This window comes from Mixophyes fleayi, chromosome 11 (assembly GCF_038048845.1).
Source record: "Mixophyes fleayi isolate aMixFle1 chromosome 11, aMixFle1.hap1, whole genome shotgun sequence".
NCBI lineage: Eukaryota > Metazoa > Chordata > Amphibia > Anura > Limnodynastidae > Mixophyes > Mixophyes fleayi.
The window spans coordinates 97,498,300-97,570,388 of NC_134412.1; the positions used below are offsets into that span (position 1 = coordinate 97,498,300).

The following is a 72,089-nucleotide window of genomic DNA, read 5'->3' on the forward strand; positions in this document are numbered from 1 at the left end:
AAACTGCCTGACCTCTGACCTTTTGTCTCCTGGCTTTGAGGCCGGTCTACGTCCATCTTACCATCACAATTCTATTGGAACTCATTCTTATTTTGGGGCAACATAGACTACAATTGGCCATTGCCTGATATCACTGGAGAAATGCCAAAATAAGATACACAGTGACTTATCTTAGATATTCTCACTCCTTTTATCTAGTTTCTTGGAAACTAATTATTTTTCAGAAACACAGACAGGTTAGTTTGTATGTAACAATGAACCAAGTGACTTAAGGTCAGTAATCACATGACATTGGGTAATACTTAAGTACAATAATTTAAATCATTGAATTGAAACCAATAGAAGAGGGTGGTGAAGCCCACCCTCCAAACTTGACCCCCGTGAGGCTGGGGGTACATATATTATTTATACAGCGAGTGGCTCTGGCTTTCCTTAAAAAAACACAGTATCCTGACCTGTCCAAAGAGATATCGCCTGTTGTGGAAGTAACAAGATTTATTTCCGTGGCCACAATGTGCCAGATATAGCTTTTGAGTTTAGGAGTTGAAGGGGGCAATGGATTTTTCCAGTCCTTGGCCAGTACACTCTTGGCTGTAGCCAAGATATGGGATGAGAGTTCCTTGTGGATCTGGCACTTGTAGAACATTCTTTACAAGGTCCCAGTAAGGGGTAATTACAGGGCTGGAGCACCAAATGTGGACACGTGTACCCCTGTGACCACAGATTCTCCAGCATTAGGGGTAGACTCAGGAAATCTCTTATTTAGCCTGTTGGGGGCATAAAACCATAAATTATATATTGTGTAAACTTTTTCCCTTATCCTGGTGGAACTTTTTGCTATCTCAGCTCTCGCCTGTCCATGCCTCCTCATCTGGTGGAGGTCCAGGGTCTCTCGCCCATTCCCATTCATGGTGGTTTCGGCAGAGGAGGATGGAGTCAAATAGGAGCATCGAGAGAAAATATCATTCCCTTGATGAGTTGGATGGTGGCGGAAGAGGAGCTCTAAAAACACAGGGGAGAGCTCAGGAAGTGTCTGATTTTGCTGCTACTCCTAATAAGTGACTTCTATTTGTCCACATTGCCAATATTTTAGGAAAATATACTATAGAATTAAAGTGGAAATAAACTTTTATTTAAAATTCCATGTACAGGGAATTAGTAACATAGATATTTTTACTGGTCACAATACGTCTACAATATGCCATGATAATTACCTTAAACTGGTGGCATCCCGCTGTATATTTTGCAATGCCGAGACTGAAGACAACGGGAAGTTTCTGCTCTTATTAAGACAAACCAAGTGCATCGTTCATTCTTCTGTGTTGATAAACAACTATTATTATTAATCCTGACTTATAGGGTGCCAAATGTGATCAGTAGCGCCACACAGAGGACAAACAACAAGACAGTACATGGTATAACAGTACAATACAGTGACCAGGAGGAGGGAGAGGTCTGGAGATGAGAGGTGGGGCTGAGTTTCGTCTGCATAGAGGTGATACTGTAGACTAAAGGAACTGATGGGTTCACCCAGGAAGGCGGACTAGAAAGAAAAGAACAAAGGGCCAAGGATAGAAATGTGTTGGATTCCTATGAGGAGGATGGATGGGGCAGAATAAACCACAGACAGAAACAGAGAAGGAGCGGTTGGTGAGGTAGGAGGTGAACCATGAAAGGACAATGCCAAAAAGGCAAAGGCCCGAAGAGGTCTGTAGAGTGAAGGGGATTGAAGCCAGATTTGAGAGGATCAAAGAGGGAGTTGTCAGATAGATATATGGGCAAAAAGCTGTAGACAAGGCGCTCAAATATTTTGCAGGCAAAGGGGAGAAGAGAAATTGGGCGGTTGAGAGTGAGGTGAGGTTAAGATTGTTTTTGGTTTTCTTTGAATGGGTGAGCTAAAAGCATGTTTAAGGCCTTAGGGGAAGATGCAGTGGAGAGAGACTGATTGAAGAGGTGAGCAAGGGGGGAGCATGAGGGGGGGGGGGGGAGCAAAGGAGGAGAGAAGAGATGAGATCCAGAGGGCAGGATAAGAGGGGTGAAGAGGATAATATAAGAGAATGGACTTCATCATCCAAAGTGGGGCGGAAGGAGCACAAGAGTTGGTGTCTGAAGGGAGAGAAGGTTTAACTAGTAGTGGTGGCAGAAGAGTGATGGGAGGAAGAGATTTCGGGGTTGATTGACTCAATTTTGAAAGTGAAAATGGAGTCCAAGTGAGTGTCAGTAAGGGAGGATGAGGACTGTGAAGAGATAAGAGACTTGAAGAAGGATTGTTTAGCGAGGGAGAGGGTGGAAATGTAGGATGAGAGGATGTACTTGAAATGAAAGAATTCTGCCAAGGAATGAGGTTTCCTCCAGTGATGTTCAGCGGTACGTGTATATTTTTGAAGGAACCGGATAAATTTGGAGTGTCAAGGTTGGGGTTTAGAATGGTAAAGGTGGACAGAAGAGGGTGGGGCAGCAGAGTCAAGAGCGATGGCGAGGGTGTGGTTTAAGGGCGAGGCAGCCTGGATGGGGCAGACCAGGATGGACAGAGGGGAGAGGAGAATTTCAAGCAAAGAGGACAAAATAGCAGGACTAAGAGCATCAAGTTTACATCTAGTAAAAGTTGATTAGAGCATGGGGAAGGGTCCAGGAGATGAGGAAAGGGTGAAGGAGAGGAGATGGTGGTCAGAGAGTGGGAAGAGAGAGTTGGAGAAGTCAGAAAGAACACTGATGAGAGAGGACAAGGATAAGGGAGTGATCGAGACAGTGGATGGGGGAAGAGGTCCACTGAGTGAGGCCAAAGGAGGAAGAAAGGGACCATGCATCAATGGGGATGTTAATGTCACCTAGGGTGATAGAGGGGAGGGAGTGGGGAAGTCAAGCCGCAAAATGTTCAAGAAATTGGGAAGTGGGACCAGGGCTGCAGTAAGTGACTGAGACATGAAGATGGATGGGGTAGAAGAGACGGATAGAGTGGACTTCAAAGGAGACGAATGAAAGGGAGGACTCAGTGGGGATGACACGATAGGTCCAAATAGAGTATAGAAGGATGCCCACCCTGCCGTCTGGATGGTCACCAGGTCTGACGGAGTGGGTGAAAGTGAGGACTCCATAGGTAAGAGAGCAGGGGAAGCAGTAGCAGTGGCAAGAAGGTTATGAGAGTTGGAGATGGATAGAGGGCAGTTTGTGCGGATGGATCGGAAATTCCAGAGAGCACAGGAGAAAGGGAGAGAGGGAAGTGGGGAGATACGAATAAGAATGACAGGGTTCCTGGTGTGTGGTGGAGGGCTGGATCTGGGACGGAGATGAGGGCATGGGGTGAGGATGGGTATTGGGCAAGAGTGAGGAGACGGTGAAAGACTAAAGGAGTAGAGAGTGGAAGGATAGAAGGTGGAAGGATGGACTAGTAAATGAATGGGTGAAGGGTGCAGTGGTACTAGGAGGGGGATCAGGGGGGAGAGATGAAAGACAGCATGAGAGACAATAGGATATGAGATGGCTCAGATTAGTTACACAGTAACAAACTGCAGAATGAAAAAGCAAAGTTGAGAGATGGATTCATGAAGCAGCTAAAGACTATGAAACACAACAGGGATAGTATTATAATAAAACAAATCTAAGTAAAGCATCAATGGATACAATACAATACCAAGGAGGACAGATCAAAAACTCCACAAAGAAGCAGGGCTTAAAGATGAATGGTCACTGCTCACAAATTCTGGTAAATTCAGTAGATTAAGGTAGGTTCTGGGTACGTTCAAGTAAGTTCAGGATATCAGAGGATGAGGGAAAGTTCAGGAGGGTCCAAGGGAGAGGACTGAAGTTCCTGGAGAAACTATCAGGCTCAGGAGACCAGGAGGTATATTTACAAAACTGCGAGTTTGAAAAAGGGGAGATGTTGCCTATAGCAACCAATTAGATTCTAGCTGTAATTTTGTAGAATGTACTAAATAAATAACTAGAATCGGATTGGTTGCTGTAGGCAACAATGTACCCCCTGGCTCCAAGGTGGTAGTTTGATGGTGAGCAGGTCAGGACATAGGCATATGAGGACTAGACCAGACCAGGACTGGAGCAAGATCTACACATGGTGCTGACATATCCTAAACTGCAACAATTGGACTTTGCAAATATAGAGATTAGTTACATTTTGTATTCAAGCTGCCTCTGCTTAAAATTGAAACCAACTTTTTCTGTGACTTGAGGACACTTTGAGGATTTTTGCTTTAATTTCTGTTTATTGTTTGTACTTCCTGTTTAGATTAAAATAAACGGCAAAGAAAAGCAATAAGATAAGAGAAGTCTGGTATTATTACAACAGAGTATAGACCAGGAGACTTGGTGTATTAGATGGCACAGGGAGGGGGGAGAGTGGGGCAGGTTTCAGTGACCCCCCCTCTTTAATCCGCAGTTTCAGTCTTGTTGTCCCATCAGCTGCTCACCTGGAGGGAGGGACCAGGAGATCTCGTGTGAAGTGAGAGAGGCCACACCTGAAACTACTACCTGAGAGGGGGAAATCCGGACAGCAGTCTCTGGGACATAAAGTACAGACGGTGGGGGCCCTGAGACATCGCTGCGCTCTCTGAGACATCGGAAGGGTCTCTGGGACATCACTGCGCTCTCTGAGGGGTCTCTGAGACATCGTTGCGCTCTCTGAGACATCGGAGGGGTCTCTTGGACATCGCTGCGCTCTCTGGGACATCGCTGCGCTCTCTGAGGGGTCTCTGGGACATCGCTGCGCTCTCTGAGATATCGGAGGGGTCTCTTGGACATCGCTACGCTCTCTGGGACATCGCTGCGCTCTCTGAGGGGTCTCTTGGACATCGCTGCGCTCTCTGAGAGGTCTCTGAGACATCGCTGCGCTCTCTGGGACATCGCTGCGCTCTCTGAGGGGTCTCTTGGACATCGCTGCGCTCTCTGAGGGGTCCCCAGGGATTTAGCCAGGAACACCCGGATCTACCTGCAGGGGAGGACACCCTCTATACAGGACCCCAGTTACCCCAGAGAAGTAGGGCAGGGGGTTATCCCTGTCTCCCCCAGATAAGACATCATGAAGGACTCCGATTCTAATATCAAATACAACAACAGACCACAGGTAAGTCCGGAATTACACAGTGTGTTACCCCATGTACATATAGTTACATTGTAACGTGCAACTATGTATCTGTCAGTCCGTGAAGGATTAGATGTGTGTGTACAATCTATGTATCAGCCATCTATCGGGAACAAATGTATATATCTCTATCTAAATGCTGTACTATATAACATGTATCAGTACATTAATTATATATATATAATATATATATATATATATATATATATATATATATATATATATATATGTGTGTGTTGTTATACATTTACAGATCTATGTCTGTCATTGCATTTGCTGAGTGATGACTAGTGCTCTCTGTTATCAGCTATTTTCTGTGTGTAGGAACAGACATCTCTACATCATTATTTCCAATATCTGCAGCTCTGATTAACTCTTGAAACTGTTACATGAATATGTCATTAGTAGATCTTATAAATCCTCTTGTAATATAGGTGTATTATAGGTGTAGGGGTCTATTTGTAGCTATTATAATGCATTGTATGTTCTCTGTACAGATGTTGGTGTTTTATAAGTAGTACTATTATTATTATTATTAATCTCCCAGATTGGGGGGTTCTGTACAGTATAGTATTGTGGTATTTGTACTGCCTGGCAGGCAAACATTTGGCAATACTCTGACCGGTGGAGAATGTTCTGGTTGGTAGTTTTACTTGTGCCTTTCCTGCTGTTGTTGAACTACTAGTCCCAGCATAGTGTGCCATCCACTGTAGTCCTATGCTATAAATAGAGAACATGTCCTTGAATTTTTATAAAAGTTGTGTAACCTTGTTCAAGCCAACAGCTGGGCAGTCGTTTTACAGCCTCATTACCTGCAGGAACTGCACCCTGACCTGGAAGTAATCTGCAGTTCCCTGACCAGTTGTTCAGTGCCCACTGCCAGATGGCATGAACACTATTGGTGAATGGGGTATTTGTGTGCATTAATCACTCACCATAGACCTAACATTAAGCAGTTACATATTGCTGTAATATGATATAAACATACTGTAGTATGACCCATCATTCCCAACAATCACATTGTGAACTTGCCGTCGCTTAGTTATGGGAATACTAACGTTGCAAGGAACATTCCACAAAATGCGTCTGGTGTCATTATTGTCCCCCCCCCAATCTGAATTGTCTCACTAGAAAAACAAGCAAAAAGCATAAATAGATCCTGTGAGTAATGGACTCAAGATGAAAATCTGACTAATCAGCTGGATCGTAGTATCGAGCTGTTCTGTGGACTTGTGACTCATTCCCAAACAGCGTGTGATAAATGTAATGACTTGTTTAGGGAAGAAAACCTCCGTTATAATCAGGATAAACATTGAGCAGAACACACATGAAAACTTTACATCTCTCAGATGTAGTTTGTGATTATTACCGAGCATCGCAGATGCTTTATGCTTTTAGGCCGGTATCAGCAGTTATAGAGAGTGAGAGTCTTGTTGAGGGAGACAAGGTAATAACAGATCATCTTAATAATTATTTTTTCTCAGTGCTCACTACAGAAGGAGCTGGGAAGGGGCCACAGTTAAGTTACAAGTATACTCATAAAAATGAGGTATATACAAGAACATTTACAGAGGAGAAGGTCCTGACAGAGCTCTCAAAACTGAAAGTGGATAAATCAATGGGGCCAGATGGGAAACATCCAAGGACACTAAAAGAGCTTAAGGGGTTCTGGTAACACCATTAGCAGAATTATTCAACCAGTCAGTAGATACAGGAGTAATTCCAGAGAACTGGGAAAAGAGCGACTGTAGTCCCACTACACAAACTGAAAGCAGAGAAGAGACAACTACAGACCAGTGAGTCTTACACCAGTAGTAGGGGATTGATGGAAACACTGTTATAAGAAAGAGTTGTAAAATATCTAAAATTCAGTAAGTTACAGGATCCCAAACAGCAGGATCTACTGGGGGGAGATCATGTCAAACAAATCTTAGAGTTTTTGAGGGCACCTTAGGTCAGTGTTGGCTAACCTGTGACACTCCAGGTGTTGTGAGACTACAAGCTGGGACTTGTAGTTTCACTGCCTTAGGTTAATAAATGGGCAGACTAGATGGGACAAGCGGTTCTTATCTGCCGTCGCATTCTATGTTTGTATGTTTCTTTATGGCGCTGTGTGTGCCCAGCGTCATAGTTCTAGAGAGAGGGCAGCGTTCACCCAACAGAGGTCTGTTTTTGGAAGTGTGCAGAAACCTGGTACTCGCCATTAGATTTGTGCTAAAACACAGGCATTGTGTTGTCCTAAACAATAGGTGTATAATGTATAGCCCAAAGCGCTAACTTTTTTTTTTTTTAAAGCCGCTTATGTAGAGCAGTAACGTGGAATTGTCTGTTCTATTCTAACCATAGGAACTCTGAGAGCACCTGAACCTTGTGTGTTTTAGGTACGATGTCTGATAAATATAAATGCAGTTGCTTGTATTGAAAGAACGATTGTTAGCTCTTCTCAACAGGGTTGAGTTTGTGCCTGTACCAGGTTATATGGGGTTCTGTGTGACCTGGATTTTTCCCACCATCATTCTTAAATTAAATGACCGTTTTTCATGCAGGATTGTTTTGTGTCTCCAATTAAAGCGATCTCCAAGAACAGCAAATGTTTCCATATAATGAGAAGTGTAAGTAGACCGTGGCTGATAGTGATAGTATCACACCCAAGTGGAATTGCACAATGTGTGAGCTGCCGTGATAGATGCACATTAATACAATGTCACAATAATCATGTGAGGTCTATTTGTGCTGCTCTGGGTGACTGTAAATACCCTGCGCACCATATAAGTGTCCGTTTGTCCCCCAATACTTGTTTCAGTAAAAGCACCAGCCAGAAACACAATAAAGCGTCTGACCAGGACCAAGACGGTGAAACAGGCGAGTGAGCGGTTCTGCCATAGGGCTGAGGCACATGGGTGTAAGTGGGGGGAGGTTTGGATGGATGACTTGTTGGCATCTACAGAGCGGTCATTCGGATCTTCTGGATGAAGGACTTGGCATGAGCTGACCCGGGAGAGGTCGGGGCAGATTCTTGTAATCGGGGGAGAGCTGGCGAATTTTAGCCCGACGGCCAAGACTCGACTCGGCAGCCTACTAGGAACTTATTAAATGGAAATAAATGTAGGTGGCCCAGTGACCCAGCCCAAGCTAGCCCAGTATTGGACCGGCCTGGGGGGCAGATGCCACCCTACCCCAGCCTGTACCTGCTTGTAATGTTATAGAAAGGGTTCATCTTGGTCTGACCACTGGGACGTAATCCTCATTTCTAGCTAATGTAGCCTCTTGAGAGCGAGTGATAGGACTGGGTCATAAAGACGGACGGCTATCGTGTAGATAAATGCCGCTCTTGGTGTTATGATCTTGGTATACCGAGCGGCAGATATAACTTTACATTCTGTCCCTAACCCTGAGGAGTGGGCGGCCATAGGTGTATAACAGCTGGATATGATTTAGTCCTTCACAATAACATCTGCCCATAGTTACCGCCTGATTTCCAGGGACAGACTCGGAATTTAAAGATACGTTTCTGTTTTTTCATATAGAACTGCACAGTACAACTCCTTGTATTGCGGGTACTGGGTGCAATTCCTTCATATGGACTTAAGAAGTTCAGATTTATTATAATGAAGTATTTAAAAGCCGAGAAATGACATTTTAATGATGTCCAGTAAAAGATATGGTGAGTACAGTTCACCAAGATCCATGTATACCGTACCATATGGCAATTATTTAATAATGTAGGTAAAGATCATATTAATCTATCATGTATCATATTAAGTCTTCACTGTTCCCCACGGTGGTAGAGGAAGGGTCACATATCTGCCCGCTCCGAGGTGACGGAGCATCTTGGTGATAGATGGTAACCAGCGTGTAACAAGTCCTCTCCTCTACCAAACAACGCTGCAAATACTTCTCTCTCCTGGAAACTTATCAAACCATTAACTGGTTCTGTCCAAAATGTCATCCTCCATCAGCGTTTGTGCACCCTGCCATTTTATGCCAATAATTTCGTCATCATCAGAGTGTGTGCGCTGTGCATGTATGTATGTATGTATGTATGTATGTATGTGTTATGTATGTATGTATGTATGTATGTATGTGTTATGCATGTATGTATACATATATATGCATCTAATTGCTCCATTAACTGTACTTAGGATGTAATTCCAGACTTAATTAGGTCATAGGAAGGAAATGTGGAAATGACATAATGTTTAATCATGAGACAGGTTACAATATTACCACAATTAGGAACACACAAACCATTGTAATCAATATGGCGGGACTTTCCTGGGGAAATACTGATCTTGTGGACCTGTATCTGGAGAGGATTGTGGGCCTGTGCTAATAAGTGTTACAAAAACACACAGCACATTGTTTTCTAGAAATCTAGAGACACTATTGCATTTTTTTGGGGTAGGTATGGCTGCTGTTATAGACTTGTATCCAAAGGGGCACAGAGAAGGGTATCTGCAATTACTAGCTATAAAAGAAATTCCATCACTTCCCTTGTAGTCACAATAAGTATGTGAAAATTAGTGCTCTCCCCAAGTTGTATAATTACAGATGAGTCAGTTTTTCACAACAGTGTGTTTCTAAGTTTTTAGCAGACTATTGCAGGCAAAAGTCCATTTTTTTTATTAGTAATACCAATAGGTTTTTATACCTATCATAATGTTTTAATTAGCAAATAATCATGGGTGTGATTCCTACCATGGCCTTATCTGTGTGGAGTTTGTATGTTCTCCCCATGTTTGCGTGGGTTTCCACTAGATGCTTGGGGTGTACACTGGTAGTTAACTGAGTTCTGATATACATACACATAGGGTCCATTGTTGTCTGAGTGTGGTAGTAAATTTAGATTGTAAGCTTCAATGGGACAGGGACTGATGTGAATGATTAGATATTCTTGATACATCACTGACTACTATGATTGGTGCTATATAAACCATGATATTAATATTGGAGGGTTGTGTTGCCTATTCCAGAATTTCACTGTTCATCTCCTGTTTGTTGAAAAGCAAATTCTGTTAAACACTTACAGTAGATAAGAATCAGCAGATCAAGGGTCAGCGGATACATGTGCGAGTGTGTTGGGAAAGTCAGTATTCTAGCGCCAAGTAGGAGTTAAGTCCACGTGGATGCGAATCAACATCTGCTGGTTAATGGAAAACCATCCCACATTGTGTTATGACCCTCTGTAATTAATTACTTTTGCACTTATTGAACTGTGCTGCACAGGATGATAATACCGGGACGTCAGATGAACGCTGCGATGCTTGGAGAGAAGATAGCGCTATTAAGATGGGCGTCTGATCTTTAGTTTCATAGCTACAGTTTTAGGAACTAGGCTCTGAATTTTAGATGTTTAAAGGAATTGCTCTGTGTGCCTCATAATGTATTGTACCATATTACACCTTATCCGATATAAGTGTACGCTGCTCGGGTTGTATCATAGTAATGCTTTGGCCTCACATCTTCATCTCCCCGGGACTTGATTCTTCGTGGACATGTTGGGTGGCACAGAACACGGGATTCTGTGAATTTGGTGCATCCAGTCGCTGTGACTTTTAAAACAACCCCACATCATCACCCCTTCCACCACCGTGCTTGATAGATGTATGAGGTTCTTGTGGGGATACACTGGACATCAATGTTCTAGAAATCTTATGTTTGGTTCAGATGCAACTTCCAGGCTACCCTTACATAAAACCATCCTTGTTGGTTTTGATTTTTGATGGTGAAGTCATGAACTTTAACATCTACCGTGTTGAAAGTCCTGTAGATCTGTGGATGTAGCTTTTCGGAGCATCCTATGCTCTGGAGTATTGGATGAATTTCCTGGAACACTAATTCCTTGGAAGATCGGCAATGATCTACCATGTTTTCAATTGTCAATAATGTTTCTCACTGTAGAAGGACTGACGTCACATTGTTTGGAGATGGGCTCAAAACCCTTTCCAGAACGATCTGCTGAAGGTTCTGCCTTTATATAGAGGCGGTACCTCTTCCTGATGACCAAATAATGACTGGTACCTGATTAGGAGAGCCTGTCTCAAATTATCTTGACCGCTATGGAAGCGGTAAGAGTGTACTTACTTTTTAATTTTATTGGTTAAATGTCACGCGAGATTGAAATGATCAGATTTTAGGATTTGGTCAGGACTAGATGATTGATTGTTATATAAAAAATAGATTTGAAAGAGGGTGTAGCTCATTCTTCATCCCATAACTGTCCTGATAGGAAGAGACCATACATTGTTCTGTGGCCATTGTCTTTGTTTATAAACGTTTTGCATGGATCTGTGGATATAATGTGAATTTTATAATAAATACTGTAGGAGTAAAACCGTTCTGATTCTATGTGACTGACATTGTACATGTTCTCCCCATGGCCACCCCTGAAATACCTTTTATACTGTATTATGTTCATGTTATACCTGTGTCGTTGGCTGTGGTTTGTCTGTATGTGGCCTGTAATCTTCAGTCTAGAAGTGATGTTGGCTGAGTGATACCTGGGGGTATATTTACTAAGCTGCGGATTTGAAAAAGTGGAGATGTTGCCTATAGCAACCAATCAGATTATAGCTGTCATTTTGTAGACTACTAAATAAATATGTAACCTGGACTCTGAATTCTAGAATCTCATTGAATTTACGGCTCTGTCATCAGTTCTCCATCTCTCACTCCTACATAAGCTGCCTGGTGCTCCCCTCAGCTCAGGTACAATGACACCTCATAGACTACTATAGATCTCTGCTCCCTAAATCATCATGGCCAATGTATGATCTACCAAAGTGTAACGTCTGACCAAAGTATTGCTGTGTAAATACAGATAATTCCATCTGTTTTATACAGTATCAATGTAGATGTAGCACATATGTAGATGTAGCACATGTGTAGATGTAGCACATATGTAGATGTAGCACATGTGTAGATGTAGCACATGTGTAGATGTAGCACATGTGTAGATGTAGCACATGTGTAGATGTAGCACATGTTAATCATACGTGACGTCCTCACAATACTGTGTGTTTTTGTTCTCGCACACACATGTGGAAAGGTTTCAGCAGTGACCGCTCCTGTTTATATGTAACAGATCCTTATAAGACTAGACCTTGTGTGTTCTCAGCCTGGGGCGTGACACTGAATCTGCGTATATTGGTGATATGTGAAGCTACAAATACATTTTACGGTCTGGTTCTGGCTGGTTTCTAACACTCCCGCTGCTCTCTCTTTCTCTCTCTCTCTCGCTGCAACAAGACCATATACTGCCACAGCGCTCGTTCTGTACACAACTGTTGTCCTCTTCACTGTTCTGCTATATTATATTAAGTCTTTATGTGGCTCTCTACATATTACACTACTCTCACTCACATCACTCCTTTCTCCAGAGGAGCTTACAATCTATATTCTCCACCTTACAAACACTCTAGGGTTAATTTTGTCACCAGTTAACCCAGCAGTATGTTCTTGGAGTAAATGATCAAACGGTGACATATAATATTTAACTTAATGCTAATTTGTTTGTAAGCACTAACTGTACGTTCTTGAACAGGGTTTTGGGTGTATTGTTTGGGGGATAGAGTCACGCGCTCTCTCTGGGGTCTCTGATTCTACTTGTTCCATCAGTCTCCCCCAATTAGGGCTTAGGGCATGCAGAGATTTCCTTATAATCTTCTATACACAGTAATATCGCGGCTTCCACTCTGAGGACTTATATTGGTATTTATTGATGTCTTATTGAGGAGGGGTCTTGGCTGTTGGACACCTTCACTCATGGAGAGCAGCCAGTAAGCGGCCTATCAGTCTGCTTGGAACCAGTGACATCACTGAGGCACTAACTAATAAGTGCTTAATTGAATCAGGCCAGACAATGGCGGCCTCCATTGTGTAGGCAAAAGGTTCACTTTAAGCCCAACACTAGGATGAAGCTATAAGGGGAACTAACAAACTGTGTATCCTACGTCCACAGTGCAGTGATTCCTATCTTGACTCCCCCCCCCCCCCCCCAGTCATGTTTGTTTAGTTGTTATATGTCCCTCTCTGCGATTGGTGTCCTGATTGGATATTGATACTAAGTGATCCAGTGACATTGTACAGACTGTATGACAGATACAAGGACAGATAGAGGCTGAGGGGTCATCATGGTGATCTGTCATCCACACCTCTCCCTGAGCAGCTCTCTGTTCTCTCAGTGCTGCCACATTCCTGCAGCTCGGGCCTGGCCGTGTCCTGGGCTATGTGATGCCGTCAGACCTGTTTCTCTGAATGTGACACCGACGTCCTTGTGTAACTTAGCACTGATCAGCCCTCTGGAAACACCACTATGTTAATGTACAGTCAGATACAAGGTGCAGGCGGCGGAACTACCTCATGTCTGTCAGCTCCTGGTATACAGAGCTCTCGCTGTCAGAACCCAGTCTCTGCTTCTCATATATATATATATATATATATATATATATAATTATATTTACATTTTCATCTATTTTTATTTTAAACTACATGGCTAGATTTTTGAATACAGCATTTAATTTTTAAAATATTTATAAAAGTAAATTAGATAAAATTTTAAATTGCATCGATTACAGATTTTGTGGCAATACATAAATCAGACGGGCCGTGAATGCAGAATTATGGTACATTTATTTCTTGGGACCTTTTTTGTTTTTCATTATCCAGGTGTCATGAAGCTCATTAGCTCATTAAGGGGCATATTTAAGAAAAAATGGTATTGCACTATCGTGCACTTACAGTGTAATTTGGTCCAGAAAGTGTCCAATGCAAATTTATTAAAGTCCCATCGCACTGATGAAAATGACTGCTTTTCACTTCAGATCGTTTTTGGGAGCAGTCACCATACAACAGAATGGTGACTGCTCCTGGCCGCAATCTAACAAGTCCCGAAAAAAACATTTTTTTTCAGGAACTTGTCATGTTAATGTACCAGCTGCAGCTGGCGTACATCATCCGAATTGAGGAAATCTAATGCTGTCAGCTCTGCTCCGGAGAGCAGAGCTGGACAGCGCATGTGTGGAGGGATCACATGATCCCTCCCTGTCACTCAGCGCTCTCTCTGCAAAGATAGTTGCAGAGACAGAGAGAGGATCTGTGTGCGCATGTCCAGTTCTTGGAACTGGACATGCGCAATTGAAGAATAAAAAGAAGACCCGGAGACAGTGCTTCCGAAGAGGGGGGGTAAGTATGATTGTTTACATCACTGAAACAGCAGTTTTTCGGCACTGCTGTTTCTGTGCACGGCTGTACATAAATGTGAGAAGTAGTTCAATCCTTATCATTGCGATAAGGATTGAAAACTACTTTTCACTTTATGTGAATATTGATAAATGTGCCCCTAAGGGTCATTAGCTAAGATCCCTGATTATCCTGTGTGATTTGCAGTAATGGGCGATATCTGTATGATGTCACTGGTAGGAGGGATGGCAGATTTTAGCCCAGGGAGCAAGACTCAAATCAGCAGCTTATTAGGAACGTTTTAAAGTTAAAAAAAAGTGCAAGTGACCCAGCCCAATGGTAGCCCAGTATGGGACCGGCTCGGGGGAACAAATGCCCCCCTGCCCCTGCTGGTTGGCAAATATATTAATGTCAGACACTGGGTGATATTTTATTCTATCTGCACACTTTTGAGCCAGGAGCCGTCAACCAGAGACAAAGTCCGTCCTGAGATCCTTTCTCCCCAAAGAAATGCGCAGAAAAACGAGCAGAGCAGAGATATCTGTATGATCTTCTATACACAGTAATATCGGCGCTGTCCAGTGATAGGTGTCAGTCGTACAGGTATCGCGGCTTCCACTCTGAGGACTTATATTGGCGTTTATTGATGTCTTATTGGGGAGGGGTCTTGACTGTTGGACACCTTCACACATGGAGAGCAGCCAGTAAGCGGCCTATCAGTTTGCTTAGTGTAATATGCGTCAGTGAGCCAGACATTGCTCCAAATCCAATCTCTCCCTCTGAATCGTATTTTTAAGGCTTGAATAAATGATCTTCTATTTAGGAAGTGAAATCTCCTCTCCCTAATCTACCAGTCAGAGGGGCACATTTATCATTAATCGGCAAAAGTGAGAAATAGTTATCAATCCTTCGTAGCAGAGCTGACAGCATTAGATTTCTTCAATTCGGATGATGTACGCCAGCTTCAGCTGGTACATTATCAAGACAAGTTCCCGAAAAAAAAAATTTTTCGGGACTTGTTAGATTCTGTTGAATGGTGACTGCTCCCAAAAACGATCAGGAGTGCAAAGCAGCAGATATCCATGATATCTGCTGCGATGCACCTTTTAATAAATTTGCGGAGGGCACATCGGGACTTTAATTCCACGGTAAGTGCACAATAGTGCAATACCGTGATTTGTTAAATATGCCCCAGAGACCTGTAGCTGCTGATAGCCAGGTCTGGGGGGACGGGGTGTAATTCCGGTTTCCTGGAGTCTCTGTGTCATTCTTTGATCATACTGGGGAATTTTTTGGCCCTGAAACCGCTGGTGTTTCCTATCCCTGTTTCTTTCACTTTTCTATCCCCTGAGGCTGAAGAAACCCAGAGTCCTGTGTTGCTAGGAGTCCTTTCTCCTGTTATCTTGTCCTGAAGTGACTCCTCTTCTAGATTATTCCCTGTTAACTCCTTCCTCTTCCTTTGTGTAGAACTATAAATACAGGCGCAGGATGTTCCTGATAACGTTATGTAACTGTATCGGTCAGTTGATGGTTACAATGTACAACGTTTCCAGATGACATCTCTTGGTCAGATACAGATTCAGTAGCACTATTTTTATATCTAACTTAACCAATCACAGCCTATGATGGTTACCATGTGATCATTACGTCACTACGCGTGTAAGCACACATTACAATTAACCCATTCTTGGCCAATCAAATAATACTTTGTGATGAGCCTCTGCGGGGTGTTGGTCACTAATACATTGATTATCTTTACTTACCATAATCCACAGAAGTGCGCATATCACACAAGGCCACAACGGGACTATGCGTTGAATTGAATCCGCCCCCCCCCCCCCACTATTGTGTCTATTAGTATAAGGCCAGGTACACACTGAAGAATTTTCCGACCGACATGTTATTTCAAATGATTGAACCCATGACTGAAGGTCCGATCAGTCTGACGATTCATCCATACACACTGACACGATTTACCTTCAGATCTGTGCTCTTCACATGGTCCTTCATCTGGTCCTCTGATCTTCAGAGAATGACAGCACAATATTCATTCATTGTCACACTGATTAAAACTCCTTGTTACAGCTATCCACATGTCCTAATGAATTTCGTTAGCTTCTGTGACTCTGAAATGAAATATTCTGTCTCAGAACGAACAAATGAAATATTCATTCTACAGCACTCTCTACATTATTCACAAGGACATTCTTTGCTAGCATCGGCTGAACAGAGCCCGACTCTGTAACCTCTATGGGGATCATGAACATGAGTGCATACACACTACATGATCATTAGGTGATTGGTCGGAAAACGTTAAACAGTACGACCAACCGAATGAACCGATAATCGACACTTTGGAACGACTTTAGATCATCGTGTCACTATTCACACTCACACGATATCTGACCGAATGGTCGTATGTCGGCTGATTGGAGGTTTTTCGTGTAATCATCGGTTCTGTGTGTATCTAGCTACTTTTGTTTTTCTCATTCAAACTAAATGGTTCAATATTGGATTTATGTTGGTTAAGCTGTAGTCTAATGTCATGTAGCCGAATCCACAGGGAGTTTGGGTAAATAAAACCCCTGTTCTATCGCATGTAGTGTAAGATCTTATGGAATTGGTTTACAGTGTGTTACACGAGAAAGAAACCCATCTTTATTGCGCTATTACACAGCCCATAATTTCTACAAGGAGAAGTTCCAAATTGTACATAATACAAACAAAGTAAATACATTGTAAATATCACACAATCCTCCCATGGGAGTGTTGTTTGAATATAATATTCTGCAGACCTCAGAAGTTTGCTTCTGTTCATGCACTGGCGTGTGTGCGCGCACATGTATATAATCTATCTCTGTCTTATGTTCTTGGAAAATATATTACAATGGAAGTTGAGCAATTCTTTAAAATTCCTATTTAATGTTTTCTGTTTAACCCGATCAGTACTTGGTGTGGTTGACGATCTTGGTAATGTCATGGACAATAGAATCGTTGGTGGCTGTATGTTAATTGGGTTGGTGGGCTCTTCTCAGTACATCTGATAGACTGTCATGCAGGATAACTCCAACGGGAGACTACACTTTTCTTGCCAATTGTCCTTCCAGTGGAGTATAAACATGGACAGATATTAAAGTGGCAACTATAAGAAGAATATCTGTATTTGCCATTTATCCTTGTTTTGTTTCTTCAGACCGCTATTAATGATTTTAAAATACTGCACAGTCATGTGATTACTATGGCAACCACAGTCACATGACACATGATGTAGTGAGCTTAGAGGCTTTGGAACGCCCCTCCTGAGATTGGTCTACATTATAAAATCCTCCATCCCCCTCCCTGCCTTCTCATGACATGCTTTGAGCCAATGCCTCTGTACCTGGTAGCCATACTTTGATTAGTATTGATTTCTAGGACCGCTAAGAACAATGACTCTGATGCATGATTAAAAGGTGCTTAACTTGCTATTTAAATAAAAAAAAATAACCCTATGTGGGATTGCTTCCATACTGTAGTGTACGTTGCCTCCATGTTTTATAAAAATAACTTAGAGGTTCAGAAAATGTAGCTTTTGGGGGTTTCCTCTAATTCAGACTATTCTACAAAAAAAAAATGTGGTATTCAAGTGTCTTTTACATCAAAAAGTAGTTTGGAAACAAAAAAAGGTTTTAATAGCAGTTTGTTTTCCAGTTTGGTGTAGACTTTTTGTTTTTCATTTAATTTTCTTTCTTTGAGACCTCAGACTCAGGGGTCTATTTAACAAACTACAATGGCTCAAATATGCTGAGAAAAGAGCAGGTTTCGCTTAATTTATGAAGATTTCTCCTGGAAGTGATTTATCAGCATTGCAGTCTGTCGCTACCTTACCTGTTCCTATAGGGTCTAGTGAGGCCAGAAAGGCTTTGCTTGGTCCCTGCTGCGTCAGAACAAGACGCATTTCACTTCAAGACTAGAATTACTTTTGTTTGATAGGAGTGTTTTCACCAGTCCTGGTAATTTGTTTGCAATTGATGGTTTGTTTTTTTGTTGCTATATTGAAGTTAAAAGTTGAGTTATAAGAAAACAAACAAACAAAAAAGCATTTTATTCCTGTTTTGTGAATCATCTTGAGGCTGTCAGCACAAATACAACAACAATTCAGTGTCTATGAGGCATTGATCGATACCTCTCACTTTATTACATGATGTTTTGTGTTCTGTCACTGTGAGGAGAGAACAGTTTGACGCTTGTGTCAGTCATATGTTTGTATCGCAGTGTGAATAGGAGGAGGGTGTGTCGTCCTGTGTTTCTGCTGAAACTCTGTTACTTCCGGATGTAATGTGGAGTTTCTGTGTGAGTCGCATTCCTCATGTGTAGTCTGTGTCTTACTGTAAGGAAACGTCTCTCGGTGTGTAATAATAATGTGCACTGATCAGTCACTGGAAGGAATTACTGACCGCTCTGTTCACCAGCTGCCACGGTATATATGTGTGCAAAATTATATATATATATATTATGGGTTGTTCCACAGGCTCCTTTCCAAATACAGTAAAGGATGCTGCCCCAGGCTTGTCCACGTTACCCCTCAGGAGGGGGCAGGACGCTGACAATCGCTGCATTTTTTTGCCCCTTGCAATGCTATAACGCAATAGCATCATTTCGGGGCCACAATGGCACAATATGCTGAGAATAGCACCATGGGGGGGCCCCCATCACTAGGAAGTGGGCAGGATGCGGGAGAATGGCCTAATCTCCTGGGAGTCTGGGAGACTTGCTTGGAATTCGGGAGAGTGGTGAAGTACTGCTGTGACTGACTGTACAATACACAGCTCACAATGCAGATATATGTTAAACACTGCAGTAATAAAAACTCTATAATAGATCTTCTAGAATAAACATGAGGTTGTTAGTGCACATTGTGATCAGACTGTGGATGCCCATCTACCACATCAAAGTGACAGATGGCTGCCTACACTAACCATGTATAATCTATAAAGAACCACCTGTTAATTATAGAATTAAACTCTATCATATAACACATCTGTCTTCAATCGTGTATAAATATTGTCGTAGTGTTTAAAGTGTGTGTCTGCATTATGGGAGCAGATCGATAGATATAGATTTTTTGGTGAGTGAAGGTGGGAGCGACACTTAACTCAATACACTCGCAGAGTGATGATGATGATGATGATACACTCGCAGAGTGATGATGATGATGATGATACACTCGCAGAGTGTTGTTGATGATGATGATGATGATACACTCGCAGAGTGATGATGATGATGATGATACACTCGCAGAGTGTTGTTGATGATGATGATGATGATGATGATACACTCGCAGAGTGATGATGATGATACACTCGCAGAGTGATGATGATGATACACTCGCAGAGTGATGATGATGATACACTCGCAGAGTGATGATGATGATACACTCGCAGAGTGATGATGATGATACACTCGCAGAGTGTTGATGATGATGATGATACACTCGCAGAGTGATGATGATGATACACTCGCAGAGTGATGATGATGATACACTCGCAGAGTGGTGATGATGATACACTCGCAGAGTGGTGATGATGATGATGATACACTCGCAGAGTGGTGATGATGATGATGATACACTCGCAGAGTGATGATGATGATGATACACTCGCAGAGTGATGATGATGATACACTCGCAGAGTGATGATGATGATACACTCGCAGAGTGATGATGATGATACACTCGCAGAGTGATGATGATGATGATGATACACTCGCAGAGTGATGATGATGATGATGATGATGATACACTCGCAGAGTGATGATGATGATGATGATACACTCGCAGAGTGATGATGATGATGATGATACACTCGCAGAGTGATGATGATGATGATGATACACTCGCAGAGTGTTGATGATGATGATGATACACTCGCAGAGTGTTGATGATGATGATACACTCGCAGAGTGGTGGTGGTGATGATGATGCACCCGAAGAGTGATGATGATACACTCGCAGAGTGTTGATGATGATGATGATGATGATACACTCGCAGAGTGTTGATGATGATGATACACTCGCAGACTGGTGATGATGATGATGATACACTCGCAGACTGGTGATGATGATGATGATACACTCGCAGACTGGTGATGATGATGATGATGATGATGATGATACACTCGCAGAGTGTTGATGATGATGATGATGATACACTCGCAGAGTGTTGATGATGATGATGATGATACACTCGCAGAGTGTTGATGATGATGATGATGATACACTCGCAGAGTGTTGATGATGATGATGATGATACACTCGCAGAGTGTTGATGATGATGATGATGATGATACACTCGCAGAGTGTTGATGATGATGATGATGATACACTCGCAGAGTGATGATGATGATGATACACTCGCAGAGTGTTGATGATGATGATGATGATGATACACTCGCAGAGTGTTGATGATGATGATGATGATGATACACTCGCAGAGTGATGATGATGATGATGATGATGATACACTCGCAGAGTGATGATGATGATGATGATACACTCGCAGAGTGATGATGATGATGATACACTCGCAGAGTGATGATGATGATGATGATACACTCGCAGAGTGGTGATGATGATGATACACTCGCAGAGTGATGATGATGATGATGATACACTCGCAGAGTGATGATGATGATGATACACTCGCAGAGTGATGATGATGATGATGATACACTCGCAGAGTGATGATGATGATGATGATGCACCCGAAGAGTGATGATGATACACTCGCAGAGTGTTGATGATGATGATGATGATACACTCGCAGAGTGGTGATGATGATGATGATACACTCGCAGAGTGATGATGATGATACACTCGCAGAGTGATGATGATGATACACTCGCAGAGTGATGATGATGATACACTCGCAGAGTGATGATGATGATACACTCGCAGAGTGATGATGATGATACACTCGCAGAGTGATGATGATGATACACTCGCAGAGTGGTGATGATGATACACTCGCAGAGTGGTGATGATGATGATACACTCGCAGAGTGATGATGATGATGATGATACACTCGCAGAGTGATGATGATGATGATGATACACTCGCAGAGTGATGATGATGATGATGATACACTCGCAGAGTGATGATGATGATACACTCGCAGAGTGATGATGATGATACACTCGCAGAGTGATGATGATGATACACTCGCAGAGTGATGATGATGATGATGATACACTCGCAGAGTGATGATGATGATGATGATACACTCGCAGAGTGATGATGATGATGATGATACACTCGCAGAGTGATGATGATGATGATGATACACTCGCAGAGTGATGATGATGATACACTCGCAGAGTGATGATGATGATACACTCGCAGAGTGATGATGATGATACACTCGCAGAGTGATGATGATGATACACTCGCAGAGTGATTGATGATGATACACTCGCAGAGTGATGATGATTGATACACTCGCAGAGTGGTGATGATGATTGATACACTCGCAGAGTGGTGATGATGATGATGATACACTCGCAGAGTGATGATGATGATGATGCACTCGCAGAGTGTTGATGATGATGATGATACACCCGCAGAGTGTTGCTGATGATGCACTCGCAGAGTGGTGGTGAAGATGATGATGCACCCGCAGAGTGTTGATGATGATGATGATGCACCCGCAGAGTGTTGATGATGATGATGATGCACCCGCAGAGTGTTGATGATGATGATACACTCGCAGAGTGGTGGTGGTGATGATGATGCACCCGCAGAGCATTGATGATGATGATGATACACCCGCAGAGTGATGATGATGATGATGATGATAATGATGCACTCGCAGAGTGATGATGATGATGATAATGATGCACTCGCAGAGTGATGATGATGATGATGCACCCGCAGAGTGATGATGATACACTCGCAGAGTGGTGGTGGTGATGATGGTGATGATGATGATACACTCGCAGGATGATGATGATGATACACTCGCAGAGTGGTGGTGGTGATGATGATGATGATGATGATACACTCGCAGAGTGGTGGTGATGATGGTGATGATGATGCACCCGCAGAGCGTTGTGCCCTCCCCCTCAGTGTAGGTTTACACGTCTGCAGGTGGTTTGAATGATGGAGAGAATTGCCTGTCGGTGCAGGAACAGAATCATTGGCCAATGCTGGTAATTGGTGGAATTATGGGAAAGGTCGGCACAGTGCGTAAGTATATTTGGCTCAGGTATATACGCACCTTGCCCAAGTAAGGTGAAACTTTTTTGCACCTCTATTGTTCACATTTATTTCATTAAATCGATCTCTGTTGAACTGATACTTTTTGCTTCTGTGCGAATATAATTCTCACAGTGAGAAAAGCGATTCTCTTCTCTTTGTGTCTTCACTGACTCATTACTGTAATTCTGTTGCAAACATTGGAGCCCGGCAGGTCCTGATAGTCCCCCTTTATATCCAGGGCATGGAACATGCTTGTGGGCCCCCTCTTATTTAGGGACAGGTCAGACGTATCTAGGAGTTTGGGTGATGATGGTTGTGGACATTACATCAGAGGTTGCACAGGAGTCGCTCTTGGCCCTGACGTGAAGTGTGTGACGAGGAAATCATTTTACTTGTGGATTTCTATGAGTCTGACCTGTGGTGTATAATCCGGGGACCGGACTCACAGAATACAGAAAGCTCTCTTCACGCCTACGGGGACCCATCCAGTAACTCTGTCTTCTTCTTTTTTCTTTAGAGCCTCAATGGATTCGAGGAAATGGTGGAATTCCTTCCGGCCACGAACACCAAGAAGGTGGAGAAGATGTCTGCGAAGCAGAAGCTGATTATTGCCGGCGTTGTGGTGGGAGCTGTCCTGCTTTCGCTCACCGCCGGCCTCCTCGTGTGGCACTTCGCATGTAAGGATCTTATATTATCCTGTATTGTGAAATGATTTTATTGCATTTATATGAGTACTATGCTGAATGTCTTTTATCACCAGACCGGAACGCCCCGGTACAGAAGGTTTACTCTGGTTACTTGACGATTACAAACTATAACTTTATTGAAGCTTATGAGAACTCATCATCTCCAGAATTTGCACAACTCTCGTCAAAAGTCATTGATTTGGTAGGTTGATTTCTTCCTGGCAGCTTGTATGATGTTTGTATTCTGTGCCCCCTCCTTATAACGCCCACCTTACCTGGTATCAGGACTCCAGGAATCCATTACCTGTCACTTACACACACAAGAGGCCGCTATATTATAAACACGTTATACAGTATAATCCCATAAGTGTGTGTGTAAAATATATATTTATATATTGTAATAAATACCCTCACTCCGCATTGAGTGGCAGTTACATTTATACCAGCCATTGTTCTTATACCAGGCAGATGACTGAATGGGGCCCCAGTGGTTCTGTTAGTGGATAGTTTTGGGGCCCCTGTATAAAAAAAAATCTTCCCAATTGTTCTACATGGAATATTTACTCTTCAGTCTCTCAGCATATTTTATTTACCAGATTCTCTTCCCATTTGTTTAGCTGCAAAATGCTTACAAATCTGACCCTGCCATCGGACCGCACTTCATCCAGTGCAACGTTACAGCATTTAGGTAAGTCCTTCAGTCACACTCTATCCAAGATCTCTTCCTTCAACAAATAAATATATATATTCTTCAATATCTTTTATTTAGGAATTGTTTTGGAACATTTGGGAAGAGTTCAGACTTGTTGGCAGTAATTCTAAAGCAGTTGATAGGGAGGAAAAAGTAATTGAGAAGAAGTCTAAGGTCAGGCGGGAGACAATTGCTCTTGTCCCATTGATTATGACGATCCCGTGAGAGATTATATTGGTCACTGGAGATGAAAGTTCTGAACCGGGTGAAATATCACCAGTTCAGTGGCCACATGTTGTCAATTGACTATGATTCTAATTTGTGGTTTGAAATTTTCCACTTCTGTTCGTCAATTGCAGCAAGTCACGTTAAAATTAGTGTTTTGTTGTTTGTGTGTTTTTTTAAAAAAAAAACTATTTTTTTTTAAAAATTTGAATTGAGAACAGTATTGTGTTTGATGCTTTGCAATTAAAAACTGTTAGCTTGTATCAATGTACGCGTCAACATGTTTTTGAGTCTGCTTGGACATGACCGATCCTGTTCAACCTTTTTCTAACTTAGCCCGATAATTTTATTTTTAAATTAGTTGGAGAAACTCTGGTGAATTAGCATTTTTTTTTACTGATTCGACAAACTGGTTTGAGGAACGATATGCGGCTGGTTCGAGACCCTGTATTGGTTACCTGAGTCTCACTTAGCTGCTCCCAGGTGTTTGGTAAAATAATTAAAAACAAAAAGTGTGAGGATTTTCTTCACAAGATTTAGTTTAGTGTATCTGACGGTTTTCCCTCTGTTAGTTTTCAAATTTCTAAGACTTAAATGGATGCATCGATTGTGAAGTAATTTAAGAGTAACTGAACTCCGATAATCTGAAATAATGCGTTGGGTGTGTACTCTCCTCTGGTCTGTTACAGTTATTCCAATGATCAATAACTAGTGATCTATAATGTGTGTATTCCCATCATGCAGCGAGGGCAGTGTTATCGCCTATTACTGGGCTGAGTTCTCCGTTCCGACTTACCTCGAGGCAACTCTAGACAAAGGGATGTCAGAGCTGAAAGTGCAGACGTCCCTGCTGCGGAAACTAAACAGCCTGTCGGTCAATTCCTTTGTGGCGTACCGTAAGTAGTAATCTCACTAATTATCATCTCTGTAGTATTTTGCCTAATAGAATATTTCTATTACAAATGGAAACAAAACAACCATGTAAACCCTATTTCTCATGATTAATCAGGAGTAACGCTGAGGCATAGGATTTTCATGTTGCCATTTCGAAAAATCCCCCCGTACATACATATATAACATACACGTTAACGCACATATCCCCACTGAGGGAAAAGAGGCTTTCCATCACCACCTACTGGACATGATTGGTATGGCAGCTTGTGTTTGATATGGGTAGTCACACACACAGTGATTGTGTGAATTTATGTTCAATCCGCCTACACATAACCATAAAATTGTCTTTAGCCGCTGGATGATCATATTGTAGGTTGCATTGCTTTAGATTCTGTATATGACACGTAGTGATCACTATAAGATCTTGTTGAATATGATCATATTCTGGGTATGGGGCTCACGATATGAATTGACCATTTCATTTATTTTTTCCAGCTATCGAAGTTAATACTGCGAGAAGTTTCCGCGACAGTAAGTGTTAAACGCTTTGTGTAATTTACTGGTGTAGTAGTTGCTGAGTACTGTTGCTTTATGTATGTATATGTATGTATATGTAGCGGAGTGGTATTTGTTGACCATAAATAATAAGATCCTGTTTTTTTTATTTTTATTTGTGGCTTATTTTCCTGAAGTAGCTGCTAACATTAATCTTCCCACCCACCCACCCAAATATTTTATTCACAACATTTATATTTCCTGTTTTACATAAAGTCGTGGTGAGCTCAGAGTAACAGGAAGAGGCTCCTATAACTCTTTCACCTTATTTGAGACCTAAAAGGAGGTGCAGGTGGATTTTGTGGTCTGAGCAATGTTCAAGGTTTCCCTGTTTCTCTTTCAGTCTAAGGGAGCACTAAAGTACATTTAACATTATAATAAAAGTTATATATAATATAATGCGTTCCAGTAAAATATACTCTCTCTTCTTCCCCTGACATGTTGCTGCATCTTAAAGTAGTGTTATAGAGTACTTTGTTGAGTTTGTTCTTCATCCAGTAATATCTCAGAAGAACCAATTTATAACATAGATTATCAGTTATTCTGATCACATCCCCCACTCCCCCAATTATATAAGATGAAGACTCATTGCTTGTGTCTGCTTTCAGCAAAGTGATGGGGCATGTTGAATACATCTAGTTATTTCTGGTACATTATTTACTCCATAATGCTCAGGCTTTTATAATCTCATGTTGTGGCTTTAGTTGTTTTTTAAATTACGGTAAGCTCCTATTACATTTTTTTTACCTTCCCTCTCCTGAGAGAAAAATGCACATTTCCACGTCCCTATTTATAATTTGTTCATATCCTGTACTGCGGTGTCTTCACCCTCCAGAATCAGACATAGGAACCCGGTAATAGGTTTTCTCGCTGTGTCCAACAGCTGTGCGTTGCCCATTTGTGTAGCTCACACCTCACCATGATTCCGTACGATAGTGTTGCTGTTCGAGTCTATGTTGAAGACCTAATTTTGGGTTTATTTTAACATTGTAGTTTTTTGGATGACCTATGTTTCTGAGCGTTATCTTTGTGTCTAATTTCCTATAGACAACTGCCTGTATTCTCTGCACTCAAGTCCCGGAGTATCGACTACGTTTAACACGCCCGGATTCCCCAACTCTCCTTACCCAGCCAACGCTAGATGCCAGTGGTCACTCCGGGCGGATGCTGGTCACATGATCCTCCTTCATTTCAGAACCTTCAAAATGGAGCCTTGTAAAACGCCAAAAGGGGATTATGTAACTGTGTACGACTCTCTGACTGCAGTGGAGCCTCGGGTGATGGTGAAGTGAGTACCACGTCCATTGTCCTCCTGGTGTACAGTACAATAGTTTGACCTCCTGAGCACCAATCTTTCACCTGTGAGCTTTGTAGATCTAGACAAGTGGCTCAATTCATGAAACGCGTTGTAACAATGACCGTTCAGTTAGCATCGCCTACAATCTATAGGTGTTTTAATTTGCCACTTCGATACTGAAGGTTTGTACTGGGCCACGTAAAAGGTAAATGATCTCAGTATTGTGGGGCAGGAGATGATATTAAAGCCTGTAGCACATGGTTTTGGCTTAAAATTGGAAAGCAGAAGCCTTAAGTTCTTCCACGATCAGGGCTGGAAAGTGGCAGATGAGGAAAGTGAATAGAAATGTTTATTTGTATCTTTTATATAAAAACCACTTTCCCATGAGGGATCCCTGTGCCCACAAGCTTCAATTTTACTTTTAAAATTTCCAGTAGAAGTACTGGGAAAACCGTTATAATTGTAATATTTTATTAATGAAATATTTTGTTATCAAAGTTTCAGAACCAGACCTCATACAGGCACTATGATAGAGGCGCCATACTGAAGAAGTGGGGGAGTAGCTTCTAATATTAGTGGGACCTGAACTTCTGACCCCAAAGTCTGTTCATTGTGGCTTTCTCTTTCCAGGCTGTGCGGCAGTTACCCTCCATCCTACAACCTGACCTTCGTCTCCTCGCAGAACGTCATGCTGGTCACTCTCGTCACAGACAACATAGGAAAGCATCCCGGCTTTATGGCCGAGTTCACCCAGATACAAAAGACCACCCGTAAGATTTTTCATCTTATCCTCTATAATAAGTGCCTGGGAAGTCTCTTGCTGAGATCAAATATGGCGGCGCTGACCAGTCTGCACCACTGGAGCAATAATACATATAATGGTCAGATATGGGAGGTTACCTTCCAGTAGTCATAATATATGTCAATGGTCCCATCTTGTGACTGATACAATTTACATTTTCTGTTCTATTAGCGGCTGCTCCAAGCTTTGTTCTTAGGTAGAATTACATGAAGTCTGTTCTGCATAGGGAAAAAATCTCCCTCCCGTTTATATCAGTTTTTTGGTTTTTCTTAATTCCAATTTTCTGACAACCTCCAGCAATATTTACTTCTATATTTGTAAATGTTCCTAGTAATGGCTCCTGGTACAGGACAGTCTGTATTTTCAGTGTAACTGTATGTTATTGAAAACTTTTATAATTATTTTATCTGTAAACAATAGATAGTTCTAATTTTACTGTTTTATTGCGATAACAGACGCTGGAGCCGTGTTATCTGTAGGGCGCAGTGCGGTCATCGTTCTCCAAAACACACGACCGGTGCTGTGACCCCACAAATTCTACTTATTTATATAGCGCCAATCATAATATTCTAGACTTGGTTTTATACTCTGTTGTGTTTAGGCCTCCAATGCTTGACCCAAATCTCTCTCCTCTTGGTGACATCTGACCCACAAGCTCTTGCACTGTGATTATCACATGTGAATAAGATTGACAGGAGGGCTTTGGGGGAAAAGATAATGGGGTTATGGGACAGAGACAAGAACAGTGTTTATGTAGGTAAGATAACTGTAGGAAAGCTTTGTAAAACCTTTTACAGAGGTTAGAGTAATGCATGCACCAGGAACCTTATTAATGCTCATGTCTTGATATTTATATTGGACAAACACAGGGGAAATACAACACCCGTGTTGATGTACTTAATCTATTTATCTGCTGTTTGTTCCCTGTAAATAGACCATATTTGATATTCCCCTGGGACTATGATTGGCCCCTGTCTCTTAGGGCATTCTGTAATCACAGCAACGGGTTTGTTGGTTCTGGTTCTAGGATACAAGTAATATACATTTACTGACCTCTGACCTCTGCCTTTCTTCCAGTCTGCGGGGGTAATCTAAGAGATGCTAAGGGAGAATTTAGCACCCCCTTCTATCCAGCACATTACCCACCTACCAGAGAGTGCATGTGGGACATCCAGGTAAATTTCATTTTATACTTCTTTTATATATATATATATATATATATATATATATATATATATATATATATCTATATATCTATATCTCTTATATAGACACATCTATTACAGGTGCTGCCCAAAGTCTGTTTGATTTGGCAGAGTCTGTCATCAGTCCCAATTGCCCCTCTCGCGTCTGCCAGTCATTGGCGTGTGAGAGCTACAGGGCCATTAGAGCCCCTCCCCTTCTGTGTGGGGTGCGCTGGTGGGAGGAGCACATGCACTTGTTTCCTCTTCCCGGGATGCTCATTATATAGGTGGAGGAGGCGCCTTCCCTTCCTCTGCAGCCTGTTCCCCACCCCCCGGCTTTCCTACTGTTGCTGGCAATGGAAGTTGGAGGTTTTGAGACCTGAGCATTTCCTATAACCATAAACATCCAGTACACGTCGACCTCTCCGTTATTATTATTATACAAGGGTGTCCATGTTTTCACTGATACTCACATTATTACAGGGTAATTTCAGCTTTGGAATATTTGTCTTGCTCTCCAACCAGCAAACCGCAGTCTGACACCCCCAGGTCCTGGAAGGTTCTTTATAAATGAGTGATTCAGACTGTGCTTATTGTGGCTTTTTGCAGGTTCCTGGGGATAAGTTTGTGAAGCTCCAGTTCCTCATGTTCTACCTCTTTGAACCCGGAGTACCCACCACCACTTGCCCCAATGACTATGTGGAAATTAATAATAAAAGGTCAGAATAATTATGTAATAATGATAAATGTTATAAGCTCTGTAAATGCAGGTAACGGATAACCAGATCCCCTTGTTGTGCTGAGACGTCTATTCCACGTTGTCTGTGTGACTATCAGCCCTACATGTCGGTGTGTAATGCAGGGTGTTTACCTGTAGGGGTCACTAGTAGAATCCCCTCCCTTGTACGTTTCTCTCCATTGTCTTATTACATTGTTGTACATCAGTCCGTTACATCATCACCTCTTCCTGTCCTATAATTGAGTAAAACATTTAATGCAGTTATGTAAAGTACATGGAACTAAACACAATTCTAAATCTATAAACAGTACAGATAGGGGGCACAGTAATGTAGTCATTTTATTAAGTTGAATAATCCTTAATGCCAAATGAAGATGTACATACACGTTAACTGGGTGCATATCTCAGACTCGCCACTAGGGGTGAGCTCAGCGGGTCTGTGTCAGACCTCAGACCCATGTTCATTATGGAGTCTCAGAATTAGAGTAATATAAAGTCTGTCTGTGGAAGGTAAAAAATTTACTTCACAAATAATTCCTTCTAAGCATTTTAGTAAACTGGTCCCATGTCGTCACCCCTGTAAGTCCCCTGTGAACCGGTCCTGGTCATGTCTCTGTTCCTACATGTTTATTACCTAAACCTAAGCTCCGATTTCTCTGTCTCACAGATACTGTGGGGAAAAATCTTCGTTTGTTGTTTCCAACAACAGTAGCAAAATTGTGGTGAAGTTTCGTTCCGACCAGTCTTATACAGACACCGGCTTCATGGCGAGATACGTGTCCTACGAGCCAAAGAACCGTAAGTAGAAGCACATATGTATCATGAGAACATAGAAAGAGCGCTGGCAATGACACCACCATATAAACCAGTCCGGTCATCCGTTAGGTGTATTGCACCAGTTACATAACGTGAAGGTTCCGCGAGGACCGGTATCTTGCTGGTACTTTGGGCAGTGAAGCTTACACTCTCCTGCTGGTATCCAGTGCCGCTGTTGCTCATTTTTTATTGACAGGAAATGGCTTTGATGACTCTCCGGCACTTTGTATGTCTGTGGTACATTGCACCTGAGCCCCATTCAGCCCACACACATCATGTGAATTATAGATTATTCATATTGAACACTGCAATGACCGTGGGAAGATACACACATACTTGCCACAGAGATCAGTGATTTCACAGGACCTGTATGTATTTAACATGTGGCATAGAAAGGGCTATTAGTACACAGCCTAATACATTATAATGAGTCACATGGTACAACTGGGTGGGACTTGTGCACCTATGGACAGACAGGTGATTACTTGTTCACGAGAGATGGTTCCTGGGATGAGTTTTACACAGTGTGATCTAGAACGTTAATGGTCCGGATTTCTTTGTTTCCTGCAGCCTGTCCTGACCAGTACACCTGTAAGAGTGGTCGATGCATAGACCAGGAGAAGCGGTGCGATGGCTGGAATGACTGCGGAGATTCCAGCGACGAAACAGCATGCGGTGAGTATAAATGATAGGTCATCCTGGTGAAGATCTCACAGCCTTAGTAAATACATCCGAGTCCTGAGGCATTACTGTGAGGGATGAGCCCGGTTGCAGTTCCCTTACAGATGGCCGCAGGTTAAGGGGTTTGGTTCCAGGTGTTACATTGGGGGTATTTCCTGGAAAGGTTCAAATTAGAATTCATATAATAATTTGGACGTTTAAAGTAAATCTCCTTATCTCTCTCCAGTCTGCTCTGATATACAGTTCCGTTGTAAAACCAGTCAGGTCTGCAAGCCCCGTTTTTTCCTGTGCGATGGGGTCAACGACTGTGGAGACGGCACGGATGAGTCAGAATGCAGTAAGTGTTCTCGGATCGGTGGCAATGCTGGCTGTGGACCTGTGACCCTTCCCGTATTATAATAGTTATTCCATCTATTCCCCAGAGTGTCCAGACAAATTCTTAAAATGTAGGAATGGTAAATGTTACCCGGAGGCGCAGAAGTGCGATAAGACTGACAACTGCGGTGATGGTACGGATGAGTCGCAGTGTGATGAAGGTGAGTGATGCTCAATGTCTGGTGAGGTGCAAAAGCAAAGTATTCTGGTGGAAAGTTCTGACTGTTACATGGGAAACAGAATATAACCTACAGGCCCAGCTACCATGTATGATGTACGATGGAAGAGACATTGTTATATGGGGGTAATGTTAATCCAGAAGATAAACGTCTCATTGGTGATCTTCAGAGTTGAGAAGGAGTTTTAGTCTCCGTTAGATACATCTGTCGTCTTGTGAATTGGGGCTGGGATAATGAAGGAGAGATTGAACTTGAACCTTTGTTTAGTCTTCGCTTAGTCCATAGTAACGTTGTTATTATGTAGATGTCCTGTCATTGTGTTATCCGCACAACCTGGGGGACTTCCAATATCCTTATAATCTACATTAAAGCAGTTTTTAACCTTTTCTGGATTAGACCTCTTTGAGGATCTTAAGAAAATGGGGGGCCCTGCCCAGAACAATACGCACAACATATATACACAGTGTTACGTACAGTTTATCTTCCTACATGAATTAAAGCAGTCTTATGGCTGCAGGTAATCAGACTGGTTATAAAATATACAAAGTAAAAGGGTAACAATTTGCATATGTCCACAATTCCTTGTTATTAACAGTCTCCTGCTGGTTCTGTGTGAAAGTCTGGTGTTATACTGGCTATTAGCTGGGAGTTCTTTATGACTTAAAGCAGATTCTTACTAAGTAGTGACCACTGTACCCTAAATCTCCCCGTGACCCGTGTAAAGAAGGATGGATAATCCATAATTTTAATGGTGGCTTCTGTTCATATCCGTAGAAAACTATTCTACACTATTTCACAGAATAGCAAGGAGACAATTGTATGTTACTTGATCATATTATGTCATTACTACCGTATCCTCCCGTAAGCTGGGTACACGATTTCACCAACGACTGAAAGTCCCGATGAGCAGCCGATTCATACGTACACGATTTACCGTCAGATCTGTGCGCTTCATCCCATAACCATCTGCTGAAAACATCCTGACTCCGCACACTCTACATAAATCTGCCTACACTGCCGGTCGTGAGTGCGTACACACTGCCACATTTTCTCGACATTGTTCCATCGTTGATCGTGATTTTTAGACCGTTTAGAAAACCGAATCAACAGGTGCGATGTGTTTTGGGACAATCAAACCTGATCGTGGGAGCGTACACACAAATACAATATCTAGCCAAACGGTGGTTTATCGTGTGATCTGCCTGATAAATACATAGATGTGTACCCAGCTATACTGTGTGAGGTCTACAGACCGTCAGTTAACTCTGTTTAGTTTAATGGGCATCCTCTTAGAATTGAAGAATCTTGTGACACCATATTGGAGAGAAACAATTCAATGCCAGAGCTTCACAAAGACCGTTACACATATTCTGTATATGCAGAAATAATGACATTATAGTGTATGTAATTCTCTCTTTATAATGCTTTCTTCACTATACGGCACCGGTTCGGGCCTGTGTGTTAAGTTGTTATTATTAAGACGGATTATAAACGTATATTATGTATTTTAATAATCGGTGCTGTTCTTTGTTCCAGTCGTCGTCACCAGCTGTACAGAGTTCACGTACAAGTGTCAGAGTGGACAGTGTATCACCAAGCTCAACCCGCTGTGTGACGGCGTTAATGATTGTGCCGATGGCTCGGACGAGAACGCTGCTACATGTAGTAAGTAATCTTCTTTATTATCTATCGATATCCCTGAGCCCGGCAGCTAATTCACTAACATTCATACAGATCCAGCATATTGTGCAGGATACTAAGGATAGAGGGAGTATAAATAGTTACTAATACGGCCCAAGATGTTACCGGAAGGTTACCGCTGTGTATATAGACATCTGCTGCCCCGGATGTGCCCTGGAAATGAAACCAAACAGCACTTGGACATTATGGGGTCATTGTGTTCATTACAGGGGTGGAACTGTGGAAGGTTTGGAGGGGGGGGGGGGGGGGGGGGCAGAGTTCTACAACGTTTAATTTATGGTTAGGCCACTAACTTGCTTATAAAGTCTGCTGATATGTTATTACAGATAGCTGCTTCTTTCATTTATTTAAATATACTATTTTAACTTCTTACTTAAATGAAGCACAATGTGCGGCCTTATTAAGGTTAGAAGACGTCCCTGATGTGTATCGGGTTCCCTATCGCTGCATTAGAGGAACTCGAGCCTCCATGTTTTCTTACCTAGTACAGGATGATAAATGTGAAAATATTGTCAGTTTTTATGTTCACATGAAAAATTATTATTTTAGGAGACCGAATTTTTATCTATATGAAGATGCACAGACTATCCTGTACGAATAGAAGTAAATACCATGTTTGGGTCCCTGTAATTGAAGCTATTCTCAGGGGAGACAATGGGATGTCTCTGCCCCGATACGAACGTTAGACCTGTAGATTTCTATATAAATTCCTGTTCTTTGTCTCCTTTCTCTAAGACTGTGGGAAACGTCCGTATAGCAGGAAAACCCGGATTGTGGGCGGTGTGAACGCAGACGAAGGGGAGTGGCCGTGGCAGGTCAGCCTGCACACGGCAAAAGATGGACACACGTGCGGAGCGTCTCTGGTCTCGCCAACTATTTTACTGTCCGCGGCTCACTGCTTCCAGGACGTCCCAGGATTACGGTACAGAACCCATTCCATACTCTCTCTGGATTCTCGCTCTGTGATTCTGTTAGAGATACCATCATGGTTCTGCACTCAGTATAACTGGATGGATCTGATACGGAGGCATCTATGAATGCCCTTTGATGCGGAAGGAACCTGGCATTTACAGCACACAGGCCCACCTGCTGTGGGCTCCATGCACGATATTGTTGGACGCTGATGTGGCGTCGCTGGTGCAGTGCAACATGAAGCATTGGCACAAACCTATGTATCATACATGGTCTTATGTCCACCCTGATCATTTCCCTTGTGGTGCAAAGCACCTGCAGCGCCAGGAAAACGTATAAAACCATAATGTTTAAAAAAAAAAAATATATATATATAAAGTGTTTCTTAACCCAGCGGTACTTTATTATAAATGATAAATCTTAAATAATGCAACAAAAAACAAACCTCACTTTTATATTGCATTTTATTTTTCCTTCTCCCTACAGCACCTTTTTCTATACATACCAGGCTGCAGGGTTTCTTGGTGGCCTAGGCAAAGCTTCAGCCTTCCGCCTATCTCACCATAAATCCCACTTGCTTGCCCCTCACACACTTGTAAAATAAAAATAGTAACTCCTACCTCCTCCTGGCTGGCGGTCAAGGATGCAGTCCAGGTGCACTGATGTCCAGGCGCACTGATGTCCAGGCGCACTGATGTCCAGGCGCACTGATGTCCAGGCGCACTGATGTCCAGGCGCACTGATGTCCAGGCGCACTGATGTCCAGGCGCACTGATGTCCAGGTGCAGAATGCTGTCCAGACTTCACTGCTGCCCAAGAGCAAACACAGAATATCTACAGGGGAGGATCCAAATGTTAGATTTCAGAACAAAAAAACAAAACCAATCACTCACCTGTTACACACTGATATGTCCCCCACTGTCCACCAGCTTTTCTCACATGCCCTCTTGCCTATAACATTTTAAATAAACAGCTTAATGCTGTATGTTTCACATTTAGGGGGGTATTCAATTCACAGCGAGATCCCCGGAAAACGAGCGCTCAAAAAATATTACCGTTAAGACGGTAATTACTCGCTGACTTTTAGCTCGCAGCTCCCTGACCTGCGAGCGGAAATCCAGCGAGTAAATTACCGTATTAACGCGCATATTACCGTATTAACGGTAATATTTTTCAAGCGCTCGTTTTCCGGGGATCTCGCTGTGAATTGAATACCCCCCTTAGATTACCTTTATTTATGTGTTAATATATTCTGCAGATTTAAATTAATTATCCTAATGGATCGCAAAAGGAGAGCGCTCAATAGTGTGCAAATACTAATAAAATAAATGGTAGCTGAAACCATAAGGTCCTTTAATTAATATATAACTTATGGGGATTTCTGAATGTAATATCCCCCTCCCCCCCTTTTCTTCAGCAACCCCCTTCCCAAGCCCCCTCTCCCTCTATTTTCTGGTGCCCCCCTTCCTCTCTATCTCCCCTCTACACTGGCTGGAGAGATGCATATAGGCACTTTTGCAGCATTATTAAAAAGTGGGATTGAGTAATTGTTCTCCCCGCTATCGGCAAACTAGCCAGCCATTCGTACAAGTCGAAGACCCTTCCTTTTCCAGAATGATGCAACATAGAGAAGCACCCACCATTACAAGCAATGAGAGAACAGACAGCGAGCTGATCAGATTTCAGTGTGGAATTCTGTTTTCATGCAAAGGTCTAAATCTGGCTTTAAGTAATCCTTATAAAATGGATGCAGTTAAGTAGTTCACCACTGCTGTTGCAGATGGTTAATAGTCACTTAGTGTGCCAGATGCAGGTGTTTTTATTTTGCATATCCTTTACTTAAGGTATTTCAACATTTGCATGTGGATACAGAAATGGATGGAGGTACATTGTATCACATGATCTACGATATAGGGTGCGGTACACGTGCTATATAAATGTAGGAAGACACAATAGGATTTTAGTACATATCGACAACACAATTACCATACCAGGTATTTTCTGCATCTCCAAGTGACTCCTTTGCAATGACCCCTGCTTATACCAGGTGCACATGTCTATCACAAACCGGAATAAAAGACGGACAGATGTAATATAGCAGCATGCCTGGTGTGAATGATAGGACGTTGTACCTCTTACATAATAGTACATTTACAGGGTCGTTATAACCATATAAACATTAGTGGTGTGTTCTAGGACTCCAGACCTGTTGCTTATATGTGGAGTTTTATTACAGATATTCTGACCCCAATGTGTGGACGGCTTATCTCGGTCTGCACGATCAGGCCGCACGGACCACCAGCAAAGACGTTGTCAAGAAGAAGATTAAGAGGATTGATGCAAACAGAGGGTTTAACGATTTCACGTATGACAATGATATTGCCATGTTGGAGCTGGAGTCTCCTGTGTCCTACACTGACTTAATCCAGCCCATCTGCATTCCTGAGAAAACACACATCTTCCCAGTAGGGAAATCCATATGGGTGACTGGATGGGGGGCCTTGGCTGAAGGAGGTGAGCATTTGCTATATATCTTCCAAATCTGTATTGGTTGTGGGCATTCTACAGAATCTAGAATCGGTCACTGGGAAGAGTTAACATTTCCATTCCCCACTTTGAGAATATCCCTCTTTGTAAACTGGTTTGAACTCCTGCACCTGGTGTGATCCTATATTGAAGGGATCTTATTTATCAAGTTGATTACAAACATATTTGGAACATTATGATAGTCAGTAGTGATTATAGACACACAGACTGAGTACGGAGTTTAGCTAGCGCTGCTGAGCTGTGATGTTTCGGGAATTGGCGCTGTGTGTAGTTAGAGCTCATAGTATCCATTCATTCACATATCCACTATCTCCTTTTATATGTATTGTGGCTCATAACTTATCTGAATGGACAATGTTTTAAGCAAGGTCCACAGGTCCCTGTGCCAGGGAATTGCAGTAGGGGTAATACTCTTGGAGGTAGAAAATGAGCACATTTATAAGTGTCTGTTGGAGTATTGGTGCAGCAATGGGATTTCGCACAACATGGTCTTTAAATGTGTGTATATCTGCTGCCCTCAGTAATTTGAATTAAATGTGAGCATTTGAGCTGTGTATTGGTGAGATCAGAGCTGTCGGAATATGTGCCATAAATTGTTGGGTTTAACACCGTAGAGGCAGGAGTTATAAGGGCTGTTGGGAAGAAGAGATATGCACCGATCCATTAAATCTCAATCTTTGTTCATTTACCTGGCAGGTACTGGAGCGCAGGTTCTGCAGAAAGCTGAAATCCGGGTCATTAATCAGACCGAGTGTAATAAACTTCTAGAAGACCAGCTGACTGTTCGCATGATTTGTGCTGGGTATGTCAGTGGTGGTATTGATGCTTGTCAGGTGAGCGCTCACTTTACTACCTGTTTTATTCAAGTTTCAGAAACCGCTGACGAAGAAAAAATATTTTCGAGAAGACGTGTAGACTTTACACATTCAAAACCAAGTTACCTCAAGGAGGTTTCGGAGTAATATCACATATTTTGCATAGTAGATTAGAAATCGGGCTTCCGTTTCTGGAAACGAGCCCCAGACTGTCAGCGCAGGTTTCGTGCCTCTGTGGGATGTGAGGGCGCAGAAAAGACTACTTTTATGAATTTGGAGAGGGAAATATCAATTTAATATTCTAGTATGTAATATAACATATATAATAATGCATTTTAAAGACTGATCAATTTAACTCCAAGTTTAGTATTAAACTTGTAGGCAACATGAGTTGTTGTTTTTTAGATCCTTTTTTCAACTCTCCTGTATAATCTATAGATAATCTGATTAAATCTGTTTATGTGTATACATGTATTATTATAATAACTTGTGATGTGTGTGTGTATATATAATATTTAACCCTCTTGTGTTCTTTGCTCTTGCAGGGGGACTCTGGGGGTCCTCTGTCCAGCGTGGAAACCAACGGGAAGGTGTACCTGGCTGGAATTGTTAGCTGGGGGGAAGGGTGCGCCCGGCGGAATAAGCCTGGTGTATACACAAAGGTCTCGGCGATGAGGGACTGGATAAAAGAGAAAACAGGCTTGTAAGGTTATAACGGATTTGCGGTCTTAAGGTTGTAGCCAGCACCTTTTTTTTTTTTTTTTATATATATAAAGGAAAGACAAATATATTTTGGAATATTTTTTTAATACGTTTTTAAGAGATCCCTCTCTGACTATTGTGTGAGACCATTAGAGATGCTTCATTCGTTTAATGGCACTAATTGAAGAATGGCTTACCTCAAGCTGCTTGTTACCCGGTCTCCCAGCAATGTAGGGATCTATAAGAAAAGTCGGGACAACTGTGACGCTGTGTTGATTTTCCATTTTCTGGTGAACAGTGACATTTATTCATGTTGAGCAATAATCATACATCTAATGGGGGAATAAAAACGGTTGTTTGGAACTTTATAGAAGAAAATGGAGTCGATGGCCATGGTTCTGGTGCTGCGGATTTCGCCCTTGGTAGACTGGTCCACAAGCACTCCAAAATGGCGGAACTGCTTGCCACAACAAAGATGGCGGTTACTTACTGGAATTAAGCAGAGTGGCAGCAATTAATGACAGAGATTCAAGTTGCTGTACTGTCGCCACATAGATTGAGCCTCAGTTTTTTGTTTTGAGTTGTTTTTAACAAATTTTCTATGTTTGAATGTGCAGAATAAACACAATGAGTTTTTTTTGTATTTTTAATTAACCACTTCACCTCTGGCTTTTAACTGGCAATGTTTTTCTTTTGTATTGTGTTTATAATACCATTTGTAACATACACTCCGAGTCCTTTTAACCTATTCACTATTTTGTGTCAGCCTAATAATGAATGTTTTATGTGTGATCGTCTCTTGGCAAAACGTAGATTTTAACAAATAACTTTATCTATTAAACCATCCAGCGTTGTTGTGGTGAATGTTTCATGCAGAGTGTGTTGCTGTGTATGGCTGACGTTTCCGTTGCCTCAATAGTCACTTTTGTTTTACGTTTAGAAATAAAAGTAGTTGAAGATTAGCGATGATGACAGCATCGGTCACAGAAATCCAGATGTTTTATTGGATTATTATTTTACTACATTCAACTTGTAGGATGCGTCCACCAGAGTTTTTTAAATAGCTAGTACAGGCTGTGACCGACATGGCATGCTGGCACATGTAGTTCCCCTACAGCTGGCGAGCTGCAGTTTGTCCATGAGGTGTGTTGAATGTGTTGTAGAGTAACAACTGCTGCTCTATGCGCTGTTACGGATTGTAATCATTCTTATCTCATGTTCATACCGGCGTGAGATTGGCGTTGCCAAAATGCGCCTTATGTTAGGAATATTTTTTTTTTAGTTAAGAAAAAGAAGTGACATGGGTCTACCAGCTGGGAAAGGATGGTAATGTACCCAAATGGTGACCAGTGTCCCTGCCAGTCACGGCATGCGCTAGGTACGCCCGCTGCTGTTCAGTCCCTTGATCGCAAAACGTTTGGGAGCTTTGCACCCCTTTAATGCACAGAATTGTTGCCCTGTGTGAATAATTTAAAGGTTACTTTCTGTTGCGCCCTCACAAGATTGTATTTCTTTAATAGCTCCTATGCCAGCTAAAGTAACCATAAATGACGGCCAGAATATAGAGCAGAAACGTGTCCTGGTCTCAGTTACTCATAACTTTGAATGACGATCTGAGAACACAGAATTCATTTCAACTCCCAAAAGGAGATATAAATGGAACGTTGTGAAACCCATTACCGTTCAGTTCGCTGTGTGACTGCCCCTTCTACAGGGTCCAACTCCGGTTGGTTTGGATTTCTCGTGTTTATAGAAAGCAATTCTTATTTTTGCCAGTGATATAATGATGGAACCAGACTCCTAACAATACATTGGGGGCAGCAATAAAATCTACTGTACAGGTACTGTACAGGTAAATGGTGCAGGAACATATGGCGACCAAGCAGTTGTTTTTATAGTAGTTTACATATTGTTATGGGTTACAGTACCCGTTACCTGCGCACCAGTTCACACCTCTAATTATGCGTTATTGTGAATATTGGCTATGCCCACAAATGGCTGCCTCCAGATGATCAGGGCACTTTACAGGAAAGCCAGATCTTGAGTAACGTACATTTGTATATGCTGTTCTGGTTTTAAATATGAGAGAGATGTTTCAGAATGACTCTTATTTAATGACTCAGGGTTGTGTCTTTGGGGTGTTTTATGGAGAACATGGGCCACTACCCCACAGACTGTACAAGCCCCCACATGACCCCCCTCGGCTGATGGACGGACCCTCTCCCATGTTCTGGGAACATCCTAATGTTACAGGCAGCTTCTTGATGCTAAAGTAGGTCTCGCGCCACAGAAACGGGTATTATCACTTGAGTATGGTCATGCCAGCCACACATCTGGTTTATTGGGTACGAATCCCCCTTCACGAGGTGATACTGGATACATAGGAAGTTTATGGTTAGATTTGTGGAAATTTAAATGTTTGTTTTGTTTGTATTATAAATTGTTTTATGAAATAAAATGTCAGATTGTGTCATAGATGGTGTCTGTGTTCTTGTGTTCTGACCACTCTGTTCCATTTCTTGATGTTTCTCCTCCATGAAGCGACCAGGCTGAGGGGGGTGTTTGCTGGTCAGCACAAGAGATTTTGGAATGGATGTATCTGTGTATTATTCTCTCTCTTATTCATTCATTCATTCTTCCTCTGCTGTTCAGGGACTTGTACAACCCTTTCTGCCATACTAGGAATGAGATCTACATATGTCTCAACATTAAGGGTCCTTACTTAAGTGAGTCCCCTACACTCGCACCAATGCTTCAGACATGACTGAGTTGCAGGAAACATCGTGTGCTCTCTGCTCACTGCTTAGGAAGCTGAAATGTGACAAGAAGGTTGGTGTATAAATAACACCTAAATGACCATTTCTAAGCTGGTTGGAGAGCAGCCGGGACAAGATCAGGGATTATTAGGAAGAAATATGCAATGTGTTAGGAACCCCGCCAGCCGGTACAGCACAACCCGTAGTCTGCTCTGCCAGTCAGGTGTTCACTGGAGCCCCTAGTGGTGGGGACAGACTTGGCCACAGACTAGCAGAGGGTCGTGAAGTGCGTACCGACTAGGGGGAACCCAGGTAAGCGGAGTGAAGTCCAGGCAAGGGTCAAGGGCCGGCAGCAGACAGGGAATCCAATACACGATCCAGGGTCAAGGGTCACAAGCACGGTAGCAAGGTCCAGATACAGGCAAGAAGGTCAGGGTCACAGGATACACAGGCAGGGTCAAAATCCAGGCAAGGGGTCATACAGAGGTAATCAGTCCAAACAGGTTTTCACCAATACTAAACAGGAGCAGGAGCAGGTTGGCTGACGGGCAGACTGGACGCTATAACCGGCAATGAGGCAGCAGACCTCATTGCCTTAAATACTCACACAAACCAATCAGGAGTTGACACACTCCTGCAGGCTAATTGCTCAGACAGAACAGGGCCAATCAGGGCCTGACCCCGAAACACACAGCTGCAGGCCAATGCCTGCAAATCCAGCCCTCCTCACTAGATCAGCCTGCCGGCTATCTGTTGCTCGCATGCGCCCGGCTACCAACACCGCCGGGACGCAGCGCTGAAGAGGCGTCCGGCTGTTGCCCTGGCAACGGTCGGGGGTTGAGGGGAAATGACGTCCCGGTCGTCATGGTGACGGCCGGGACTCCAGAGCGGGCAGGAAGCGAGCCGTGGCGGCTGTGAGTACCGCTGCGGCTCGTGACACAATGAGGACCTTTCTAATGTTGGAATTTGAGCTTAAATGACTTTATTTAGAATATGAACCAACACCTTATTTCGATTGTGCTAGGTGTATACAGAAATGTATTTATACAATCATGCTGCTGGCCGCCTGCAATAATTAGGTGAGGCTGTACGTGGGTGAATGTCTTTCTAAACCGCACAATATTGTGACACTGAGTCTACCCATGTCGCACAAATGATGCCTGGTCTCAGGCAAAGTGCTGTAATAGCCCATAAATCATCAATTGTTTACAGATCTACTGTCCTATAGATAACCTCAATGTCATGGTCACCCTACCGGGTGAGCACACATGCTTGGTGGATGGGGCATTGCCATCCTGGAAGAGACCCTCTCCCACCAGAAATCCTGCAGTATACAGGTGATGGTGGTCACTTAGGTAATGAATAGCACTGATTGTGCCTTCTGAGGGAATGGCTGCACCCAAATTGTGCCAAGAAAATGCACCGATGGAAACAAGCTCTCGGGCCAGTAGAGTTATTTGGGTTGGTGCCACACGTGGTCCATGCCCTGCGCTCTCTGCTCCATTGAACGTGCATACATGCATTGCCAGGAGTGATGAGCAGGTTATATACCGCAACCCGTCTGATATCCTGCTTCCTGTAGGTTTTATAGGACTGGTTTTGATGAGACTGGCAGCTCAGGTTGGAACTGGAGCTGCTCTTTGCCTCGTACGTTGAATAATACATGGATATAATGATTCTGGAGGAATCACTTCTGCCCACTATTGTACTTTTGCTGCTGATTTTCCCCGGAGCTTGATGCTGGCAGCACCATAGACGCTGTTGTTCATTAAAAGAGAGATCTTGGGTGCGTTTGGCAGGAGATGTAACATAGTTGAGATCTCCTCTCCAGGGCAGTCCAGCGAGACCATGCTGGGATGTTTGAGTCACACCCTGCTTTCAGTATGCTTCATGTCCCTTATTTATCCAAGTAATCCATTTTTTTTTCACTACCTGTGTATATAGGGCTAGATATTCATACTGTATTATACATATAGTAACCGAATTAGCCTCTAAGGTATCGACCCCTTAGCCAGTGACAAATCACATTTCCGTTGGGTAATTAAAAATTGAAAATGTAAATTGACTTAGCAGCAACTGTAAGGCCACATAAAATATTCTTAAAGAATATAAGAAGCAGAGACCCCCATCTCATGTTGACATCTGGGTTACTTCCACCTTCACTGTAGTGTCATCACTCAGAAGAACACAGTTCTAGTATTGCTGAGCTCCCTCTTCATCTACTCACTGTAATTCCAGCTTTGATTCATAGACCGGATGCCCGTCTGTCTCCAACTGGCAACTTTAGTAGACCAGGGTGTCTCGCTCTTTACCTCTTCCTCTATTTTCTTCTCCTGTCTAGTGGAATCTAGCTTACTACTGAGCTTCTCTATCTTCTTCCATGACCAAAGACACCAATGGTTTAAGCTTCTGGTCAGCTGAAGGGCCTGGTGTCTTTCTTTTCTGTCTAAGCTAATGATGTGCAAGTTTTTCTGTATGTATGTGTGTGTATATATATGTATATACTCAAGCATCCAGCATCTTATACTACTGGCCACAGGAGCCGACTGGTGGTTGAAGTCAGTGTCGGACTGGGGCATGAAGAGCCCACCGGGGGACTGCAACGCTAGGGGCCCACCAGAGGGGGTGTGGCCAGCCATCATAGAAGGAGACCAGACACTAGAGGGGGAGTGGTCAGCCCACAAAGGACAGCTAGCACCATAATGTTGTATATGAAGAATGTAGTGTGTATATAAAGAGTACACAGTCTTGACCTGCCCCTTACATTGGGCAGAACAGTCACCAAAAATCGGGATTGTCCCACTAGACCAGGCTTGGCTAACCTGTGGCACTCCAGGTGTTGTGAAACTACAAGCCCCAGCATGCTATGCCAATATATAGCAGCCTATTGCTGGAAGGGTATGCTGGGACTTGTAGTTTCACAACACCTGGAGTGCCACAGGTTAGCCAAGCCTGCACTAGACAGACTGTCCTACCTGATCTTGTCTCTTCTACCACCTGTGGCTGCTGGTTTCTTTATTTGCGGCTTGTCTGGATACAGGAATGTTGGGGGCCCTATTTGGAAAAAATAATGGGTACATTTAGAAAATTTCAACCAGCCCAGGCGTTAAATCAATAGGAACCACAATTAATACTTAGCCACCACCTACCACACAAACATTACATTGCCACAAGCCCACTGTGCCATCAGACAAACACTAGTTCCCCTTAATCACCATACATTAGGATCACACTGCGTCCACCATGCTGCTTTTGCTCCCCCCCCATCTCCTGGCCCCCTTTCATCACCCTGTGCCATGCTGACCTGGCTCCCCTTCACACACTGCCATGGTAGTTCACATGCTCTTATGCCTCATCTCTCATGGCCTTATTGCACCTCTCTCTCATGTTCTTATTGCCTCTCATCTTACATGCCCTTACAGCCCCTCATCTTTCATGTCCCTCTCCCCCAAAATGACAGGCTGCTCGCTGCTGCAACGCTGCGCACTTTACTAACCTTATCAATGGCTCCTGCATTCTTCGTGTAGTTCCTCTGGGCGGCAGGACGTCTCCAACGTGGGCGGGTCTTCTTCCAAGATGAGTCATGTGACTCATCTACCAATGACTGTCTGCATGGCGCATGTGCAGAGAGCCACAGTCGCGTCTGGGCTCTCTGCACTTAAAAGACAGTGCAGTGCTGTCAGTGTCACCTGACCTGCCTGTCAACCGAAGAACGGACCCGGGTGGGGGCGTAGCTAACCAGCGCCAGGGCCTACCGGAGGATCACCCGGTTTCCCGGTAGGCCAGTCCGACGCTGGTTGAGGTGACAACATGCATGAAGACGGGCCGGGAGGATGCCCTCATTGGGCATACTAACATTTGAATTTCACAAAATCATAACATTTCATTAAGTGGATAATCAATTTTTTTTTGCTTCTACAATATAGCACTGAACATTTTATAATGATAATGTCTATATCCTGATTAAGGGAAAGTCCCAACAAGTCCAAGAACACACAGTCAAGGTTATCAGATGGCTAATCAATTGGGAGAAAAGCTCTCTGGTCCAACCTACAACAAGGAGATTTCTGGGGGTAATAATACACTCGTATCAAGGGTCAGTTTTTCTACATGAAGAAACAAAGCATCAGTACAAGAACTATCCATCCCTCAATGAGGGGGTGTCAGGCAGTTCTAGGAATACTTTTCTCAACAATCATGGCTCCGTTTCATTTGAGAGAAATGCAAAATAATGTAATGTCAGAACAGAACCAGAGAAGGACAGCAAATTCATCTTCAGAAAGCAGGAGAGTCTCTGAGATGATGGCGATACCCAGCAGCATGGAAGCAAGGAAGAGGTAATAGAAATCAGATTGTCTTCTTAACCCCAGATGAAAGCAGATTAGGATGAGAGAGTCTCAAGTAAAATGGAAAGAGAGGGAAAGGAGTTTTCTTTCAAACCGGTTTGCAATCTAAGTGCCACAGAATCTAAGCATTCTAGGGAAAGATATTTCAAAAGCACCTTCAAGTCTGGTGAGGCAGCAGAACCATCGGGTATGCAAAGAGTTTACACATGAGAGTAGTTACTGGTACTCACCCCTCAAGGTTGAAGGATGCCTAGCAGAGGATAAGTTCAGATGATGTTTGTCACACAAGATATAGAGAAATAGTACATGAGACCTCGGGTATAACCCTTAACCCTAGTCCTTGTCTTAATAGAACAACTGTTTGAACCTCTTCAGGACGTTTCACTTAGATCAGGGTTGTCCAACCCGCGGCCCAGCACGCCTGTAAATGTGGCCCAGAAGGAGTTTTGGTTGTGGCAAGGGGGCAGCGCTCTTAATGGTAAAAAAAAAATCCTGCAAAAAAAAAAGAAAAGAAACTACTTACCTTGCGGTCACGTGGTCACGTCAGCTGGTACTCCGGCTCCCTCTCTTGGCTCCTCCTCCGTGCGGCGCTCGCAGTGAAACATCCATTGCGGAGCGCAGCACAGAGGAGTCACCCGCGCGTGAAGAACAATCTGCAGCACAGAATTGGAGAAAAGAAGAGAAGAGGACAGGAGAACAAGCCGATTAAAAGGTAAGTTAAGGGGGATTTTTTTTATTATTTCAAGGGATGCTGACAAGTGAATAAAAGTCACCTGGTCCTGGAGCATCATGGACCTTATCTCCCTGCTACATACTTCTACTTGTATTACTAATGGGGCATTATATATTATTCTCTTTGGCCCATTATAAGTTGTTATCCCTTAGCTAACATAGTGGTGTAATTAGCAAAGCAGGTCACAATTTGGGGTCACAGTGATGTATATGTCGGGTACCGCAGGCCTGGTCAGGGCACCCTGATATACAATGCCTGGCTTAAATGATATTGCATCGAAACAATACAAAAAGTGATTATAGTATAATAACTAGAGAGGATTTTTTGAACAGGGCGATTGAAAGGTAAGTATTGGGGGATTTGAAAAAAAAGTGATTGATTGATAGATATATATATATATATAATCTCACTTTTTTTCTCATATATATATATATATATATATATATATATGTTAACTATGTTTTCTATGGTTTTTTTGGACGATCAGCTATCGTTATTGTTAGTATATCTTATGTGCGGCCCAAACCAACTCATCGTCTTCCAATGTGGCCCAGGGAAGCTAAAAGGTTGGACACCCCTGACTTAGATGGTACATCAGACTGGATACACTATTAAAACAGTGACATACATAAAACTGTAGGTTGGCAAAATAAATGCACATGTCAAATCATAGCGAGGGCACTGCTAATATTATATGAACACACATTCCCCCATTCCATTTTTAATGATTTGTTTGTAGTTTCATTCTACACTCAGCCTCTTATACATACTATTGTCCCTCACAACTTTACCATTTATTCAACAATTTCACTTTCTACTCCTACCTATTGCCACCACAATCTGTTACACCACATACCAACCTCACATCACCTACACACGCTCCACACCTAGTGATCCTTGCACTATTCACAACCTCAATCTCACACAGCGTAGCCATAATCTACATCATAGTCGCCACCAATCCTTTCCACACTCACCCCAAACTCTCTTTGTACATGCACGTTTCTTCCCTCCATTGTCATAAGACTGCAGTTACACCTCTCATGTCCATATTGTATCCTTATAACACTTTTGCCTTTTCTTTTTTTCTTCAGTGACTAGAACCAAAGTTTTTTCCCCACTGAACCTCTTGGGACCGGCGACAGAGAAACTAGACCACCACTCAACAACTTCCTCCTGCTCCATGGCTGTAACAAGCTAAGTACTTTTATTTCACTAGATATACTAGATAGAGGACTAACATGTTTATATTGCACACCACAGTTTTCAAAAGTGCATAAAAGAACCCTGTATGGGTGATCCCCAAGTGTAGTTACTGCTTGGGTACAAACCCGATAGTGTCATGGAGGGAAAAAAGGAAATGGGAGAATTATTACCTGTTCATTAATTTCCTTTGTTCCCTCCATCCCAACCTAGACCCTGTTTGTTAAACTGCATTATCATCATTACATTATTATTATTATGCAGTACTGCATTTTTTTCTCTATATGTTGTTTGTTTATAGTGGGGAAAGTTTGTGTGTGTGTATATATATATATATATGTTATTCTAGTTTGTAATTATCTTGGTATATTTGCTATGCCCGCTCTATTTAGTATGACAACTGAATTCAGCATGAATGTACAAATGTTAATCGACAGCTGAATTGTTGCCTAGCGATCCAGGCACACTTTGTTATGCTCAAAAATATGTACTGAGTAAAGTTTGTTGATATGTGGATCACATGACATCGCTCAGGCGTCTTCACGTTCAGCGCCGGAAGACGCCACTTGTGCGCATGCGCAAGATGGCGCGGCTCAGACTATTTATATCCGTGACCTGAAGAGTCATATACTTTAATTCCTCCTGATGAAGTCTTTACCTGATGAGACGAAACGCGTTAAGGACTGTGTTTCCAGGGATCTTGTTGACTCTACCTCCTGCTGCGTGGCGGTGTGCTTCCATTGACTTGGACCTAGCTGCTTTGCTCCAGAGAGTGTTGTGTTCATGATGGTCACAACCAAAGATAACCAGATAAGCTTGTTTTAAGATTTTTTTATTGTCAGTTCCGGACCCCATAAGTGCTGTGTGAAGCATCCTGCCATATCTAATGGGAGATAAGGTCTAATTTGATCCGTGAAGACACCATTTACACCTACAGATAAGCTTAAAAGATTTTTTTATCTGGTACGCACAATATATTGGTATGGTGTTGGTGTTCCAGAGTGCTTTTGATCTTTTTTCCTACTGATTCACCAATATTATCTGAGTGTCTATACCCACTTGGTGATTAAAACTCTGGCTTGTGGTACACCTCTCTGTATTATCAAATACAGTATTATACTATGTGGTGCCCCCTCCCACTTGTTTTGTTGATTTATTCCAGTTCACCATCTGGTTGTGTGGGAATTTGGCAGCCGCCTGAACATAGGATCTCCATTTGTCTAAAGGGACATTATTTGAATTTTTTGTCTCTTCAGAGTTATGCGCTGTATCTATTATTTTTGCCCTATAAACTTGCCCTCTCAATCTGTATTTATATCTGTATGACTCGTGTGTGTGTGTGTGATATATATATATATATATATATCTATATCTAATGACCATCTGTCTAATTTTCTGCCTCTGGCTGATTTCAGGGTCAATATGGGAATTCATGCAATGTTTACCACATTATATTCAGAGCAATTGATACATGAATTTCCTGATCTTATTGCAGTTCATTTGCTGCATCATCTTACATGAAATTTAAATAAGCCAAAGTGAATGAAAAAAGGATTTTTTCTCAAAGAATCTTCTTTCCTAAATTCCAAGGAGTTGGAGCAGCCACTTTGTATACTCCCTTGTTATATAGCAAGTAAAGCCCCTTTTACATAATTAATATTAAGAAATATCTGATGTATTTCTGCTTAAGTATCTGCCAAGCACACTGTCTGATCATTCCTTCCTGACAAGGATGATGCTTCTCTATCTTGCAGTGCACTCGTCTGATAAGATTGTCTGTCCCTATGTACTCAAACAGGATCAAACCATCTTCATGGTGACATCATTCAGCTTGGAAATAATGGAACTACAAGTGAATCAATGAATGCAGAAGACACAGAAATAAGAACTTTGTTCACCAAGCTGTGGAGGGACAGAAGATGCCTCCGGAGCCGGTGCCCGTGAAGAGGGCGAAGATTCCGGCTGTCACTGCGCCCCTGGAGGGGCTGAAGAATCCTCAGATGGCGGTGTCCTACAAGCGGGTGAAGAAAGAAGATGAGAAGAACTTACCCGTCCATCGATCCAGCGGCGGTGAGTATGACTATCTTCCTGCAGGTCCCGTCCGCGGAGGAAGGATGAGCCAATCAGGGCTCATCTTTCCCCGCTGGCCAATCAGCGGCTGGATACGCGAGCCAATCGCGGCTCGCGCCCGGCCATTCAAAAGATTGGCGCCGACGCGAGCCAATCGGCGCTCGCCCCGGCTAATGACGTCACGCCGGTGACTATATAAGTCGCCGGGTGGCGCCATTTTGGGAGAAAGAGTCCGGCGGCGGAGAGAGAAGGACGTCGTGGGACGTCCAGCGAGGAAGAACACCAGAAGCGGCGGAGATCGTCGGCGGGGAGCCCTTGTAAGGGTTGAGAGCGCCCCCGCCCCAGCAGCAACAGCAGATCCAGCGCCGAAGAGGAGAAGAGGCGCCGCCGGCTGGAGGGTCTGGAAGACCCGGAGAAAGAAGCGGAAGACGACGTGGCAAGCTGAGATTCCTGCGCAGAGCAGGTAAGTTGACTCAGTGTTAAATTCGGGCACTAGGCCCGGGGCCGCGGTCGGGCACAAGGCCCGTTGGCACGGAGAATTAGGGGCACAAGGCCCAGGAACTTGGGCACAAGGCCCAGGAACTTGGGCACTAGGCCCCGATAAAGTTAGTGGGCCAGTAGGCCATTTTGATAAAGGGGACAAGCCCCTGTTAGTGAGATAGAGGGCGTGAGAGCCCCAGGTACAAGGGCACAAGGCCCTTATGCAGTTAGTGGCCTAGTGGCCATAGGAAGGCCACAGGGCCTGTGTAGGGGCTGGTAGCCTGTAAGCTGTAAAGGGCACAAGGCCCTAGTAGATAGCTAGGGAGGCCACAGGCCTCGGTAGGCAGGGGCTAGGACCCCTAGGTAGCAGGGCACAAGGCCCTAGTTAGTGGGCTCAGAGCCCTGAGGTAGAGAGGGGGCTGAGGCCCATTAATCAGAGCACAAGGCTCTGTAGCTGGGCAGAAGCCCATGGTGTGAAGGGCAGAAGGCCCTGGAGGTGGTGAGATAGAGGCGTGGGAGCCTTGTGAGTGTAGGCGCGGTCCTGTGTGAGGTGAGCACACGTAGTTAGGAGGTACAGTAGAGCGGAGGCTCCTGTGGTGCTGTAGCAACGGGCTGGTTGGCTAGCAGTGGTGTGCTCTGGTAATTAGCTTTCAAAGTACTGCATATTGTATTCTGTCTGTGCGGCGGGTATTGTTGAATTACAGTATTTTGGGTGTGCTACGTATTTGTGTCCAGGGGCAAGACGTCAGGCCCCCATTAAAGGTAGGCTCTTGTTCCTGTGTTGTTCTGTGCTAACCCGTGCTGTGGGGACAAGTGTAGTTACCAGCATACACATAGTCAGGGGAGAACACACGTAGTTTTCCTGTCCCTTAGGTCCCCGGGGTCACACTGGTACCCAGAGGGGGTGGCTGAGTGAGTTGGTGGCAGTGCAGCACACCTTGAGGCAGTTCCAGGGGTGGCCATGGTTCTGATTGAGGGTCCTCAAGGCCGGTTCCGTGCAGGTGGACCTGTGGTTTCGGACGTAGGGACACGTGTGAGATACCCGAGTACAGGCAGTCGGGCGGTTCAGTTCGATCGGCTGTTCCGTGCGGCAGTCGGCCTGCGGGTTAGTGTGCTGTTCCACTGAGCCTCAGCCGGGCTTAAAGAACCGCTCCTTAGGGTCTGTGGGTGACCCCATAGCAAGAAGGCAGCTTCTTGGTACGACCTGGGTGAGGGGGTTAGGAATCGCCCTCCGTTTAGTCCGTGAACACCGGCTGGTGTTCCCCGTAGTGTGTAAGTGAGCAGTTCCGTTAGTGCACCACACCTAGTTAGTCATAGTGGTTTGACTTGGTTGCGTTGCCGACCATTAGAACGTTGTTAGGGTCGGGTCGCTGTTGTAGTCAGTCCAGTTCTGTGGGTGCCATCTTAGTCTCACTGACAGTGCAGAGGGAGGCTGTGTGTCCTTGTCATCCGCAGGTGTCGGGAAGGTGCAGGAGAACCGGATCGGAAGTGGGAGTGTCCCGGTGAGTATTACGTTCGATTCCCCTTTCGGTTAGGCCCTCACCGGCAGGTGTGTGAGGTACTTGAGGCGGGATTAGTCCTCGGACTAGTCTTGGTCTTAAGTGCCTGTAGTCCCCCGCATCTTGGCAAGAACAAAGTGAGGGGGCGGCAAGTGAGCTTGGACTGACCGTGTCCTCGTTCTTTGCCGTATTCTCGGACAGCCCTTACCTGGTAGGCACGGCCGTAATCTCTGTCTCTATCTTAGAGGGACGTGATTGGAGGTGACAGGGGTTGCGGCTGCGGATCTGCTGGGATTGGATCGCAGCTGGGATATCGGAAGCGGACTGGAGGTGACCATCGTTATCAAGGTAAGTTCTTTTGTGTTGCGTCTGTCCCTGTTTCCCCCGCAGGGGGCGTTACAAAGCTGCTTTGTTCTTGAGCACAGTCTACATATCCTGGGGTCTATGAGTAGTTTGGAGGGATGGTCTACTGCTCCTAGTATCATCCAGTTCCTGCTTCATGATTTCCAGTTATATGAATGTTTGGAGTACAAGTATGTCCGATCATCTGCCTAAGCTCAGGGCTGGTCTCCAAGTTTGTTCCTGTAGTTCCTACCCTGACCCTGTGCCGTTCTAGTTATTCCTGAGGCCTGGCACTGCTTCCTCCTGCTGCCACACAAGCTTTGTAAACACTCAGACACTGAGGTCAGAAATTTTGTCTCAAAGGATGTAACCTCAGTGTTAGGAAACTCTAGACAGTTCTGCTGGTTATTAGTGGCAGAGATGTCGCATAACAGGGTACTTTAAATAGCGCCTTCTTTCCATAATTAGTGCGAGTGAAGATTTAATTTCATTACACTCCACATTTTTGGCATGGCCTGCAGTAATGTGCACTAGAGACCACTAGATGGAGCATTAAACTTGGATAATAAAGTCTGCACTTTCACTTCAACTCCTCAGTGTTCCTGTCCATTTATATTAGTTTACCAATCTCTTTTTCTTATTTCTTTCTTATTCAAAGTAGTTCTTATAAATTCTTCACTCTTGCAAGTTTTCGTGCTCTTTACACACACGTTTTGCTTTTCCTTTTCTCTTCTTCTGCTCCTCAGAATAGTCTTCATGCAGGCTCTTTCCCATTTTTGGTTGTTTTGCCTGCAGAACATTTTTCAGGAAAGAGATGGGAGTAGGGCCAGGCCTTTGCCCCCCCCCCCCTTCCCAGGATGACGTTTGCACAATGATGTCTCCCATTCTATCTTGTCTTGAGATAAGCCTGGTGTTTGGCAGGAGAGATCTCTCGAGTGTCTAGGATGCTGAGATATTTCAGGAATGTGACATATTCTGATTGCAAAATTAGACAGCGTTTATTGTTACTATAATCTAAATCATAATGGTCCCAAATTTTAGTGTTTTGTCCACCAGTAATATGTCACGTTCCAAATATGGAATCTGCAACATGTCAAATTCCATGGATGCACTGACTAAAACAATCTTGTACGTCAAACACTTAGTGATAGCGCCCAGTACAGTGGGCCTGTAAAGTGTTTACTGAGCTCACTGGCGGTGGCCAGAGACTATGACGCAAATATTAAAAGGAAAAACAACGACCTGCAATATTTTCCCATGGATTTAAGATGAGGACACTTTTTATTGCCGTTATCTTGTCTGGGAGAGTTTTATTAGATGGAAAACACATTTCTTGCACATTAAGTAGTTTGGAGAAAGCAGAACAGCCTGATCTCATGCTGCACATACATTCCCAGGATCGCCAGCCCCATACAAGAAATCAAATACTGGGGCTTGTTTTTACGAAGAAGTTTATATTGCTCACCACAAAATAGTGACTTGTTTCAATCTCTGTCTGGCTCCAGGCAGGTCGTCCCACATAAGGATTGGTCCAATGGAGAGATATTTTTAGGGTGGCATCACATTGGCGATTTAGGAAGAATCCTAAATCTATAGTGATGAAATTCCCTGTGTGGATTGGTTGATTCACACGCAGGCACGGTGATGTCACAGTAGCTCAGATGACTGCAGCTTTTTACCTCTATTTAGCAGAGCTGCAGGTGGGTGTCAGGGTGATGGTGATCCATGAATTGTACCGCCCTGGTTCATATGTGAAACTAAGTTTTGGGGTCTTTTTTTGAAAACTTAAGGCACTAGATTTAGTTGGGTCTGCTATAGGAAGGCTGGGCAGTGCAGATACTATCTAATCAAGCCCCCTCCCCCCACACTGTACCCCCAGATGGTGATCTAGACATGGCACTGCTCAGCTCTGAATGGGATGCCATCATTGTAGACAGAACTGCAGGATCGCCATGTGATGTAACGTTTCAGTCATTTCTATCTCTAGAAACGTTTTCCGAGTAACTCAGGTGCAGCGTGGGACTGAATTGTATGAAAATAGGACTGAGTGACAGGGACACTAAGCTAAAAATGTTTCTTTCTGTGTTGTGTGCAGGTCAGTAAATGTAGAGTACTGTATGTACCCTTGTAATGTAGTTACAGCTGGCAGACATGAGTCCTTGGTGGTATCTTTCTCTTCCTTTCACCCTAAATAATATATTGGACATACTTGTCGAGCTTCTCTCTGGGAAATGCCGAGGGGAGCTTGGGAAGAATTGTGGCCGTCGGGGAGTTTGCAGACACTTTTGGAAGTCCAGGAGATCACAAACTATGATGTGATAGTCAGCAAGTATGATATAGAAGGAACAATGGTGAAGCTTCAAATAGACGCTTTAATGCTGTTTGTAGCAGGCAGTGTCGAAGAATGTACTGAAATCCTGCATTATATTTCTTTATAACACCATTGGATAAGGATGGGGTTAGTGCCTTTGAAGAACTCTTAGTGTTAATAAAACATAGGACATACCAGATCTTTACCTACCTATGACCATTACTCCTATACTCCAAACACAAATTGTGGTCAATATTCAATCCACAAACTTGCACACTTAAATAAAAAGAATTATTACATACATCCACTCACTAGCCGGTGAAGATTTGTGGCTTCAGAGTGGATATTATCCGCAGGCCCCCACCACTATATCTCAGTCCATTAAGTATAATACACACACTTTGTATATACACATACCTACAGGGCCTCCTTTGTCATGTGTCAATGCTTAATGCACATTAAAATCCAAACCATACACACATCTATCAAAATATATATTTTGTCTGCTTCCAATTGCAGACACAGATGTGTACATGCAGCCAACTGAAGAGGCTTCTTACATGGGATGGGGAGATGTGTGATAAGGTTATTCGGCAATCCAAATCTAGGGCGATTTGGGCGACTTGTGTTTGCTTTGTGGTGGGGTTTTTGGAACCTGCTCATTTCAGTGTGTGCAACTTATGTCGGTGCCCTTAAAACATAAAGTCCATTGCTCTCTCTACATATCCACAAGAGTAGTGAGGGGCCACATGTGGCCCTCCGAGCCTTTACCTGTGGCCCCCAGCTCCTTCTTGCTTTGTCGGCTCTGTTATAGCGGTAACACTGGTGTAAAATACTGCTCATATGTTATTACAGATAGGTGACTCTCTCTTTGATTAAATGTATTGCTTTAACTTATTCAGATTAAGGGTAACGTGCGGCCCTTTGAAGGTTAGAGGGCCATCCATGTGTCCTCTGTTGTGGGTCAGGTTGCTTATTGCTGCAATACAGGTTAACACATAAACGGTTTGAAAGGAGTTGTGCACTGCACGTATAAACTCCATTGAAATTAATGGGTCATAGAAATCAATATGCTATAGATATCAATAGATGGTGCACAGCACTGATAATTGGTGATGTAGTTGATCTTTGTTGATGTGTGATAACGCATGGAGTCTACGGGACTAAGGGGGGGGGGGGGTCCAGATCAATCGATTCTTCCCTCTTTCTGTGGCATTGATCAGCGAGGAGCAATTTGCTTCATTCTTTGTGGTGCTTGGATAATTCTTTGGATTAACACAACAGCTTTTATCATATCTTATTTCAATTTAAAAAATAATCCAAATGCCACAAACTCCTCTCCTGTCTCAGCAGCCACTAGAGTCGCTCAGTTGTCAGCAGTTAATACAAAGCCCTCTCAGCCAAATGGTTTAGGAGGAGATTGTATCTCTTATTAGAAGATGACTGTAGTGTTTCTGTGAATGCCGGGTACTGAAGATAATTGGGTAGCAGAAAGGTGGCCCTAGAAGGCTGATACCATTTGTTTATGGTAGTGGAATCATTCAGGTTGGTGTCATGTATTTAATATGATTTCTCATATAACCGTGTTCATGGAATCAGAATAAGGAAATTTATGCAAAAGTTGTTATAATCTGTAGCAGATAATCAGAAGTTTGCTTTCATGTAGTGGGAATATGACAGAATCTGCTTGTAAAGGATCTGTCACCTAGTCCTATAGTCTGATCTACCCAGGTATAGTAAGAAATAAAACCTAGCCTATTGGGGAACTAAATACTTAAAAAAAAGTTTTGTTTTTTTGTTTAAATATTTTTTTTCCTTTATTTGAAAACTACACAACTATCTCCCCTTCCCAGTATTTCCTATCTGAGAGACGCAGCCAGTAAGCTGAGGTATAAGCGGTCAATTTTGCATTAAGTGTATAAAAGTTAATGAGCTGTGCAAATGGTAATATTATAATCTGAGTAATTAGTTTATGAGGTTATAGTCACATTCACAGTCATTATCCTCAATCAACCTGTCTGGCAAGTGACCCACTTCTTATCTGTAACTAACGTTCAGCAATTAGACAGGTCCACCAACGATGTAATGACGCAGGTCCAGATGGGTAAAGAAACGAGTTACGTATATTGGAAAAGACAATTTTCCCATTGACATATAAGACTCTTAGATAATTTTGAGAGTTACACAGGGGATGATATAAATTTCTCTATTGAGCACCTGACAGTCATACTCACCCCTCATACATGCGGCGTAGAATGGAGCCCATATGGGTTCATATAAACAGCACTTTTATTATGCTGGAAGGACAGTAACATGCCCAGCTAACATTTTATTAATAAACTCCATCCCCCCAACAAGAGCTGCAGGGTGTATTGCTTGGACCACCCATGGGCAAACACACTCGCACCCTCTGTGGCATAAAAACTGGGAGATGGTTTATAAGGGAAGTCTGCTGACCAGTTGTGAATCTAGTGCATCCAACGCACAAGCCTTCCAATTAGCCAGTACAGACTGTATACATTCATAGTCTCCAGGCGCACAGGAGTATCAGTTGTTGTTTTGTGTTATACAGATTATGATTGTATTCAGAGAGTAATCTGCTACTGTTCTGGGGTTTTCCTCCCATATTTACAGACATAGTCACCAAATGTTATATTTCTAGTTACTATGAGGAGCTCTGCTAAACTATTTAATGATGAGAGGTGATTCAAGGGGCAGTCTGTGGAAATATAGGGGTAGCTTTTAATTTTCATCTTGATTTTCCAAATTACTGAAAATATCCAGTCTCGAGCATTCCGCATAATGGATCCCATACGAAGGTTCAAAGGGAAAAATGTTTCATTTTCACAACCAAGATATATTTATACGTTCAATACGCGCAGTCTGTTTGTATTTTAGTGGAGAAATTCAAAAGACGTTTTATTTGCTTTGATCCCGCGGAAGCAAAGACAACTTTATAAAAACACACAGGTCACTTAGCGCTACGGTCAGTGTCTATAATATGGTGCTGGTTCCCATTCTGTCATATTTGTATATTTGATTGCTATTGTGTGAAGATTGCTTAGTATATATGGAGTTTAGATGATTGCATTTTACCATCCATGTACTTTACTCGATCCACGCGCTATACAATCTAGCGATTAGTGCTCATATGATGGTGCTGTTATTTCATTATGTATATTCATGAGACTTATGCTTTTTTTGTTCAAATATAACCAAAATAATCTATAACCTTAAAATGAAGTTTATTACTCTTTTGTTTTAATTGGACATTGCTGTATAAATATTCAGGATTTTGGCCTCCTTCCCTACATACCTTGAGAAAGATTCTTTTGAATCGAAATGCGTTGGACTCTCTTGGGTGGTCCCTGAAAAGCTCCCTCCTACCCGTGGTTCTGCTTTGGTTTCTCCCATCACAGGGAGACATACCCAGGATTCATCTACGTTCCTGTGCTGTTTGAAGCGTTATCACTCCACTGCTATTTGGTAGGGGGCCACTTAACACATTTCTAGGCTTTGTGTGCTTATTTAATGTTACCATCTATAGAGAGCATTGAAAAGTTGTATTTGTTTTATTAATAAACGTAATGCACTAGATTCCTCCTTGCATCCCTTACTATATATGAGAGGAAGTCATCTGCTAACGGTGATCGATGTGAGTCGTTAAAGACGTCAGATTGGGCTGTATTCAGGTGCTATCGTTATTCATACCACATGCTTGAAACGAGTCTCCTAATTTCATAGCAAAGGCGGAGGATCGTCTGCGGCCATCAGGATTGGTGAACACGTCTTCAAATTGTGAGTGTGTTCCCAATGGGGAGCAGTGTTTTCATATGGGATATTTAAGTATTTATGCACGTATTGGAGTTGGATCATAATGCATAGATTAAAGAATTTTATTCATTTATTAATCTATGTCACATCGAGGACTTTGTGAGAGATATTTCTTCACACATATTCATTGTAGACTGTATTTATTGTTATTATTTGATATTCACTATATTGTGTTTGAAAAGGGAAAGTGCATATTTTGTATCGATCACCTCTTGTCTTATTAAAATGATGTATAAGACAACACTTCATGGATCTGAGTATTTATCATCTGTCTGTAGGAATGTCACTGACGCACAGCTGAATAGATGAATACATGTTACACGTAATGCAATTAATCAACCTGTTTCGGTGTAATTTTTCTCCAGAGAAGCAGATTTTGAAACGTTTCACTACTGAGACGCTGACGTCAAAGGAATTTATTTTCCGAGGTGAAGAAACGAGTTTCTCGTCCTCGTATTTCCACACACTTGGCAGGCGAATTAGCGTCCCTGTAGTTCCTCACAGTCACCGTGTTATTTCACCTCTCGTGTCTGTTACCTTTCTAACTTCATCCACACTGATGTGAATACATTAAGAGTATTTAGTATTAAATATCTGCTGCCCTGCTTCTCATCATCCTTCAAACTGTGGCTGCTGGAGTTCTGTATAATCACATCAAAAACACTTGACGTCCAGTGTTCATTCTTCCACCCCACAAATCCTAACAAGGGACCTATACCATAATCTGAAGGTTTAACAGCTGAACCTTATTCAGAACGTAACAATGACAGATCATATCTACCTAGAAACGATACCTTCCCCTCCCCCAACAATACATGGCCAGTCTATAAGACCAAACGGCATCACATGGCTGAAAGACGAGTTAAGGATTCAATAACATTAAGGGAAGTGTAAAAAGGATCAGAATTACAGCCTTTAACTGTTTCCATTTTGTATTTAATAGACTTCCAGACCCCAAATCATTCCTAGATAGTGCTGTCCCCCAACTTTACGTGTCTCTTGGATTTACAATGGCTGCATCTACCGATTGAATGAAATGATTCTGGTAATGTTATCTCTATCCGGGCTTGTGGTTATTTGTGTCCTGCACCCATTTTAGAGCACTGTGACTATAGTCTAGAACAGGGGTGTCCAACCTTTTAGCTTCCCTGGGCCACATTGGAAGACGACGAGTTGGTTTGGGCTGCACATAAAATACACTAACACTAACGATAGCTGATCATCCAAAAAACCATAGAAAACATAGTTAACATATTAAACTTACTTGGAAATGAAGTTAGTGAGATGTTTGACATTGTTTCTGAGCCACCAATGCTTCCATATTTGCTTTGATGGAACTTGATGCAATTCTCAGTGAGTTCTCACGGTGCTCATCAGATATGTTGGTTTTAGTTATATTCTCCATGTGCTTCATCCTTGAAAATAGCTGCTCACAAATGTAGGTGCTTCCAAATAGCGATGACATGAATAAGGCATGATTGTGAAGTGAGGGATATTTTTCTCTGGGAAGATATATCTGACATTCAACTGAAAGAAAAATTTGATCACGGACTCAAAATTGAGTGGAGCTCTATGCATTCCATTTGGAAATTGCCAGGTAATATGTTTATGTCAACTGAAAATGGAGTTGCAAATATCAGAAAAGATGGTTGATTTTTTCTAAAATCTTGAAACCTGTTCTCAAATTCCTGTACCAAATCGAAGGCAAGGCTGCATAATTTTCGGTGTTCACAGGACTGTTTAGCCAATGTGCTGAAATGCATAAAATTGTTTGCCTTAATTTGAGAGTACAATAGTTTCATTTTCATTTCGAACGCTGTTATAGTTTGAAACATTATACTGATCAATTGGTTTTCACCTTGAAGACGCATGTTTAACTCATTTAAATGAGTGAGTGGTCAAGTCAACTAAAAATGCCAAATCTGTGAGCCAGTTTTCATCGCCAAGTTCGGGGACACGTTTTGTTTTTGATTCCATAAACGACTTCATTTCATAAATCATAAAATCTTGCCAACATTTTCCCTCGACTTAACCATCTTACTTCAGAAAAGTAAATGATGTCCCCATACTCAGTATCCATACATTTAAGGAATTCCTGGAATTGGCGATGATTCAATCCCTTGGACCTTATGAAATTTGCAGCCTTGATGACAATCTGCATGACGTTAGCCATCTTTAAAGCTTTTGCACATACATTTTCTTGGTGTACTATGCAGTGATATTTCATCATACGGAAATTTTGGGAGGCAATTGCATCATCTTCTATCAATTTTACAAGTCCATCTCTGTTACCTATCATTGCAGGGGCACCATCAGTAGCTATGCCAGGTATGTTGGCAAAGGACAATGTATTTTTCACTGCTTCGTATAAATCTCTTGCTTTAGTTGTGTCTTTTAATGGAACTAAAGAAGCCATTTCTTCAGTGATATTGTATTCGTCATCAATGTCTCTAATAAAAATTGCCAATTGAGCTGTATCCGTAGCATCTGTACTTTCGTCTATCGCCATAGCATAAAATTTAAAATTAGCAGCTCTACTCTTCAAAACTTTTTCGATGGATTTTCCTATATCATCAATTCGCCTGGCTATAGTCTGGTGAGACAAACTGATTTTTTGAAAATTCCCCTTTTTTTATCCGGGCAAATTATATCATCCACGCTTTCCATACATTGCTTAATAAAATCACCATCGCAATACGGTTTTGATTTTTTCGCTATCAGGTTGCAACGACATAACTAGCTTTTAAAATAGAATCCGTTTGAATCCATACTTCTTTAAAATAATTTTGTTTAGATGAGTTTTTTTTTCAGTTCAGTGATTTTGTCTTTACGACACATTCCTTCATACACACTACATTTCGCAGCATGTCGTCAGGTGACGTCTTTTCAAATTGTAGTCTTTGAAAACTGGCAATAATTCCTTGCAAATTAAGCAGATTGCCTTACTGTTTGCCTCAACAAAGAAGTATTCATCTGTCCACTTTTCTTGGAACACTCTTCCTTCATCTATAATGTTTCTTTTTTTGGGTTTGGTTTTCTTTTTTGACATGTCAGAGCCATGCTGGAATTGAAAAAATAATAATATACTTTTAGATCAATCAATGTGATTACTATGTGCACTATGCTGTGGATTTCCCTTTCAAATTAATGTGGATGGAGGTGAGCGACAGACTACCAGACAGTGGCTTACCTGGGAGTAAGGATGCTGGAATGAGGGCTACCGTTAAGGATGCTGCCTCCTGTTGTGCATAGGTGTGTGTTCCTTATCATCCCAGGCAAGGTAAGACAGTAATGGGGTATAAGGGGCCACGAGATTGCAGATGAGAGAGTGGTTCCGCTTTCTGTCCTAGATAGACGGAGGAGGAACAGGGCCTGAGTGGTGTTTGGCGTGTCTAAGCGTAATATTCCCGTTCTCCTCCCTTCTCTAAAGACTCTGCACAGGCTGCGAGATGCTGTTTGAGTTCTCAAAATGGATGGGGGGTGGGGGATGCGCTGTTGTGACCCACCCAGTGCGCTTTTATTCCCACAGCCTACAGAACATACCAGGGCCATTACAACAACAGCACCGGGGCCTATATAATCACTTTTTTTCCAGATTTATTCCAGTGATACAATGTGATTAACCTTTCCTACAACGCGTAGCTGGACTACTGCCGATACAGGTGTCTGTTACAAGAGAAGACACAAGTAAAGATTCAGGGTCCAAATTCCAACTCCTAACCAGCCGTTTGCAACCTCTGACATGTCATCGGTACACAGAAACGTTCTGGCTTCTCGTTAAATTCACAGATTGTAAACCCCTGTAAACAGAATAAAGGCAATGCTGGGGGTACACATTATACAGTTAATCAGACTTCCTAACGAATGGCTGCTACAATTTTAAAACCTATCCCTTATAATTCTACTTCCATGACGTATATTTCGCCCAGACATACATATTTCATCTACAGGAAATGGACACTGCTATGCAGCATTGGCAATGTGGGACCCACCCCCTCTCACGTCATGCTCCATTATGTGTTACCTTCTCTGCAGGTATTAGCTCTGCGTGAGATCCAATCAGTAGCGGATGCAGCCGGCAGCTCGGTGAGGATGTCACAGGGGAGATGGGTGCCGGTTAGTGCTGCTGTAATGTTTGCATAATCCCTGCACACAGGCGTGATATCATTGTAGATGACTCTTCCCCAAGCAGGACACCAAAGCTAGAAAACTGCTACTGTGATTGACAGAAGCTCTAACTAAGGTATTTCTGGAGTCACAATAATAAAGTAGAGATTTCAAAGGCAAATTTTATTACGGATAATATTTAAAGACGGAATTATCTGACAGTACGTGGTTAGTTGTCTTAGCTATGAAATGTATCATCTTATTTAATGCTTAAATAAAAAACGTTATATATTTGATTGATTGTATCTGTGATAAATAGTATATATGCCCGATGTTGGGAGAATTAGGAAGGAAGGAATATGTGAACAAATCGGTGCTGATGAGACTAATTAGCCTAAATCTAATCAGACACTTGTAAGTGAACATAGAGGTAACCTAAGGGCCGTGACGGTCAAGATGAAAGAGGTGCAGGGCCACATGTGTGACTCTCGAGCCTTCCCAGGGGCCACACAGTAGGAGCACATTGCAGAGGAGGTCATGTGCAGCAGGCTGGGGGGCCACCGCTGCCTTAGGGTGATACTCTCATTCTGCAGCATATCTCCATCTCCGCGCCTTATGGGGAGGAAAAACGCGTTTTATCAAATTCAAACTGATTGTCACCTGGGTTAAACAAGGATTCTGGTATTCACAATGTGATTGAACCAACCAATGTACATTTCTATTTGTTACATTCACATATAACGTTATACAGATGTAATGCAAGTCAGATATGTACAGGCCAGAGCAGCTTAGGAATTTTGCCCTGATGAATAAAAGTCATTTCTAAAAGCTATAGGGAGTGCTCCTGTATTCACACCTCTTTCTGCCATTGAATTTTATTTTAAACTTATTTATTAAGATCTACTGTAAATGGAAGCAGCTATTTGTGAGGAAATTACTTTATATTGTGTATCCTGCTTCCCTGGTCTATCTGCAGGTGTCTGCAATGTGTGGGGGCTTCCCCAGCAGTCATGCACTTAGTGGGGGATTCTATGTAGATCCTAGTACAGGATGTTGGTGATGATGATTGGAAGAATGACGTATTACCATTTCATTTACAGGAGGCCGTTAATGTTCATCACGGTTTCAGTATCACTTCCCACAATGCAGCGCAGTGATATCCGACCATCTCCCCTACAAGCAGCTATACGAGGAGTCAGGGGTGGTTTTCTGATCACAATGACGAGCTGGCCAGCACCATAACCGCAGGTACAGACATAGTTATTTTTTGAACCCATAAAGTCATTTTTATATAGACGATAAAATGATTCAAATTCCCCTCTCTGACACAGATGTAGTTTTTTTAATTGTACACAAGACAAATCATTAAACAAACCCATTTCAGTTAATATATAATGAGCAAACATTATATATTTAGAAGAAGAATTTAGGCAATGTAATTTTGGCTCGTTAAGTGTCAGTTTATGGCCAGTAGAGGATCAGCGTTTTCTGGTAATACGCTGGACGCTGAGATTATGAGCTGAGCACAATTCCTGGGTCCCATATAAAAAAAGAAAATATTTCAGTAAAGATCCAGGTTTCAGGCTAATTGACAAAGCAGATGCAATATAGTACTTTGATTTCCAGTAAATAAAACATGTTAGCTGATACATTGTGACCCCTGTGTCCCAGCCAGTAGCCACTAATCTCTGGCATTACTCTGGGCATTGCTGTGCCCAGGTGATGAGGCTGGTTCTCTACCCAATGAGCTGCTGTTTATTAAGGAACGTTCAGTCCAGCCAGGAAGTGACTTCACAGCAATAACAACTGGCTGCAGCTCATAATCTCTTTAGCAGAGAGACCACCCTGTGGGTTATCTGTAGCATGGCCCGCCATTCTGAGTAACTGAGGCCCGCTGTGGGTGAGCGCTAATTATAAGGGGTCACAGTACTCTGGGTAAGGAATAAGTTAGTTCCATTAGAGAAGAGGTAAATCCTCAGACACTAGAATGGCCATAAACCAGCAGACCACTTCCAGGCATATCACAGGAGTGTTCTCGTCTAGGAGGATCCTACCTTCCGATGATCATACCTCTTACCTAGATTCAGACATAGGACACAGAAGTTTACAAATAAAATCAGTTCACAAAACAGGGTGCATAACACAAGCCCTTAGTTAACAATAAAAATAAAAATAACAAAATGGTATAAAATACATCATCACCCAACAGCATTTACTGCGTGTCCTACATCCCTCAGATGTTTGGGATTGACAGTCATTTTAGGCCAATTTAAGTTGCAATTTTCACACTGTCAGGTTTAAAATAGCCAAAGAGGTCATCAAAATTGCAGTGTGTATGATAACCTTTACAGCCTGAAATAAGTCACTAAAGACTCTGATGGTACCTCATCTTTTCAAGCCTGGGTCAATTCCACATCTTCCTCTATGATATTATTCTTTATTTATGAAGCTCTGACTTATAAGACTAGGTACATACTGGATAATGTTTTGACCACTCTATTATCTACAACAATTGTTTCTACAACTATAGGTCTGATCGATCGGACGATTCATGTATACACACTACACACGATTTACCTACAGATCTGTGCTCTTTATCTGGTGCTCATTCATTCCTATCACACTGATTAACCACCTTCTTATAGCTATCTACATGTCCTAACGAATTTGTTAGTTCTGAGACTGAATATTTCGTGTCAGAGTCACAGAAGCTAATGAACTATTCCATCTACTGCACTCTCTACATTTAGTCACCGGGCTGGCGTCGGCTGACAAAATCATGACTCTGTAAACTCTATGGAGAGCGTGAGTGCATACACACTACATGATCGGAAGGTGATTATAAAACAGCACGACCAACCAAATGGGAAGACCATCTGCACTTTGGAACGTCTGTCAGTCATCGTGTGAGTATACACACTAATGCGATATGTGGCCGAGCGGTCATTTATCGGGTGATTGGGCCGATAATCTGCTGAAAAACCTCCAGTGTGTATCTAGCTTTATCCAGCTCTGTACATTGAGAGGATCGTGAATCAAACAATTTCCATACAATGACATGAAACTGAAAATAGAGTTGATCCTGCCCCATGAGCTTACAATCTAAAAGGTGTGGGGAACACAGGATACGTAAGGCAGTGGAATAACAATTGTAGCTGATGGCAGGGAAAGTGGGTGTGGCTACTATATGGCAGCAGCGTTATCACCCACCAATCACAAACCAGCCATTGATGACTGGCGCTTCTGTGTAGCTATCGGTATTGTGGTATATTTGAAGGTGGAGACATGAAATTGAAAGTTGTGGAAGCAGCAACTGCTGCCAAACAAACTGATGTGGGAGCAGGGTACCGTTTCCTCTATTCTATGTGAGCTGTGAATTTGCACTCTCCAACCAAATGTTCCTGAACATTTTGGGATCCTTATAAACAGAAATTGTTGTGCTTCCCTCTTTCAGTGTGTAATCACTTATTGCTCTCACTGTATTCTGTCTATATGTACTTAAGAATCAAACTATGTCCACTTGTCACATGGTTCATTTAGAAAGTCTTCCACCTCGATATGATCATGTCATACAAGCGAGTTGTTCCTACTGGACAGTTATAACACATTACATTCCTCCGGGAATGAGTAATATAAATAGATCCTATTTCCCATGTCACAAGCTGGGTGCTCAGTGCTGCAGGACAGAAGATCGATGAGGTTCTGGGGTTAGAGGTTTAGTAGCTCTGTCACTTCTAGAATTTAGGGTGAAGGTGATGGACAGAGAATGCACACACAGAGTTATGAGGAATGCCCACCCGAGCGCTGGCACTCGGGGTAATAAAACCGTCACATTCTTGTAAGGTCTGAGAAAGCAAATGTGTTATCATCAATATCATTGCAGGACACCAGGGGGCGCTCCGCACTGCCATAGAAGACAGACACGGTAAAATATGTGTACTAATAATTTATTCTATCATCCATTAGGAAGTTACATAAGTAGATGTTTGTAAGATGAAATGACCATTTGAAATGTAACAACCCAATCCTTTGACTTTCTATAATGACAATTTTCACATTAGTTTGTTGACGTCTGTAGCAGTCTACAGGTACATAACATACATATATCAAGCTTTGTATCCAAATAAGATTTTTTTTTTCAAAACTAAAAATTTTAAAACTATGCAATATAAAGACATACATACATAGCTTAATCAACAAATAAAGAGTTATTCCAAGACATATAATTATCTCTTAACAGAAAACAATGTATTAAGTCAGCTTAATTCAAAAGACAAGTCCTCCTGTTCACCTCCCCCCACCTACAGTCACCGCCCCTTTCCCCCTCCTGCACTCACTCCTCCCCCACCTACACACACATTCTGTTCCCCTTTCCCGTATTTGAATGCGCTATCCTCCCCCCACCAACACTTCCCTTCCTACCCCCACCTACGCATACACTTCTCCCTTTCCCCCACCTCCTTTCACTCTTACCACAAACCTATAGACTCTTCCCACCTCCTACACACACTCCTCCCCTCTACCAGTTTTACACATCTTCTCACCCAATTATCTACATTGCAAATATTATTAAAGTTCCATGAGGTTGGATGAACAGACATTTTTAAATCATTCCACAGATATGGGACAGACTTCTGGCCTTTGACTGAGCTTCTCCAGTGCATTGATTTTGTTTTGTATTTAACCTAATAGAGAGTGACTTTTGCTGTATGCTTTGGGTCCAACTGAAATATACATGTTCTTCCAAGTCTTAGGCCTCTAGTATAGTGCTCGCTGCCTTCTGTGTGAACAATTTGGGATGATGCGTAGTGTTAGACTTATGCCAACCTTAGCCCCTAGTGTTAAGGTAAAATAGTGAATTCTTGGTATGAGGGTCCTCCACGTTTTTTCTGGCTAACGAGCCAGGTGACCTGTAAGTTTTCTCCAACAATTGCTTACTTCTTGCCCTCCTCCCATAATGCACAGATGTTTGGAGAGCTCAGGGTATGATTGTCTCAGAGACAGTTTCTCTTCCCCAGGAGAATGGCAGAGGTCTCTTGGTGACCTCCTTAACTAATACTCCCATGTATAAGGACACTCTGTATTTGTAGATTATATTGATTTGTCACGAACAGCACTCACCTGAGTCTGCGTGATGCATATGTGACACCGGGTTAACCAAAAAACAACCACCTGGTCTGTCTAAAATGAATAAATCCTTCCCTATCTATGCCACCCACTAGCTTTGCGATACTAATTATGCCACAACCAAGGTTTTTTTGGACAAGAGCTGACACTCTTATTTAGGAAGCCTTCGGTTCTCCCTAGCATTAATCTAACACAATTTACTTTAATCTGAGTTCACATAAACCACAAGGTTTGCACAGTTTCAATTCTAGAACTTATTAAGTGTAATTTAATATGGAAAATACATCCACAATGCTTAAGATAAAACCGATAATAAAAGACATGCACTATATTTGTAATTGTTTCCTTATAAAATAAAAAGGATAAAACACAGAATTGATACCTCACTTAGAATCAAGGTTCTGGTGCTGGGAGAAGCAGAAAAAATTGAACCTCTTCAATCAACTGACTCCCTTAGAGTGAACCAAGACTTACAGTTCCACTATAGTTTTAAAACCCAGCTACAGGACCCCCCAGCCCCCTTCCCTGTGACCCTATTCAGCTTGAATCTGTCATTAACATACAACCCAGTCTCTGCAGTCGGCATGTCTGGGGCCTCTCAAACATGTGTTAGATTTCATTGTGTTACAAGAGATATCCTCAAAGGCTTTCACATTTGCGTCCTGCCGTAAATGGTATAAGGTGCTATCCTTCTCTACCAGCCTCCCTGGGTAGTTTAACATACACAAAACCCATTGATCTAACAGCTTCTAAGAGAACCATGTCACACTATTTCTAGGAAGTAATTCACAAACATATATTTGCAGATTTATGCCTAAAAATTAGCTTGCACATGACATATTGTAATAGATCAGTAATTGTACATTTTTAATGTGTAGGTTATTATCATAAATTAATAATGAAAACATCAACAAAAGGTGGACATTTAAATCATTGTTCCTGGTAAGTAAGCTTTATGGTTTTATATACCTATAATAACTTGCAGATAGGACAACATTTATACATGTTACAGACCAGCAGCTCATCCTTGGTGACTACTCCTCCGTTACACTAGTGCAGCCACTTCTGTGAATGTAACAGGGACTGTAGGTGTCTGACTGAAGGGTTTATAGATACAGAGAGAGGGCTTGTTCAGTCCTCAGATGGTCCCAAGGCAGTGTCATATTACATGAGGGACCCTTCTATTGTCTGAGGGGAAATGCTGGCATTTATATATTACTCATTAATGAATTGCTGTTCTCTGCTGTAACGGCTGCTTACACCGGTCTGTACATATAGACATTTGTAGCCAGAAGGACATTGTGCAGGATACAATTTATTAACCTCCTTTAAGTCATGGAAAATGAAGTGATATCAATAAAATAAAAGTTCTGTTCGATGTCCATCGACACGTTTATTGTTTGCTAGGTAAAGTTTCTAATTCCTTCCTTCATAACCCTACATATATACATTAAACTATAGTGATCTACACAAGTAAATATATCTCAGTCCCCATAAGATTCTCCAGAGTCTGCCTCTCTGTTATGTAAACCTGTAAATTACATTGTGAACTGTAGTGGAACAAAAAAATGATTCTACCCTACTTAGTTTGGATTATATTTCCACGGATCACACCAATAGTGTGGTGATCATGTCTAAGATCATCATCTGCTTCTATTCATTAAGGTAGACCTAAAAAGTGTGGCGGTGGGTGACACGGAAGCCCCATATATATGGCCATGAGCACTAGACAAGGAACAAGACTACCAGCTCATTCGCCGCTCCATGAGTTTGAAGGAAACAAATACATTACTGGGTCACAGGATCCATCCAATGCACAATGAGTGCCATCATTATCAATAAATCTACCAAATATTACATGATAATGTTTCTTACCTGCTCTTCTGTGATCCTCCAGTCTGACAGGGGCTGTGATGCCTCCAAGTGGTTTAAGAACAGACCGTCCCAAGCAGAGAGGATCTCCAACTCTAACTGCTAGAGACTTCCAGGCAGCAGCAGAACCAGAGAAAGCAGGTGAGATTTTGCTATTTTATTGATTTCACTTAACTCCACCCATAATACAATTTAAATAATAAAGTGTCATTTAGATGGGGCAATCCCTGGTGTGCATGTGGATAGCCCTTTGTTTTACCCCACAGAAGGAATTGATTTCCCCACGTTCTGGGAGGTGGAAGACATTGGGCTTCATCCGATGGTGAGCTAGCTAGACCGTCAAGGAGAAGCGGTTTATCCACCTGCCTTGTCTGTCTGCCAAGGTACCCTGTTTTAGGCTGCCAGAAAGCTGAGCCAGTCAGGCGGTGATGGTGGTGGGGCCTCGGGTGGATGGAAAGTGAAATGTCAGGTTAAGCCTGCAGAGCAAATTTTACTGGGTAGTAGGTTGGACTTGAACATGGTGGAAAGAGTGAAAACGTCACATCCATTTTCAGTAGAATCTACAAGCCTGCAAATGTAGACACTCCCCCCTTTATGGGGGCAGTTCCAAGAACTGGGAATTGGGCATTGCGTAAGTGATCTTTACTGCGTTTTATGTGCACACAATTTCTACAACATATGTTGATATTATTCTAGTATTATAAAACTAATTTGGGCATGGCACCAACATTCCACAGTCAGTCACTTACTCAGAATGGGGAAGAAATCTGATGTAACAACTGAACCCCTCGACCATGTCTGCATGCGTTCATGCATTAAGTTGCAGCCACATGATTGGATGATTAGATATTTGCATTAATGAGCAGGTGTACCTAATAAAGTGCCCAATGAATATATGCGATTACAAACAGGGACAAATATAATTGCTAATGTTTGCTTACTGTGCTACTTGTGACCCTGTGTTTTCTGTTTCCTATTCCCTGTTTGGATGTGTTACAGACATGTTGTTGTTATATGTGACCGGTCTATATTGAATACTGCTGAGTCGGTCTGTCCTTGTTTACAGAGAAGTTGAGCGTGCAGGTCAGTATCCCAACACATGGCCGCTGTTTCCATGAACCTCTTTCGAAGAAAATAAAAAAAAAGTTACAAAAACTAGTTTCTAATGGAGAGTAGAATGATTTGTGTGAGTGGACCTGGAGTTCCCTCAATAGTGAGACTATTATTTATATAGCGCCACCATATTGTGCAGCGCTGTACAGAGACAATTTCCCCATGTACATGCTGAGCATTAGATTCTAAACATCTAGGGCCCGATTCATTAAGGATCTTAACTTGAGAAACTTATGGTTTTGTCCAGGAGACTGAAATAAGAAGTTTCTCAAGTTAAGATCCTTAATGAATCAGGCCCATAATGTACAGTATAAACCAACACATCTATTTGTATCTATCAGAGCATTATTCATACACGCTCCCTCATTAATCTCCAATGACTATAATATCCCAGCAGACACAGCCGCTGTGTATAAACATATATCCTTCCTCCTAGATATTACCACAGTGGTTACAGCCATAGTCTATATTTAGTGTCATGCAGTTAGATCAGGCAGCTGTTTATAATTCCAACCCAGGGACATTTACATAGACATAATCTGTACTAAGCCGGTATCTGCCTTCGGTCATGGTGATGCTGGTACTCATCTTCTCTATATAAATGGGGCTAGTTTATTAGGTGCCCACACTATCGGATCAGCAGCTAGTAGGCGTCTGTCTGTGTTATACTGAGTACGGGTTGTCACTGTCCTGTGATCAGATGGATGAGCTATATACAGACTCGCTGGAGGTGAGATGACTACATACCCGAACATTCAGCTTCTTCTGAGGGCAAATGGGGGAGACGTAGAGTATGATATAAAGTGCCCACTAAGTGTCCTATATCACAATGACCTCACTCCCGAGGCCATATCATGATATAACATGTGGTTGTCCTAAACTACCATCTTAGTCATACACAACAATACCAATAAGTCAGATGAAAACACAATCCACTACCCCTAATAGTACTACCAAGACAGAAAGACCAGAGATTAGATGTGTCCCATCCTCTGTAGGATGAGGCACAATATTGTTTCTTGTCTGCAACAAGGATTCTACTAAACTCAAGAAGCACTCCTGATAGATTAGAGTATAATGATGAGAGCCTGGACACAGCAAGTGAGTGTATGATCAGATTATATGGGGAAAGATGATGCTTTTAATAGTGCCAATGAAGGCCGGATGTTATATACTGAGAGGTTGAAACAGTATTTTGCTGCCAATGAAATTGTCCACTATTTTGTCAGAGAGTTGACACTGAGACACTGGGTTCAACACAGGACAGTCGGGGGACAGATTAGAGTGTAAGCTCTTATCTGTTGGTCTCTGGATACAGCAGATAATAGGCATCGTGCAGAATCTTCAAGCAATGATGTTTATTGCCTTACAAGGACCATTACACACTAGTTGGAGGTACTAGTAGTAGTGATCATTCAGAAGTACAGATGGTATATAATACATTACATGGTCAAACAGAGAATGAGCGCGAAAAGAAAGCGAGAATGAGCGCGAAAAGAAAGCGAGAATGAGCGCGAAAAGAAAGCGAGAATGAGCGCGAAAAGAAAGCGAGAATGAGCGCGAAAACTAAGCGAGAATGAGCGCGAAAACTAAGCGAGAATGAGCGCGAAAACTAAGCGAGAATGAGCGCGAAAACTAAGCGAGAATGAGCGCGAAAAGAAAGCGAGAATGAGCACGAAAAGAAAGTGAGTGAGCGCGAAGAAGAGTGAGCGAGTGAGCGAGAACGAGAGAGAGCGAGAGTGGGCGGGCGACCAAGCGAAAATGAGCGAGAGAAAATGAGCGACCGAGAATGAGGGAATGAACGAGAGAGAGCACGAACGAGAGGGAACAAGAGAGGGAACGAGAGAGAGCGCGAACGAGAGGGAACGAGAATGCGCTCATTCTCGCTCTCTCTCGCTCATTCTCGCTCGCTCATTCTCGCTCGTTCATTTTCGCTTGGTCGCCCGCTCATTCTCGCTCTCGCTCCTTCTCGCTCTCTCTCGCTCA

At 42.6% G+C, this 72,089-nt stretch overlaps 1 protein-coding gene across 1 annotated transcript; it reads left to right on the forward strand.

Moving 5' to 3' along the window:
* The first annotated feature begins 4,750 nt into the window (after positions 1–4,750).
* Positions 4,751–40,785, forward strand: ST14 (ST14 transmembrane serine protease matriptase). Its single transcript, XM_075190555.1, has 19 exons — positions 4,751–5,077; positions 23,027–23,186; positions 23,270–23,397; positions 23,813–23,883; positions 24,856–25,007; positions 25,501–25,536; positions 26,608–26,848; positions 27,488–27,627; positions 28,737–28,834; positions 29,453–29,562; positions 30,250–30,380; positions 30,969–31,073; positions 31,306–31,416; positions 31,502–31,615; positions 33,170–33,298; positions 34,070–34,256; positions 36,483–36,760; positions 37,490–37,626; positions 38,154–40,785. Exons 1-19 carry the CDS (start codon positions 5,033–5,035, stop codon positions 38,313–38,315), a joined length of 2,535 nt encoding a protein of 844 aa, XP_075046656.1. The 5' UTR covers positions 4,751–5,032; the 3' UTR covers positions 38,316–40,785.
* The last annotated feature ends 31,304 nt before the right edge of the window (positions 40,786–72,089 follow it).

Excerpts from the sequence above, each read along its gene's own strand:
- ST14 (XM_075190555.1), top strand. The coding sequence starts at position 5,033 with ATGAAGGACTCCGATTCTAATATCAAATACAACAACAGACCACAG. Across the intron at positions 25,008-25,500 it reads CAATTCCTTTGTGGCGTACC|CTATCGAAGTTAATACTGCG; the intron begins GTAAGTAGTAAT and ends TATTTTTTCCAG. Across the intron at positions 31,616-33,169 it reads TGAGTCGCAGTGTGATGAAG|TCGTCGTCACCAGCTGTACA; the intron begins GTGAGTGATGCT and ends TCTTTGTTCCAG.